Source organism: Cannabis sativa, chromosome X, assembly GCF_029168945.1.
Source record: "Cannabis sativa cultivar Pink pepper isolate KNU-18-1 chromosome X, ASM2916894v1, whole genome shotgun sequence".
NCBI lineage: Eukaryota > Viridiplantae > Streptophyta > Magnoliopsida > Rosales > Cannabaceae > Cannabis > Cannabis sativa.
Window position 1 is genome coordinate 58,919,806 of NC_083610.1, and position 72,089 is coordinate 58,991,894.

At 33.1% G+C, this 72,089-nt stretch overlaps 1 protein-coding gene across 1 annotated transcript; it reads left to right on the forward strand.

Annotated features, from left to right (window-relative positions):
* Positions 1 to 26,529: 26,529 nt before the first annotated feature.
* Positions 26,530 to 27,643, forward strand: LOC115711952 (lachrymatory-factor synthase). The gene has a single exon (XM_030640155.2). It carries the CDS (start codon positions 26,817 to 26,819, stop codon positions 27,333 to 27,335), a length of 519 nt encoding a protein of 172 aa, XP_030496015.2. The 5' UTR covers positions 26,530 to 26,816; the 3' UTR covers positions 27,336 to 27,643.
* The last annotated feature ends 44,446 nt before the right edge of the window (positions 27,644 to 72,089 follow it).

Genomic DNA, 72,089 nt, shown 5'->3' on the forward strand with positions numbered 1-72,089 from the left:
ATCCTAGATCAAATGATCTTACTCCTGATATGGTTAGGCTCAATCTCAGGAGTATTACACATGTTCTTTGATTTGTTAGTTAAACCTACTTTTGGGTCAGGGTGATACGTACATTTTGGAAACATGGTAATGCAATTGAGTGGGAGCGCTAAACATAGATATGGAATCTATAGATTCTATCTAGCAAATAGAAGTGAAATGATGATTTCCTTCGAGCTTGGCTAAACAGAGATAAATGGTTGAGTACTCATTTCAGTTCGCTGAAATATCATTTATACGGGGCTAAGTGTTTTAAGGATAAAATACATTGAAGGGTGTAACGGTAATTTAAACCCTATACAATGTACATCATCTATAGAGGATTATTGATCATTGGGATAACAACGATGGATAATTGTTAGTGTATCTATATGGTGGAACATATAGAGCGTTCTATATAGCTGAGAGTGAAATTCTAAGTTCTATGTGTGGATGCAACAAGGAATTAATAAGTCAGTGGATTTACCTAGTAAGTTCTTGGTCTGCTTATTGGAAGCTCGGATATATAGGCCCATGGTCCCCATACTAGTTGAGACAATACTACTTGTAAGACTCAGTTAATTGATTTTGAATAATCAATTACAATTTTAAAATTAGACTATGTCTAGTTTGTGAATTTTCACTAAGCAACGGCTTAATTGTGAAGAAAGAGTTTCTAGGGCTTATTTGTTAATTAAGAGACTTTGGCTAGTCTAATAAATAAATAAATTAAATGACAATATTATTCAATAATTATGTTTAGTTATTAAATAGTTGGAGTTGGCATTTAAATGGTTAAATTGGAAAAATTGGCGTTTTTGAGAAAATGAGATTTAGAAATGAGAAAACAGCAAAATTGCAAAAGTGGGGCCCAATATCCTAAGCCTAGGCCGGCCACTTAAGAAGGTTTTTATCATTTATTTTTTTATTATTTTAATGCCAAATAATTCTAACCTAACCCTAGGTGGTTGACTATAAATAGGTACTGATGGCTTCAGGAAAAGATGATGCATCTTATTCCTTCAGGGAAAACTGAGTGCCTTCTACCTAAACCTAACTGCCACTTCCTCTCCCTCTTCTTCACCATTGAAACTGAGCCCTTGAGTGATCGAGTGAGTGCCCACACACATCAAGTGGTACCTCAATCATAGTTTGGAAGATTGTGAAGAATCAAGATTCAAGAGAAGGACATTCGGGCTCACATCGTGGTGATAGTCTGCGATAGAGAGGATACAAGGGTTAGAGATCTGAGTGGAAGGAGACATTAAATTCTGCTGCAACCACTGTAAGGTTTCTCATACTTTATATGTGTTTATTTAATATCGTTTTAGAAGTTCATATTTAGGATGTTTAAACAACATACTTGTTAGTAAATCTAAGATCCTGGTAAAATAATTCAAACAACTGGCCTCAGAGCCTTGGTAATTTATTTACTTTCAAGAAATTTGGACTTAAAACGATTTGTGGATGATTTGGATGGTTTCATGTTGATCTGGGTGTTATTTGATGATTGATTGATGCTTGTGAAGTTTTACGAAAAATAATTGAATTTTCGTTTTTGGAAGTATTTTTTTTGGATAGTTTGGAAAAAATTAAGAAATTCACTTTTTTACAGAACTTAATTTCGATTTTATTTTAATTAGTTATGATTTTTTTTATTTTTGAAAAAGGATAGAGTGATCACTCTCCCTCACGCGCGCGGAACCGATGTGCACTCGGTCAGCAGCGTGTTCGGACAAGTTTTGTTCGAAGGAACACGCGCAGGGATGTCTGAAATCCCCTCCTCCGCACGCGGAAATCCTGCCAGCAGCCCCTGGCGTCGAGTTTTCTCGGCTGTGCACTCTGTGGGCGCGCGCGGATGAGTATGCAACGCATACCATTCGTACAACTCACATTTTTTTCAATTTTCTTCGATTTTGCATGCTATTTTATGGAAATAACTTCCGATTTTTTGTGTAGTTTTGTATTTTGATTTTTACTTTTCATATTTCAAATCTAATTATCATAATTAAATTAATTGGATTTTTTTAATTAATTTAAGATATTAGTGTTAATTTAAATTTGAAATAGGTAAAAATCTATCTTTTTTGCTTAATTAATTATCTTATTTTTTAAAATTTGATTATTTTATCTTATTTTTAAATTTAAGGTCAGATATTAATATTTTTTAAATTTATTCTATTTTTTTTTTAAATAAATTGACCTTATTTAAATTTAAAATAAGATTCTTATAATCATGATATTTTGAATAGATATAGGATATTATGCTAACTTTTAAATTTTGTTATTTTTTATTTAAATTAAATTATAAAATAAGAAAAAGGATATTAAATTATCTTTTATTTTTATTGAATATTTAATTTATAAAATAACATGAAATTTAAAAGATAGTTAGCATTTTTTTTTTTTGAAATGATATTTAGGTTAGTTGAAACCTAATTTTTTAAAATTTTAGGTTTAATTTTAAATTTATTTTAATTTAATTTTTTTATTTAAACCGAAAATATTTTTTTATTATTTATTTATTTTCGAAATTCTAAATAAATTAATTAATTTAAAATTAAATAAATCCTACATCCAACTATCCAACTTGTTGCAGGAGTATGTGTTTTAGCTTGTTTGTAAGTTTTATAAAACCTATTATTGCTTGATCTAAATTGCCATGGTTAACTTGTTGACAGATCTAATGATCTGATTTTAACGCATGGTTCAATTGTCAATAGGTCAAGTAAATAATTTGTAACAGGTAAATTTTACATTCTTCTTTCATTTGTGTATGACCTAGTAACATGATAGGATCCACCCAAATCTCTGTGCCTGTGTGAGCATATATGTTTACTTTGAGTTTAGATGCATATAGGTAGTTCATTTAATTTTTTAAATTAAGATGAGCTAGGTTGCTAAATAAAATGTCACACAAAGATTGATTTTATTTAGGCCCATTTTGTTATTGGGCCTATTCAATTAATAACAGTTGTTCATTTTATGGTTAAATTCATCTCTTTTGGGCCTTGTGTTAGAGTTAGGGGGCCAATAGAAGTGGGTACGACATACTGAACCCAGCTCTGCCTCACATGAACAACCCTAACTCTGAAGGCCCATTTGGCTGATTTGAATAACTGTACTAGGTTAATTAAATTAGTTTAACCTAATAAAATTAATTAGCAACATAATTAATTTCAAAGTAAATGGAATTATTTTTCATTCGTATATTTTGAAATTAATTTAAGAAAAACACACTTAGTTTATTGAAATTATTTCTACATAAACTATATGTATTTTTCTTGTATTTAATTAAATATGAATTATAACTAACTAGATTCTGTCTGAAGCTGATTTTAATTAATTCATTAAATATTCCTATTTAAGTTGTAAATTGGTTATTTGTAACTAATTTTATTTATCAATTTAAATTTGAATATCTTTTAAATTTCAAAATTAAGTTGTGGAATTCTAGGAATTGGTTATTGAAGATTCTTAAGATATTTTTTAAGTTGAATTTTTTTTTTAAATTTTGGATCAACTTAAAATGGAATATTTTTCAAATTAGGTGGTTACAACTTAAATTTGATATTTAATTAAATTTTATTTGAAAAATATTTAAGTTGGATATTTTAGATTTTTTTTTCTAGAACAACTTAAATTAGATATTTTTTTCAAATTTTATTTTTATTATATTTTAGTTATTTATTTAATTTCGAATTTTATTTATAATTTTCGAATATTAAATAATTTGAAAATTTAATTGAAGTTGGAATATTTTTTTAAAATTAAATTTTTTTTACCAACTTTAATTTATAATTTTCATTATTAAAATATAGGATAAAATAAATGATTAAATAAAATACATATTTTAAATAATGAGCTTTAATCAAGAGACATTCGATCTCTATTGTTAATTTTACATAGTTATTATTTTAGTGAGTAATCCTCCCTAATGGAGGAACGTTCATTAGCAATGTAACGCCGTAGAATCTCGAAAGATAAGTATTTTTTTTGTAAGTGTTTATTTTAGTATAGATCACCCTAATGGTGGCGACTATTATAGGGCTTACAAAAGTATGAAACAATGGTGGGGGCTCATGAAATAGGAATGACCTTGACTCTCGCCTAAACGAGACAACGTAGGATGCTCTTTTCGATCGAATAAAAGGTTGTTAGAATGTTTATCATTTTAGATGAATTAACAAATCTATTCAATGAATGATGCTACTCTCGCCTAAACAGGACACTGTATCAGTTTGTTGGAAACCTTGGAAAATAAAACATGTTAGAATTTTTGGTATTTTTATAAACATATGTGATTACTTGTTATTTTCTGAACTTGTTTATGAATATATTGAACCAAAACCTTACTTCTGTTTATTGATATTTGTAGTGCCAATATGAATAACCCTCACCCCGACCCACTCCTAGTCAATGTCTCAGCAAATGAACTCTAAAGTGTGAAAATGCACCCTGATAGTTGCATAAACTCACACCTATTGATGATGAATCTAAAGTTCCAAAAGGCAAATCTACTTGGAATTGAATTATCAAAGGAACAATGGGTTCAATTCATACTTAATAGTCTTCCTCCATAGTATAATGCATTTGTTGTATCTTACATGATCAACAATTTTAACTCTTCCGACATGGATAAGCTCGAAGCAGAATTACGAGCTCATGAACGGAATCTGATTGCAATGCCACCTCCTGGCTTTGAAAACTTTAATCAGAGGAAAAGGATTAAGCATGAAGCTTCAAACAAAGCTGCTTTTTCAAATACAATTGATAGTCATATTCTTCTATGTTTGACTTGTAATGAGAAGGGACATCAGGAAGAACGATGTGCCAGGCTTCTAAACAATTCAAACAAAGGTAATGCTTTTGTCTTTGAATCATGTGTTTTAGAGAATGACAAATCCATATTGATTGTTGATTCTGTATGTTGGGTTTTATGCCCTAAATAAAACTCATTTCATATAATCAGGTTTACTTATTAATAAAGATCAGAAATAACATTTTATGTTGCATGGCTCACATGATTTATTTCATGATTATATATATATAATGTATGAATTCTATTTAAGTCCAGAACATATGAATTTGTTAATGATTATAGTGTTGTCAGCACAGTGGAATATAATCTTAATTATATGTTCGAAAGTTTATTCCCTGATTTGTCAGAACACTGGATTTAGACTGACATGGTATAATCAGCGATAGGTATTCTTACACCTTGGAAAAGTGTTATGTCCTTTCCAGGACATTGGCAAAGTTTACCAGTATCGAATGTATGGAGTATACATCGGAAGGGACCGATATTGAATTTTGATTAGATATATTAGAATTTACCGTAATATCTATTCAATTCAATATCACCTGTTGATCCTAGATCAAATGATCTTAATCCTGATATGATTAGGTTCAATCTCAAGAGTGTTATTCGTGTTCTTTGATTTGTTAGTTAAGCCTACTTTTGGGTCAGGGTGATACACATATTTTGGGAACACGGTAGTGCAATTGAGTGGGAGCGCTAACATAAATATGGAATCTATAGCTTCTATCTGGCGAATAAAAAGTAAAGGATGATTTCCTTCGAGCTTAACCAAACGAAAATAAATGGTGGAGTACTCATTTCACTTGGCTGAAATATCATTTGTACAGGGTTAAGTGTTTTAAGGATAAAATACATTGTAGGGTGTTACGATAATTTAATCCCTTTACAGTGTAAATCATCTATATAGAGGATCATTGATCAAATTAGGATTATAACAATGGATAACTAATAACGTATCTATATCGTGGAACATATAGAGGGTTCTATATGACTGAGAGTGCAATTCCAAGTTCTAAGAGTGGATTCAATAAGGAATTAATAAGTTAGGGAATTTACTTGGTAAATTCGGTTCGACTTATTGGAAGCTCAGTTATATAGACCTATGGTCCCCATACTAGTTGAGACCATACTGCTTGTAAGACTCAGTTAATTGATTTTGATTAATCAACTATAATTCTAAAGTTAATCTATGTCTACTTTATGAATTTTCACTAAGCAATGGCGAAATTGTAAAGAAAAGAAATTCTATGTTTATTTATTAATTAAGATACTTTATATGTCTAAATTAATAAATACATTAAATGGCAATATTATTTAATAACTATTTTTAAGTTATTAAATAATTAGAATTGGCATCTGAATGGTTAAATTGGAAAATTGGCATTTTTGAGAAAATGGGAATGAAAAATAACAAAATGGGAAAGCTGGAAAGTGAGGCCCAATTTCCTTATATGGGCCGCCCACTATGCAAGAATTACCATTATTTTTTTTCCATTATTTTTTTTTGAATGGGTTTTTTCCATTATTTTAATGCCACACAATTCTAACCTAAACCTACAGGGCATTCTATAAATAGAAAGTAATGGCTTCAGGAAACAACACACAATTGTATCTCATTCTTTTCAGAGAGAATTCCTGAGGGCCACTTTCCTCTCTCTTTTCTTCTCTGAATTTCCAAATCCCTTGAGTGAATGAGTAGTGCCCACACACATCAAGTGGTACCTCAATCATAGTATGTATGTAAAGACCGCTTAGTTTAATTTGGAAATTAGCAGTTAATCACGTTTAATAATGAAATTATTTATAGCTATTTAAATAATTATTTATACTGTTATTATTGAATTCAGAGATGCATTTTTATGTCATGTAGTAGTTTTCATAATTTTGCATTCCGGTGCCCGGTATTTTCGAACTCGGTGTTTGGCTCAGTAAAAATCACAACTTAGTATGTTAATAGTTTGGGACGGTTTATTAGACATTGGGAATGTCGGGAATGGCCGGGAATTTAGAATTTCCCAAAAATACCCCTTTAGTGTTATTTATGTTATTTTAGTGTGGAGGGGCAAAATGGTCTTTTTGCCCCAATGATATTTTGTCTTCTAGTGATTTTATTAATTGAAAAATAAATGTTTATTTATGCTTTATTTGGCTGAAATAAGTGAGTATGTGGCATTTCTCTCATTTTTAAACTTAGAAAAAAATAGAAAAAAATTTCAAAGGAAAACTCTCTCTTTCTTTCCTCTCATTTTCGGCCCTCTTGGAGCAGCAAGAACCAGCCATTTTCCTTGGGATTTTGCTTGTGATTTCATCTCTCTTTAAGGTTCAATTCAAGCTAGGTTAGCTCCTCTTCCTTTCTTCTTAAAAATGGTTGAATTTTGATGAAAATAGTGTGATGCATGCATGATTATTTGAGGTTGATGCTGCTGTGATCTTGTTGTTGATTTATGTGATTTAAACATGTTTATTAGAGTTTAATTAAGCTGCTTGTAGTTCTTGATAGTTAGGTTATTTAAAGTTATGAATTTTCTATGCTAAAACTATGGTTTTCAAAGAGAATTGGTTAAAATCTGTTGCTGTGATGTTGTTGAAGTTTGTAGTTGTTTTCAGAGGGTTAATTATGCATGTTTAAGTAGGTTTGGACTGGTTTGATTGCATGTTATTTAGGTTTGCTCAAGTTTGATTTTGGAACTCAAAGCTTGAGCTTTAATGGTGATTTTTGTTATTGTGCTTTCTGGGTGGATTTGATGCTTTAGAAATGTTCTACGGGTTATATAGAACACGTCTGGAAGTTTTGGTATGGTTTGGAGTTGATTTGAGCAAAGTGTGAAATTTTGAGTTTGCTGCCTGCGAGGAACCGGAATTACGGTTGTACATCCGGAATTCTGGATGGGGTTCTGAAATTTCCCAGAACCGGAATTCCGGTTGGGCAACCGGTCTACCGGTTGGGGAAAATTCAGGAACCCTAGATTTTCTCGATTTTATGTTTTTGGGGGTATTGCCATGCTTTTTATCGATAGGGAAACTTTTAGTTCCTAGTTTAAGTTCCCGGGAAGTGGTTTAGCGTATCACTTATAGTGTTGTGATTTTTATGGTTTAGGAGCCTGTAATCCGCCGCGCAGATAGTTCCAGTCAGGTTGACCGGCACACCTGAATTCGGAATCCAGGTAAGATTAGTATAACAGTATGCATATGTAGATTACATGTTTAGCGTGCAAGTAGGAAGCCTGTTAGATTACATTAGATATGTATGTTGGCTTCGAACCATCCAACTGTGTCACGTCGGTACAGGCTGGAGTAGGACCAGCAGCCGGAGTATGACCGGTTCGACCGATTAGGCTGACACTGTATCACGTCGGTACAGGCTGGAGTATGACCAGCAGCCGGAGTATGACCGGTTCCACCGATTAGGCTGATACTTAGGTTGGTGGTTCCGTACTATTTGACGTATCACGTCGGTACAGGCTGGAGTATGACCAGCAGCCGGAGTATGACCGGTTCGACCGATCAGGCTGATACTGTAACACGTCGGTACAGGCTGGAGTATGACCAGCAGCCGGAGTATGACCGGTTCGACCAATCAGGCTGTTACTTGTCAATAGTACCGTCCCTATGAACGTTTAGAACTCAGTACCGTGTTGGACCCGGCAGTTAGGGTGACTCAGTATCGTGTTGGACACGGCAGTTAGGGTTATGATCAAGGGTATGGGCGTCTGATCATGACCGGGATTTATGTATGAATATTATTATGCTTTTCTTACTGAGTCTGTCGACTCACAGTGCTATGTTTATGTGTAGGTAAAGGCAAGGCTAGAGCTGATGGACCGTGAGCGAGCCGGTGAAGATTGTACATGTCGGGGCGGTTAGGCCTTGAGCGTACGATCCTCGGGACAGCAGGGCTATTTTTGTAACTAGTCGCTAGGCGACAATTATTTTGTATGAACAGTAAACTTTTGTAAATGATTTTGTAATCGGAATCCCGAGTCTTTTGTATAAATATTTTACAAGTTTAATTAAAAAGCAAAAATTTTAATTAATCACGTTTTCCATAAACCTTGTTGATTAGCAAAGAGCTGCACAGCATGTTTAAAAATCACGTAATACGCCTATGTTAGTTAGGGTGTTACAATTTGGTATCAGAGCCGCCAGGTTGTCTTCCGAAGATCGTCACGACATGTACAATCATCATCAGCAGTTAGCTCGTTCCACGGTTCAGTAAGCCTTTATTGCTTTAGTAGTTTATTTATTTATTTTATGAATAAGAAAAGCTTGTTAGGAAGCATGTTAGTAGCCTGATAGTAGAATAGGCATGTGTCGTTTTTAATTTTCAAATTAAGCGGCATTAGTAAGCTCTCCTTGAATACGACCTGATATGCCAACTCTTGGTTTCGCAGACGGATCTGACTAGATGGACGCCAGGCGGACTACCAGGAGCTAGGGCAATTCTGTGGGGTCAAATCAAGGACAGGGAGCTCAGTTTCCCCCGCCAGCTAGGGGCCGAGGTAGAGGTCCCCGAGGCAGGGCTCGTGGTCGGGCTGATGAGAACCTGCCACAGGCTGCCCAGGCTCCCCCAGCCGATCAGGGAGCCCAGAATTGGGAGGTTAGGTTTGCTGAGATGCAAGCTCGAATTGAAGAGCAAGACCTTGAGATTCAGAGGTTGAGACAGCAGGGTGCTCCTGCAGTTCCGGTGCCAGTAGTTCCAGTGGCACCTGCCCCTGCTGCTCAGGCCGAATTAGTGGTGGCGGCCAATAGATTGGAACCTTTGTATGAACGGTTCCGGAAGCAAGCACCTCCAGTTTTCTTGGGAGGTCCAGACGTGATGAAGGCCGAGCAGTGGCTGACGGTGATCACCAAAATCCTAAACTTCATGGGTGTCACCGGTAATGACAGAGTGGTGTGTGCCACTTTCCAGTTCCAGGAGGACACTCTGGTCTGGTGGGACATGGTGTCTCAGATTCACGACGTCACCACCATGACCTGGGAAAGGTTCCAGGAACTCTTCAACGCTAAGTACTATAATGAGGCGGTCAGAAGCGCCAAGAGGAAAGAGTTCGCTCACCTGACCCAGCGTGAGAATATGAGTGTGACCGAGTATACGACTCAGTTCGACCGATTGGCGAGGTTAGCCTCGGGAATTGTGCCAACCGACTTCAGCAAGAGAGAGAAGTACTTAGATGGGTTAAATGCGAAGATCAAACACGATTTGATGATCACCACTGACGACAAGACCACCTATGCTGAGATGGTGGAGAAGGCACTGCGAGCTGAGGGCGCAGTTGGGTGTATGTCGGAGTCAGCTAGTACTCTAGCGAGTGGCGGGGCTCCTACCCCTCCTGCATCAGGCTTTAGCAGAGGAAGAGAGCACCCACTGCATCCGGTGGCACGAGTTAGAAAAAGAGGTTCCGGGGGAACCAGAATAGAAGTAGTCGTTCCAGTGGTACTGAGACCCGATTCTCTTATCCCGAGTGCCCTAGCTGCAAAAGGCACCATCGGGGTGAGTGCAAAGGTCAGGGCTGCTTTCACTGTGGCATGCCCGGACACTTCAAGAGGGACTGTCCCCAGCTCTGCTCAGAGGCCCCGAGAGCTCCGACGATACCCACTCCAGCCAGGGTGTTCGCCATCACTCAGGCTGATGCAGATGCTAGCCCATCAGTTGTAACAGGTCAGCTTTCTGTTAATAACTCGCTTTACTCAGTGATGTTTGATTCTGGGGCTACACATTCTTATGTGGCAGCCAGAGTCTTTAGTAAATTGGATAGACAGTACGATAGATACGAATCAGGGTTTGGAACCCTATTACCTAGCGGAGAGTTGGTTATCTCCAACAGGTGGATTAGGTCTATACCGATCAGGATAAATGGTAGAGAGTTAAGTGCTGACTTGATAGAGATGAGTTTAGTAGAGTTCGATATTATTTTAGGAATGGATTTCCTATCTAAATATTCAGCGAGTATTGATTGCAAGAGGAAGATGGTGATCTTCCAACCGAAAAGTGAAGAACCATTTGTGTTTGTTGGTTCAGTTCAGGGATCTCGGATCCCGGTGATCTCGGCCATGTCAGCTAGAGAATTGTTACATGGCGGATGCATAGGGTTTCTGGCCGTGGTGGTGGACACCACTCGGCCAGATACCATTCGGCCAGAGGACATCAAGGTGGTCCGGGAATTTTTAGATGTTTTTCCCGAAGAACTTCCAGGGTTACCACCTCAGCGGGAGATTGACTTTGTGATAGACTGGGCACCAGGGGTGGAACCGGTTTCCAAAGCCCCATATAGAATGGCTCCAGCTGAACTTAAGGAGTTAAAGATTCAGCTCCAAGGGTTGCTTGACATAGGGTTTATTCGGCCTAGTGTGTCACCCTTGGGAGCCCCGATTTTATTCGTCAAGAAGAAGGATGGATCTATGAGGATGTGCATCGACTACAGAGAATTGAACAAGCTGACGGTGAAGAATAAATATCCATTACCTAGGATCGATGATTTGTTCGATCAGCTTCAGGGGAAGACGGTCTTTTCTAAGATTGATCTCCGTTCGGGTTATCATCAGTTGAGAATCCAAGAGGAGGACATTCCGAAGACGGCTTTCCGCACTAGGTATGGACATTATGAATTCCTGGTTATGTCGTTCGGACTAACCAATGCTCCTGCAACATTTATGGACTTGATGAATAGAGTATTCAAGGATTTCCTCGATATCTGTGTGATTGTGTTTATCGACGACATCCTCGTGTACTGTCAATCAGAAGAGGAGCATGAATTACATCTTCAGATGGTACTGCAACGGCTTCGGGAACACAAGCTTCATGCCAAGTTCAAGAAATGTGAATTTTGGCTATCTCAGGTGTCCTTCCTAGGGCACATTGTGAGCAAAGACGGGATCAAGGTGGATCCCGAGAAGATCGAATCCGTCAGGGATTGGCCGAGACCAAAGACAGTGACAGAGATCAGAAGCTTCTTGGGTTTAGCTGGGTACTACCGTAGGTTCGTGGAAGGGTTCTCTAAAATTTCAATGCCCCTAACCGAACTTACAAAGAAGAACCAGCGATTTATCTGGTCAGACAAGTGCGAAGCTAGTTTTCAAGAGCTGAAACAGAGGTTGATTACCGCTCCAGTGCTAGCTTTGCCTTCAGACAGCGAGGAGTTTGTAGTTTATTGTGACGCATCCAAACAGGGTTTGGGGTGTGTGTTGATGCAAGCCGATCGGGTTATCGCTTATGCCTCCCGTCAATTAAAGGATTACGAACAGCGATACCCGACTCATGATCTAGAGTTGGCTGCGGTGGTTTTCGCATTGAAGATTTGGCGGCATTACCTTTACAGAGAAAGATGTGAAATCTATACCGACCATAAAAGTCTCAAGTATTTCTTTACTCAGAAGGATTTGAATATGAGACAAAGGCGTTGGTTGGAATTAGTGAAAGATTACGACTGTGAGATCCTTTATCACCCTGGGAAGGCCAATGTAGTGGCCGATGCCCTGAGCAGAAAGGGTCCCAGGCAAGTAGCTAGTATGGTTCAGATCTCACCTCAGCTAGCAGAGGATATGGTTAGATCCGGCATTGAGTTTGTGGTAGGTCAGCTTCACAACTTAACGCTGCAATCTGATCTGTTGGAAAGAATAAAAGTCACTCAGATGACGGATCCAGAGTTAGTGAAGATCAGAGATGAGGTGTTGGCTAGTCAAGCCAAGGACTTTTCTCTGTCAGGCAGCGGGATGCTTCTGTATAAAGCTAGGGTTTGTGTTCCGAATAGTGTGGAACTCAGGAATGAGATCTTTGAGGAGGCTCATTCTACCCCGTATTCTCTGCATCCCGGCACCACTAAGATGTACCAAGATCTTAAACCGTACTTCTGGTGGAGCGGTATGAAGAAGAATTTGGTAGAATTCGTATCGAGATGCCTCACCTGTCAACAGATTAAGGCTGAACATCAGAGACCAGCAGGGTTGTTACAGCCTCTAACCCTACCAGAATGGAAGTGGGAAGATATCACGATGGATTTTGTGGTTGGATTACCTAGGACCACGGGTTTATTTGATTCCATCTGGGTAGTGGTGGATCGATTTACGAAATCTGCTCATTTTCTGCCGGTTAGAATAACATTTTCAGTGGATCAGTTGGCAGAGTTGTATGTCAGAGAGATCGTAAGACTTCACGGGGTACCAAAGTCTATAGTTTCGGACAGGGATCCAAAGTTCACCTCCAAATTTTGGCAGAGTTTGCAGCGAGCAATGGGTACAAAGATGAAATTCAGTACAACATTCCATCCTCAGAAAGATGGTCAGTCCGAAAGGACAATTCAGATATTGGAGGACATGTTGCGAGCCTGTGTTATGGATTTTGAAGGCTCATGGAATAAATATCTACCGTTGATAGAATTTTCTTACAACAACAGTTATCAGAGTACGATAGGGATGGCTCCCTATGAACTGTTATACGGTAGGAAGTGTAGATCTCCCATTTACTGGGATGAGACAGGGGAGAGGAAATACCTAGGTCCAGAGTCAGTGCAGCGGACCAATGAGGCAATAGAGAAGATAAAAGCTAGAATGCTTGCCTCACAGAGTAGACAGAAGAGTTACGCAGATCCGAAACGCAGAGATGTTGAATTCCAAGTAGGGGACCATGTGTTTTTACGGGTATCTCCGATGAAGGGGATCAAACGTTTCGGGAAAAGAGGCAAGTTATGCCCTAGATTTACAGGACCTTTCGAGATTCTCGAGAAGATAGGTCAAGTGGCATACCGGTTAGCATTGCCTCCAGCTTTATCAGCAGTTCACAACGTATTCCATGTCTCGATGTTGAGGAAATACGTTTCAGATGCCTCTCATATACTCAGTTATGAGAGCCTAGAACTGCAGCCAGACTTGACTTATGAAGAACAGCCAGTGCAGATCCTGGATAGAAAGGATAAATTCCTTCAAAATAAGACCATAGCATTGGTCAAAGTTCTCTGGAGAAACAGCAAGGTGGAGGAAGCCACCTGGGAGCTAGAGTCAGATATGAGAGCTCTATACCCAGAGTTACTCAGGTTAGATTTCGGGGACGAAATCCTTTTAAGGGGGAAATAGTTGTAAAGATCGCTTAGTTTAATTTGGAAATTAGCAGTTAATCACGTTTAATTATGAAATTATTTATAGCTATTTAAATAATTATTTATACTGTTATTATTGAATTCAGAGATGCATTTTTATGTCATGTAGTAGTTTTCATAATTTTGCATTCCGGTGCCCGGTATTTTGGAACTCGGTGTTTGGCTCAGTAAAAATCACAACTTAGTATGTTAATAGTTTGGGACGGTTTATTAGACATTGGGAATGTCGGGAATGGCCGGGAATTTAGAATTTCCCAAAAATACCCCTTTAGTGTTATTTATGTTATTTTAGTGTGGAGGGGCAAAATGGTCTTTTTGCCCCAATAATATTTTGTCTTCTAGTGATTTTATTAATTGAAAAATAAATGTTTATTTATGCTTTATTTGGCTGAAATAAGTGAGTATGTGGCATTTCTCTCATTTTTCAAACTTAGAAAAAAAATAGAAAAAAATTTCAAAGGAAAACTCTCTCTTTCTTTCCTCTCATTTTCGGCCCTCTTGGAGCAGCAAGAACCAGCCATTTTCCTTGGGATTTTGCTTGTGATTTCATCTCTGTTTAAGGTTCAATTCAAGCTAGGTTAGCTCCTCTTCCTTTCTTCTTAAAAATGGTTGAATTTTGATGAAAATAGTGTGATGCATGCATGATTATTTGAGGTTGATGCTGCTGTGATCTTGTTGTTGATTTCTGTGATTTAAACATGTTTATTAGAGTTTAATTAAGCTGCTTGTAGTGCTTGATAGTTAGGTTATTTAAAGTTATGAATTTTCTATGCTAAAACTATGGTTTTCAAAGAGAATTGGTTAAAATCTGTTGCTGTGATGTTGTTGAAGTTTGTAGTTGTTTTCAGAGGGTTAATTATGCATGTTTAAGTAGGTTTGGAATGGTTTGATTGTATGTTATTTAGGTTTGCTCAAGTTTGAGTTTGGAACTCAAAGCTTGAGCTTTAATGGTGATTTTTGTTATTGTGCTTTCTGGGTGGATTTGATGCTTTAGAAATGTTCTAGGGGTTATATAGAACAGGTCTGGAAGTTTTGGTATGGTTTGGAGTTGATTTGAGCAAAGTGTGAAATTTTGAGTTTGCTGCCTGCGAGGAACCGGAATTCCGGTTGTACATCCGGAATTCCGGATGGGGTTCTGAAATTTCCCAGAACCGGAATTCCGGTTGGGCAACCGGTCTACCGGTTGGGGAAAATTCAGGAACCCTAGATTTTCTCGATTTATGTTTTTGGGGGTATTGCCATGCTTTTTATCGATAGGGAAACTTTTAGTTCCTAGTTTAAGTTCCCGGGAAGTGGTTTAGCGTATCACTTATAGTGTTGTGATTTTTATGGTTTAGGAGCACATGTCCGCCGCGCAGATAGTTCCAGTCAGGTTGACCGGCACACCTGAATTCGGAATCCAGGTAAGATTAGTATAACAGTATGCATATGTAGATTACATGTTTAGCGTGCATGTAGGAAGCCTGTTAGATTACATTAGATATGTATGTTGGCTTCGAACCATCCAACTGTGTCACGTCGGTACAGGCTGGAGTATGATCAGCAGCCGGAGTATGACCGGTTCGACCGATTAGGCTGACACTGTATCACGTCGGTACAGGCTGGAGTATGACCAGCAGCCGGAGTATGACCGGTTCGACCGATTAGGCTTAGGTTGGTGGTTCCGTACTATTTGACGTATCACGTCGGTACAGGCTGGAGTATGACCAGCAGCTGGAGTATGACCGGTTCGACCGATCAGGCTGATACTGTAACACATCGGTACAGGCTGGAGTATGACCAGCAGCCGGAGTATGACCGGTTCGACCGATCAGGCTGTTACTTGTCAATAGTACCGTCCCTATGAACGTTCAGAACTCAGTACCGTGTTGGACACGGCAGTTAGGGGGACTCAGTATCGTGTTGGACACGACAGTTAGGGTTATGATCAGGGGTATGGGCGTCTGATCATGACCGGGATTGATGTATGAATATTATTATGCTTTTCTTACTGAGTTTGTCGACTCACACTGCTATGTTTATGTGTAGGTAAAGGCAAGGCTAGAGCTAATGGACCGTGAGCGAGCCGGTGAAGATTGTACATGTCGGGGCGGTTAGGCCTGGAGCGTACGATCCTCGGGACAGCAAGGCTATTTTTGTAACTAGTCGCTAGGCGACAATTATTTTGTATGAACAGTAAACTTTTGTAAATGATTTTGTAATTGGGATCCCGAGTCTTTTGTATAAATATTTTACAAGTTTAATTAAAAAGCAAAAATTTTAATTAATCACGTTTTCCATAAACCTCGTTGATTAGCAACGAGCTGCACAGCATGTTTAAAAATCACGTAATACGCCTATGTTAGTTAGGGTGTTACAATGTAAGACTATGGAAAATCAGCATCAAAGAAGGAGAGAAAGAGATCCAGATTCAAATCTTGATAATTCTCTGCTACAGAAAGGAATCAAGGGCTAGAGATCTGAATGGAAGGAGTCATTATATTTCGCTGCACCCAATGTAAGGTTTTCTTAAACTCTTATGTGTTTATTTCATTGTTTTAGAATTCACATTAGGATGTTAATCAAACATACTTGGTGGTAAATCTAGATCCTGGTAAAATATTTCCAACACTGTATCTACTAACCATGTTTGTTCTTCATTGCAGCTGCTTGAAACTTGGGAAAATCTGCACCCAGAAGAGTTGAAACTTAAAGTTGGAAATGGCGAGTTAGTGTCGGTCCAAGCCAAAGGAAAAGCCCGCCTCAAGTTTCAAAAGAGATTTTTACTTTTAGAAAATGTTTTATTCTAAACTTTAGTAGAAACTTGATTAGTGTTTCATGTTTACAAAAACATCTTTATAAATTCAATTTGTCGAGTATTATTTACACTATTTCTCGTAATGGATTTCAATTATGTGTTGCTCACATGGAACAAGGGCTTTATGTTTTGAGACTGGATATACAAATCGCACTAAACATTGAAATTTTCAATGTGGGTAGACCTAGAAACCTTAAAAGAAAAGAGATTGATAATGATGAACAAACTTATCTATGGCATTTACGTTTAGGTCACATAGGTTATGATAACTCAATAGGCTAACCAAAGACAGTCCATTGAAGAATGTCGTCTTAGGTGAATTACATGTATGTGAGTCTTGCCTTGAAGGAAAAATGACCAAACGTTCATTCTCTGCAAAAGGAGAGCGTGCCACACAACCCCTAGGGTTAGTACATTCAGATGTCTGTGGTGTTGGGTTTTATGCCCTAAATAAAACTCCATTTCAATGTAATCTCTATTATTCAATATCAATAAAGAAGTATTTTTCATCAATCTTATGTGTGTCATTTGGTTCATGTTATCATTTACTTGTTTATTTGATTTATAAATTCATCTGAACCCTTATAACATTTATATTCTTGTTTATTGTGTCGTCAGCACAGTGGAAAGTAATCAAGATTATGTGATTAAATTTATATTCCTAGATTTATCAGTACATAAGGTTTAACTGATATGACAATCTACAACATAGTTTACTTGCACCTTGGATAAGTGCTATGTTCTTTCCAGAGAATTGGTTAAAGTAAAGCTTGGGTTGGATGCATGGAGTATGCATCGGAAGGGACCAATATTGAACTTTGATTCAGATATATTAAACTTACCGTAATATTTGTTCAATTCAATATCACCTAGTTGATCCTAGATCAAATGATCTTATTCCTGATATGGTTAGGTTCAATCTCAGGAGTATTACACATGTTCTTTGATTTGTTAGTTAAGCCTACTTTTGGGTCAGGGTGATACGTACATTTTGGGAACATGGTAGTGAAATTGAGTGGGAGCGCTAAACATAGATATGGAATCTATAGCTTCTATCTAGCAAATAGAAGTGAAATGATAATTTCCTTCGAGCTTGGTTAAACAGAGATAAATGGTTGACTACTCATTTCAGTTCGCTGAAATATCATTTATACGCGGCTAAGTGTTTTAAGGATAAAATACATTGAAGGGTGTAACGGTAATTTAATCCCTATAAAATGTAGATCATCTATAGAGGATCGTTGATTATTAGGATTATAACTATGGATAATTGATAGCGTATCTATATGGTGGAACATATAGAGCGCTCTATATAGCTGAGAGTGAAATTCTAAGTTCTATGTGTGGATGCAACAAGGACCTAATAAGTCAGTGAATTTACTTGGTAAGTTCTTGGTCTGCTTATTGGAAGCTCGGATATATAGGCGCATGGTCCCCATACTAGTTCAGAGAATACTACTTGTAAGACTCAGTTAATTGATTTTGATTAATCAATTATAATTCTAAAATTAGACTACGTCTAGTTTGTGAATTTTGACTAAGCAAGGGCTTAATTCTGAAGAACGAGTTTTTAGGGCTTATTTGTTAATTAAGAGAATTTGGCTAGTCTAATTAACAAATAAATTAAATGAAAATATTATTTAATAATTATTTTAGTTATTAAATAATTAGAATTGACATTTAAATAGTTAAATTGGAAAATTGGCGTTTTTGAGAAAATGAGATGTAGAAATGATAAAACAGCAAAATTGCAAAAGTGGGGCCCAATATCCTAACCCTTGGCCGGCCACTTATGTAGGTGCTTATCATTTATTTTTTCATTATTTTAATGCCAAATAAATCTAACCTAACCCTAGGTGATTGACTATAAATAGGTAGTGATGGCTTCAGGAAAAAGATGATGCATCTTATTCCTTCAGAGAAAAACTGAGTGCCTTCTCTCCTTAACCTAGCCGCCACTCCTCCTCTGTCTTCTTCACCATAGAAACCGAACCCTTGAATGATTGAGTGTTAGAGATCTGAGTAGAATGAGACATTATATTCCGCTGCAACCACTGTAAGGTTTTCTCATACTTTATATGTGTTTATTTCATATCATTTTAGAAGTTCATATTTAGGATGTTAAACAACATACTTGTTAGTAAATCTAAGATCCTGGTAAAATATTTCCAACATGCGGACCCGTGAGTGTCAAAGCCCAAGGTGGTTATGAGTATTTCATCACTTTCATTGACAATTTCTCTAGATATAATTTCCTTTACCTAAAGCAAAAGAAATCTGAAACGTTTGAAAAGTTTCAAGAATTTCATGCTTTGGGTCAAAACCAATCAGGTAAGACATTAAAGATCTTGCGAACTGATAGGGGTGGAGAGTATATGTATATGCAGTTGAAAGATCATTTAATTGAACTTGGAATTGAATCCCAATATACTGCCCCTAGCACTCCACAGCAAAACGAAGTAGCAGAGAGAAGAAATCGCACTCTTTTGGAAATGGTTAGGTCTATGATAAGTTATTCAACACTGTCTACGTCCTTCTGGGGATATGCTATATAGATGGCAAACGACATTCTAAATGTTGTTCCATCTAAAGCAGTCCCTAAGACACCCGTCGAACTATGGAATGGTCGTAAACCTAGTTTACGCCATTATAGGATTTGGGGTGCCCTGGTCATGTCCTCAGAAAGAAAGAAGGAAAACTGGAATCGCGAACTGAAGTTTGCATGTTTTTCGGAAATTCTAAAGAGACTAGGGATGGACTATTTTATAGTTACAAGGATAACAAAGTGTTTGTCTTGACAAATGCTACTTTCCTTGAAGAAAACTATATTAAAGACTACAAACTGAAAAGTAAAGTTGTGTTAGAGGAAATGCTTTCAGATATAACTCATCTAATGTTCCGTCCTCTTCTACTCAAGAAGAGGATAATCCTACTCCCTCAGTCGAAACAACTAAGAGAACTACCACTAAAGTTCCTGTTCAGAAGATCACCGCTCCTCGTCGTAGTGGGAGGGTTTCTACTAAACCATCTCGTTATGGCTTGGATGATGAAATCAATATGGTCGTTGGTGACGGTATTGAAGACGACCCATTAACCTATAAACAGGCAATGGCAAGTCCAGAATGGAAATGATGGTCAACCGGCAAGGATTCAGAAATGGATTCCATGAAAAAGAACAAAGTCTGGGAATATGTAGACGCACCCGATGACTATCGTCCAATCGGATGTAAGTGGGTCTACAAGAAGAAAAGAGGCGCTGGAGGCGAAGTCAAAACTTTCAACGCTAGACTGGTCGCCAAGGGTTACACCCAAAGAGAAGGTGTGGACTATGAGGAAATTTTTAGTCCGGTCGCCATGCTAAAATCCATCTGAATTCTTCTCTTCATCGCAACCGCTTTCAATTATGAAATCTGGCAAATGGATGTCAAGACATCCTTCCTTAATGGAATTCTTGAAGAAACCATCTATATGGAGCAACCAGAAGGTTATGTTCTTCCAGGGCAGGAGAAGAAAGTTTGCAAACTCAATAGGTCCATTTATGGAGTTAATCAAGCTTCTCGCTCCTCGAACAAAAGGTTTGATGAAATCATCAAGACCTACGGCTTTCTTCAGAATGAAGATGAACCTTGTGTTTACCAACTCAAGGAAAACCAAGTGGTGTATTCCTGATCCTTTATGTTGATGACATTTTGATCATTGGCAACAATGTCAAGAAAATGACTGACATCAAGGAATGGCTAGACACTCAATTCGAGATGAAAGATTTGGGTGAAGTTGCCTATGTTCTCGGTATTGAGATTATTAGAAACCAGAAGAATAGATCCCTTGCTCTCTCTCAAACAACTTACATTGATAAGGTTTTAGAGAGATTCTCAATGGAAAACACCAAAGGGGCGACTATGCCTTCTAGATATGGTATCCGTCTGTCTAAGGAACAGTGTCCCACTGATCCTCAAGAGATAGAGGACATGAGAAGAGTTCCTTATGATTCTGCAGTTGGGAGTCTTATGTATGCAAAGTTATGCACTAGACCTGACATCTGTTATGCAGTAGTAATCGTGAGCAGGTATCAGAAAAATCCAGGATAGGAACATTGGAGTGCTGTTAAGCATATCTTGAAGTACTTGAAGAGTACAAGAAAATTCGTGTTAGTCTACAAGGGTGGTGCTTTAAATCTTGTAGGCTATACCGATTCAGATTTCTAGGCATGTCTTGATGACAGGAAATCTACATCGAGGATGGTGTTTACTCCTGGAGGTGGAGGAGTGGTGTGGAGAAGTGCTAAAAAAACCGCGATTTCAGACTCTACCATGGACGCAGAATACATAGCTGCTACAGAGGCCGCAAAAGAACTTGTCTGGCTGAGAAAGTTCTTCACAGGTCTCGGTGTTGTCCCTGGAATGGAAAAACCACTCGTTTTGCTTTGTGATAACACTGGAGCCATAGCCAACAGTAAGGAGCCTCGAAGCCACAAGAGAAGCAAGCATATCGAAAGAAAGTATCACATCATCAGAGGATATGTGGCAAGAGGGGATGTACTGGTGGAGAAAGTGGAAACAGAGGACAACCTAGTTGATCCATTCACCAAAGTCTTGGCAGGAACTGCATTCAAAAAGCTTCGTCGGAATTTAGGATTAATTGAAATGTACTGATTATTTTTATATTAGTGCAAGTGGGAGTTTGTTAGGTTTTATGGCCTAAATAAAACTCAATTTCAATGTAATCTCTATTATTCAATATCAATAAAGAAAAAAGAAGTATTTTTCACTCATTTGTGTGTCATTTGGTTCATGTTATCATTTACTTGTATATTTGATTTATAAATTCATCCAAACCCTTATCACATTTATGTTCTTGTTTATTGTGTCGTCAGCACAGTTGAAAGTAATCAAGATTTTGTGCTTAAAGATAAATTCCTAGATTTATCAGTACACAGGGTTTAACTGATATGACAATCTACAACATAGTTTACTTGCACCTTGGATAAGTGCTATGTTCTTTCTAGGGCATTGGTTAAAGTAAAGCTTGGGTTGGATGCATGGAGTATTCATCGGAAGGGACCGATATTGAACTTTGATTCAGATATATTAAACTTACCGTAATATCTGTTCAATTCAATATCACCTAGTTGATCCTATATCAAATGATCTTAATCCTGATATGGTTAGGTTCAATCTCGGGAGTATTACACATGTTCTTTGATTTGTTAGTTAAGCTTACTTTTGGGTCAGGGTGATACGTGCACTTTGGGAACATGGTAGTGCAATTGAGTGGGAGCGCTAAACATAGATATAGAATCTATAGCTTCTATCTTGCAAATAGAAGTGAAATGATGATTTCCTTCGAGCTTGGCTAAACAGAGATAAATGGTTGAGTACTCATTTCAGTTTACTGAAATATCATTTATACGGGGCTAAGTGTTTTAAAGATAAAATACATTGAAGGGTGTAACGGTATTTAAACCCTATACAATGTAAATCATCTATAGAGGATTATTGATTATTGGGATTATAACGATGGATAATTGATAGCATATCTATATGGTGGAACATATAGAGCGTTCTATATAGCTGAGAGTGAAATTCTAAGTTCCATGCGTGCATGCAACAAGGAATTAATAAGTCAGTAAATTTACCTGGTAAGTTCTTAGTTTGCTTATTGTAAGCTCAGATATATAGGCCTATGGTCCCCATACTAGTTGAGACAATACTACTTGTAAGACTCAGTCAATTGATTTTGATTAATCAATTGAAATTCTAAAATTAGACTATGTCTAGTTTGTGAATTTTCACTAAGCAAGGGCTTAATTGTGAAGAAAGAGTTTCTAGGGCTTATTTGTTAATTAAGAGACTTTGGCTAGTCTAATTAATAAATATATTAAATGACAATATTATTTAATAATTATGTTTAGTTATTAAATAGTTGGAGTTGGCATTTAAATGGTTATATTGGAAAATTGGCGTTTTTGAGAAAATGAGATGTAGAGATGATAAAATAGCAAAATTGCAAAAGTGGGGCCCAATATCCTAAGCCTAGGCCGGCCACTTAAGTAGGTTTTCATCATTTATATTTTTATTATTTTAATACCAAATAATTCTAACATAATCCTAGGTGGTTGACTATAAATAGGTAGTGATGGCTTCAGGAAAAGATGATGCATCTAATTACTTCAGAGAAAACTGAGTGCCTTCTACTTAAACCTAGTCGCCAGTCCCTCTCCCTCTTCTTCACCATTGAAACCGAACCCTTGAGTGATAGAGTGAGTGCCCACATACATAAAGTGGTACCTCAATCATAGTGTGGAAGGTTGTGAAGAATCCCAATTCAAGAGAAGGACATTCGGGCTTAGATCTTGGTGATACTCTGCGACAGAAAGGATACAAGGGTTAGAGATCTGAGTGGAAGGAGACATTAAATTTCGCTGCAACCACTGTTAGGTTTGTCATACTTTATATGTGTTTATTTTATATCGTTTTAGAAGTTCATATTTAGGATGTTTAAACAACATACTTGTTAGTAAATCTAAGATCCTGGTAAAATAATTCCAACAATACTCTGCTATAGAAAGGATACAAGGGTTAGAGATCTGAGTGGAAGGGGCCATTTAAATCAGCTGCAACCACTGTAAGGTTTCTCATACCTTGTATGTGTTTATTTTATATTGTTTTAGAAGTTCATGTTTAGGATGTTAAAAACATACTTGTTAGTAAATCTAGATTCTGGTAAAATATATATTCCAACACTTGAGTATTGGAGTACAAATGAGTTGAAACACAACTTAAATGTGATGCATGTGGAAAAGAATGTTTGTGATAGTATCCTTGGCACCCTATTAGATAATCACAAGTCTAAAGACACCACTAGTGCAAGACAAGATTTGAAAAATATGGGAGTTTGTCAATCCTTATGGATTTACGAAGATGCCCAGAAAAGGTTGTTGAAACCCCTTGCACCTTATGTGTTGACTGTTGAAGATAAGCAAGGGTTTTGTAAATTCCTAAAGGAAGTTAAATTGCCAGATAGGTTTTGTTCGAATTTGAAGAAAAAAGTAACTAATAACAATATTGTTGGATTGAAATCCCATGACTGTCATGTCATAATGCAAAGGTTACTTCCAGTTTGTATCAGCAAGTTTTTGTCAAAGGAAGTATAAAACACCATAATAGAATTGTGTAATTTTTTTAGAATTTTATGAATTAATTTCATTGCAATTCGCTTACAATTTTTATTTATTAGCAAAACATGGGTCGCATTGATAATTGGAAAGCTTGTCACACAAAGAACGGCACAAACGAGTTTATTAGTGAGCATGCCAAAGAAAAATATGTAAGATTATGTAAACTAATTACTTTTGAATATATTTAAATAATTGTAAATTTTTTTAGTTTCTAACTTATTCTTAAAATAGGTACGGATGAAGACAAGATATGACAGTCAATCTACTCATTCTGAGTGTGGACAAGATGTTGAGATTGAGATACTTTGTGAGACTCTTGGAGAGAGGTGTGGCCACGAGCGATGAGTGGGTTGCAAATTGAAAGGGCAATCAGGAAAACGACGCTCACAATTTGCTGCAGCTACTAAACAACTTGGCTTAAGCCAAACCGTATTTCATCTGCAAAGACATATTCAGGTGATGACACAAGTATTGACACCTGAACAACGTGCCCATGTGGAGACAGTGATGAGTGACGTTGCTCCAACGCAACCAACGCGTCCACAACTATCTCACTTTTATATGCCTAGAGATGGATCTGGTTCATCTTCTCATCCAATGGGTTTTCAGCATCAACAGTCTCAGCAGGCTCCACTTTCATTTCAGCAGTTGTTACAACAACCATTACAGTAGTCATTACAGCAGCCTCAACAACTCCCTGAACAAATGGCTCATCAATTTCAACAATTTCAGATGTTTCAGACATTCATGCAGATGATGTCACAGTTGCCGTCGCCAAATAGCCCACCAGTAATGATGCAGCTGATGACGCAGTCACCTCAGACGTCTCAAGTCTCACAGTCTCGGATGCCACAAGTGATGCCGACGCAACAAATGTCACATATGCCGCAAACTTTTCAGTTGATGCCGACACCACAAGGGCAACAATATGGACAGCAGACATCACATATGTCGACACCACATGGGCAACAGACTACTCAGATGATGACAAGTTCACAGATGCCTCCATACTACCCATAGATGCTAGATGTTTCTCAACCGTAGATTCCGATGAATGCTAATGATGATGATGATAACGACGCAACAACAAATTTCTTTTAGTATTTTTATCTTAGTTATATGAACTATTACTTTAATGTTTATTTATGGTTTATGAATATTCACTTTAGCAAGTATTATTTTTATTGAAGGATTTTGTTATATTTGACATTTGATATGTGATATAAACATATTTAGTTTGGTGTTATGTTTTACTTTTAATTTAATTATTTTATATATTATTATAATAAAAAAATATTTATTAAAAATTGATTAGTGAAAAAATTAATATTTAATAAAAATAATTTTTTTTTATTTATAATATTAGTTTTTTTATAAAACAATTAAATCAATGGCGACTTTTTCGTTATTAATAATATTATCAATGATGAAAAAGTCGTCATTGATAGGCTTACGATTTTTTTTAAAAAAAAAAATAATTCTTTTTGCCAAAAACAAAGTCGTTGGTAATTATTTTTATCACCGGCGACTTTGGATTTCGTCAATAATAATACCTTTCACTGACCAAGTATTACCAACGACATTTTACTAATGACATGTCGCTATTGATATTCAATACTGACGAAGTACCCATCTTTTACTAACAAAATGTGTCCTCATTAAAAGTCATAATTCTTGTGGTGTAATATAAAATAAATAAGAAAAAAAAAAGAAGATGATAAAGAGAAAAAGAAATTAAATGAGAATTTCTCAGTAACAGAATAAACTCTAATTGATACAAAAATATAAGTAGAATAATAAAAAACTAAATTAATAAAATAATTAAAAATATAATCAATTATTGGTAATTAATGTATTAATTTAAATAATTTAGACATCTATGTATAATATTTGATAGCAAATATTATTTACATTTTTTAGAAAAAAAAAACAAATATTAACATAATTTTAAACTTGTACTATAAGGGCATCTCTAACCGGATTTTAAAAACGCCAAATATAGTGTCGTTTCACACAATATTTACTTTAATGGGATACTAAAACTATACTTATAAATAAGTTTGTCTACAGTGTCCCACCAAATTTAGTGAGGTACTGTAGACCACACTATTTTTACTTTTTAAGTTTTTAATAATTAAATAATATTTTTTAAGAAAAAAAAAAGAATTATATATATTTAGTAATAAAATATTCTTATTATATTAATAAAATAATAGAATAATAAATCATATAAAATTTAGTGTAATTTTAAGTATAATGATTGGAATTTAAAAAAAAAAATAATGTTGAAATAGTAATTTTTTTTTATGTTGATTTAACACTAAATTTAAATTTAGGAATATAGTCATTTAGTACCTTGTGTTTTTATGAAAAACATATTTGGTACCTTATGTTTTCAATAATACTTAATTGGTAACTCATATTTTTTAATTGTACATATTTGGTATCCTAAAATAAAATTTAATCAATACAGTTTTATTAATTTAACCAAACAGTTCTCAATTATATGTAATCAAATAAATAAATTTGAATTCAGAATTCATAAAATTTTAGACTATTTATTGTATTGATTAAATTTTATCTAAAAAAATTGAATTTATGGTACCAAATAGATATGATTGTAAAATACAAAGTACCAAATAAGTTTTATTAAAAATACAGGGTACCAAACTTATATTTAGATAAAATACAAACTTTACTAGAGATGGCCTAAAGAATATAATACAAGTGGCCAAATTCAACTCTTAAAAGTAATAAATTCTCGAATAATATAATAAGATTTTCAAGATTGAGATTCCTTTCTATGGCTACTACTCACTCGAGTTGGGCGGTGGTACATATAAGACTTTACTAAAAGGGCATCAAACACTATCACATCACTTTCTCGACATCTCTTATACTGAATGGTTTTCAATGGCGGACGAAAAATTTGAATCCAAATGGGAAGGAAAATCTTCAGCCCAATTGAAAGGCCTAACGGCAAATCAAGTTTGGCCTTTCCTGGAGGATTTTTGCAACTTCCACAAGTTGCACCAGGCGGTTGATACGTGTTACCAAGTAGATCAGGACCCATCTGCCACAGTGGTCGCCGGAACTGGGCGAGGCCTGACCCGTTACTGCTCCTCCACAAGTACATCACCGTCCGGCGAGTCGTCAGTGATTTGGGCCAAAGAGAGGCTCGTAGAAATGGATCCAGCCCAAAGGCGTTTGACCTATGAGGTGCTCGACAACAACGTTGGATTTAAGAAGTGGGTGGCCACTTTCGAAGTTGTCCCTATCGTCGAAGGCGGCGCGTGTGAGATACAGTGGTCGTTCGTGGGAGAACCGCCAGAAGGTTGGAATTATGAAAGCTTGGTAACCTTCTATGACTCTTCTCTCCAATCCATTTCTAAGAAAATTGAACAAGCTTTGTTGATGACCTCTTCTGTTTAGTGGGTAAAATGAAGGCTATTTTTTACTTTAAATTACAATAGAATAAAAAAAGATGGTCATATATATATATTTAAATATATTTAAGGCCAATTATGTAAAACCTCAATTGGTATTATGAGGGATGCTAAACCACAAACATTCTTAGCTGTTGGATTGATAAAGAGAGTGTTTTTTTGGTATCCTAAGGCTGGTATATATCCATTTAAAAGTAAGGGTATACATTTTGTTAAAATTGGTTATTGCTCAAAATTCATCTCTATTGTACTACCATCTACATTAAAATAATCAATTAAATTGGTAAAGTGTATTTTTTTCTTTTTCTTTCAATTAACTAGAATAAGAAGGTTGAGTGCTTATAATAACGAGTTAAGAAAGTCACAGTGTAATTTAATTTGTATGCAATTAGAGGTAATTACATAATTTAGTATGTTTGTCTGACCATATAATTACACTGGAACTGTGTAATTACAAAAACTTTCCATTTAAAACATGAACTACTCAAAAATATTATTTTCTCGTGTAATTACTAACTATTTTTCCAAATAAAATATTAAAAATTCATATGTAATTACCACCTCATATCCAAACACACTTTATATTTTAAAATATAGTGTAAAGACTAGACTGTGTTATTACCAGCCTAGTAATTATACTATTTAACAATTACACAGTTACTTCCAAACACACTTTAAGTGCTAATTAAATTTTTGATTTAGTTTGTTTATTAGTGTATCTAAGCAATTATGAGAAAATTCACTAATTCATTTTTTAAGTGTATCTAAGCAATTATGAGAAAAAAAAATTAAATAAAAAGAAGACAGTGACAAACTTTGCATAATTATGTAGCACACTCTTTAAATAAGTACTTTATTACACCTCTATCTGTTTTGGTATTCATGAGAAAGTTTTTTAGTTTATTTTTTTATGATTGTGTACGTTGTAGCTATTTAAGACTACTTTTAAATATTTTAGAAAATTTTGAATAGTTAACAATGTTAGAGATTTTATAACCATGGAAGAAAATCAAGATTTATTACAACTCTATTGTAAAATAATACAAGGACTAAAATAAGAGATTGATTAAATATATGTTACAATACATATATATACACTATATATATTACATATATATATATATGAAATGTAGAAGAGAAGATTACAACACATGTAATATAATATATGTATATATATAACAAGAGAATAATATATATATAAACACTCACTCACAACCTTGAGTGCGCATTAGTGAGATCACCATGACTTGAACAAGGTATTACACCTTTGTCCAAAAGCTTATTTCCCCCTATCTCTAAGCACTAAGGGAACTCTCTAGGAAATAGCTTTGGGAATTATCAAGCCTTAGGGTTTTCTAGCAAAGTGCTTTCTTGATAGAAAACTTGACCTCTCTTACAAATGAGCACCAAAGACCTCCTTTTATAATGTATAGGTGATCACTTAGAATTCAAAATACACAACACTCATTTCTCTCATATAAATGAGTATTAATATAGTTTGTAACAACTATATTTCATACCATTTGAATCCTATCATCAAATTGTGTAACAACCCTTTTATTACACTAATAATGTGTGATCAACACATGAGTTACAAGTGACAACAAATTGTAACTCCTCTCCAAGTTACAACATGTAGGTTACAAAAGTGTAGGTTATAAAATCATAGGTTACACATTTATTTACCATACACTTAATATATATTATTCACATATATTTATCACATTTTAATCTACTTTATTATTATATTATAAAATAATATAACAATCCCCTACTAGATTAAAATGTGTGACACACTTGTAACACACTTGTAACATTTATTTAATCAATCAAAATATTATATCAAAATATAACATTCCCCCACTTTGATTGAATAAATATACACTTTTAAAGAAGTCTTGCTTAGGTGCATTAGGTAAAATGTCTTTCGACTTGAATTTTACATTAGTGTAGTTACCACAAAGTTTGATGAAATTTTGGTTGCCGTAGCATTGAACCACTATCCCTTTAATACAAACCGGTGATAACACACACACCCTCGCTAATGCTCACTTGAGACCGCATGTCTCGCTCTTGCACCGTTAATGGCCATGTGCAAAATTCCAATTCATGGACTCTCTAGAGAATACTCCCAATTCTCATAAGAGGCGGCACCACCTCTAGTCCATATAGGTGGAGTTTTAGTGTCTCACCACTCGTTAGACACTTCTTAAGCTTAAGTGAGTTTTCTTAAGCTTAAGCTCCATTAAAAAACCTTTTGGTTTTAACCCTCAATTTTACAACATGTACTCATCCATAGATGGGACAATTGAGTACCACATTCACTCTATTGACTTGTTATTACCTATTGAACTTAAGACTAGATTTTTACTAGTGTTAAGATAGGTTACCATCAATGAGCAAAACGCTAAGGGAGTTTAGGTCCCATCCCTCGAAAATTCATGCTTTAATCTTGTACGGAGATTAAGCGATTTGTTATAACCTCTCACTATTGATTCCATGTGAATCATGCATGCCAAAAAATATAGTGTTCACTTTGTGACCACTTTTCTCCTTAAGTACTTAAGCTTTGAAAATTCAATCATAAAAGATTAATTTTCACTCAACTCAAATTCTCAATAATTTTGATACCAAGCATATCAAAAATACACTAATTTAGACACCAAATATGTCTAAATTCTCATATTTTAATTTTAGACACCAAGTATGTCTAAACTTTCTCATATTGGAGTATGCACCCCCACATTTTTTTCCTTCTTGAAATTATTTTTACCAAAACTTTGACACTAAATATGTCAATATTTTCACTTATGCACATAGCCAAACTTGATTTAGAATTTGAATTCAAAATCAAATAAATTAATCAATAATGTCTCAACACATTTTGATTAAATTTGTGCCTCACCCCCACATTTTTACCATAAAGTGTATATAAAATATCACTTTTGTGTATTTTTCTCTTCAAATGACTCTTTAAGGCCACTTTAAAAATACCATTTGACATTTTTAGTTTTCTCAACAAAACTAAAATATCAAACTCACATTACTACTCATAAAATAATGTGATTATTTTTACTCATAATTTTAAGGTTATCTCCTTATTGAGATTAGCCCAAAATTATACCAAAGTTAACAAAATTCTCATCAATTTTGTTCACAACTTTGATCATTTAATATTCAAAATTGCTTCTCCAATTTTGTTATCTTTTCACTATTTTTGAATCCACATTGATTCATTTACTTTTGAGTCCAAAATTGCTCTTCTAATTTATGGCTCATTTCACAAGTTTGGATCCACTTTGAATCTATTGTTCTTGCTATGACAAGACAATTCTCATAAGTGTAACTCTCATATAGTTCACTTTTCTTATCTCATAATATGAGATGATTATCTCTTATAATCCAATAAAAGATGTAACTTCTCAAAAGCCATCTTTTATTATCTCATAAAGTGAGATGTTCACCACCAAATTGAAAAAGAAGTTAAAATATTCTTTATTCACAAAATAGATGATAATAATTTCCACATTAATAGCAATAAACAATATTATATTATTACTATCAATATTATTATCATACTATATAACTCATACATTAATATAATATGTATGTTACTAATCAACATCTTATGTGTAACATACACATGAGATCAATATTATTAAATTCACAATATATATATTACATATCTCATATATATAACATATATACTATAATATACATATATATCATATACACATAATATATACATTAATTACACAACTATATATGTTACATACCTCACACATATATAACATATATATACACATTAATATACATGATATATATTATATACACATATATAACATATATTATGTATGCATGTCTCATATAAATACATAAAAATAATTAATTATTTCTACATATTTAATCTCACTAATATATATTATATCACATGCTCTACATATATATAATATATATTACTCATATATATACATGTTATATATTATATATCTCACATATATACATATAATAACATGATATAAATTTCAAATATTATATTATATACTACTATATATAATATAGGATATAAACTCATGATCGCATATATATATATCACATATATACATATACATAACTCATATATATATCATAAATATATATATTACTATCATATAAAATAGTAAATCACATAGTATTCACCACCATGCTCACCCATGAATGGCTTTCACATAAAATCTCTTATCCTTGTATTCTCAAAATCTTGATTTATCTCCTCTTCCATTGAAAATGGATAAGCTTTTGATTGTTAGAGATTTTATAACAATGGAAGAAAATCAAGATTTATTACAACTCTATTGTAAAATAATACAAGGACTAAAATAAGAGATTGATTAAATATATGTTACAATACATATATATACACTATATATATTACATATATATATATATGAAATGTAGAAGAGAAGATTACAACACATGTAATATAATATATGTATATATATATAACAAGAGAATAATATATATATAAACACTCACTCACAACCGATTAGTAGGGATCACCATGACTTGAACAAGGTATTACACCTTTGTCCAAAAGCTTATTTCCCCCTATCTCTAAGCACTAAGGGAACTCTCTAGGAAATAGCTTTGGGAATTATCAAGCCTTAGGGTTTTCTAGCAAAATGCTTTCTTGATAGAAAACTTGACCTCTCTTACAAATGAGCACCAAAGACCTCCTTTTATAATGTATAGGTGATCACTTAGAATTCAAAATACACAACACTCATTTCTCTCATATAAATGAGTATTAATATAGTTTGTAACAACTATATTTCATACCATTTGAATCCTATCATCAAATTGTGTAACAACCCTTTTATTACACTAATAATGTGTGATCAACACATGAGTTACAAGTGACAACAAATTGTAACTCCTCTCCAAGTTACAACATGTAGGTTACAAAAGTGTAGGTTATAAAATCATAGGTTACACATTTATTTACCATACACTTAATATATATTATTCACATATATTTATCACATTTTAATCTACTTTATTATTATATTATAAAATAATATAACAAACAATACTGAAAATTAGGAGTGTTCACCAAACTGCTCACACTACACAAACTGTCTGCACCACACCACATCCCATAAAAAATACGGTTTAAAACTAGTTACAATACAATTGTGGTTTTTATTTTTACCAAACAATAAGGTGTAGTGTGATTTATAGTTTTGAATTTAATAACCAAACCATACTTTTTTGAATCAATTTTCTAAATTTATCTAAGTCAATATGGGTTCGTTTGGTATGCTGTATTACATCGTATTGTATTGTATAATATTATATTGAATTGTATTTTATACAATATTTTTATGTAAAACTATATGTAGTATTAACTTTTACGGGCACCTAAATATATAATATTTTAGTATAAATTAAAGTTCAACATAGTATTATATAAAAATATGATATATAATCCAATTCAATATAATACAATACAACCTAATACGATGTTCCAAACGAACTTTATATGTGCAAATGTACAAGTCTAGCCAAATGAATCACCTTTTATTTTTTTTTTCTTATTATTATACTACTAATTAGTATTCTTATTCTTTTTGTCAAATATAAATGAAAATTTACACAAAGTACTAACAATTTGATTTTTTTTTTTATATTTACTATTTTTGGATGTTTTTCACTTTTATATTTTTGAAAGAAAAAAAATATTATTTTCACATTGCTTCCTATAGCGGCAACGTGAAACAATAGAAAAATAACTCAAATAATAATAACTGAGAAAATTTGTAGTACACCTTCCTAAAAAAGAGTGTTCTAGTAGACCTTCCTAACTGTTTCGGTATCTCAAAAACTTTTTTAGTTTAATTTTTTTTTTTTCATGTACGTTATAGTTATTTAGTGATAGGGTTTTTGTCCTAAAATCAAGTATTTAAAGGATAATATATTATTGAATATATGAAATACAAAAAGTATTATATATGAATATGTTAATTATTAAAAAAATTATTATTCACATAGAGTGTTTGGTCTTGTAAGCAGTACAAGAGAATTAAGATCATACCATATGAATAAAACTAATAGGTAGCGTATTTAAGTATGGAATCTTTAATATAGAATTACTAAATACGATTTACAAAGCACTAAAAAGTAGTGTCATGTGATTTTAAATCGGATCACATATGTGGATAGACATTTAGTAAATGTATTGTGTATAATTTGATTGTACATGATTGGACTGATATAAATAAACATCTTTTATTTACATGTCGTTTATCATAAAAAGAGTTATTTATATCCCAAAATCATTAGTATATTTATCTAAATCTTGAGCGTTCGTGAACTCTTGTTTGCGTTCTTTAAGTTCTTTGATTCACTCGTTTAAGTTTCTCAAAGAAGATGATTCTTATAATTTTATTTCGGGAACTTAATAACATAGATGACTGAGAATATAATATACAATAAGTGAAACCCAAGCTTTCCGAAAGGATCAGATATTAGTTCCCTTAGGGCCTGTTTGGTAGGCTCTATAAGGGTCGTATTGTATTAAATAATAAATAACACTATGTTTTGAATAAAGCAATATATTGTATTAATTATTACGACAAAAAACTTAATACAATTTAAGTTTTATTATTTAATACATAACAAATAGTCCGTATTAGATTGTATTATAATATTTACAAAGCATTTGGAGTCAATCTCATTCTCTAACCCGCACTCGGACCTTAATTCGAGATCCGACTCGGGACTTGGATTCGAGATCCGAATCCGCAGCCGAGAACTGCACCGCATTCGTAGACCTAGACCTGGGCCCAGATCGGACTTGAGACCCAAACCCAGGATCGAAGACCGGACTTGGGACCTGGACCCAGACCCGAACCCAGACCTGAACCTAGACCCAGACTCGAACCCAAGGTCAAACCCTGGACTCGAGACCGAACCCTGGACCCAAAATTGAACTCGGGACCGGGACTCGCACCCGTGGATTGGGGACCCACCCAGGACCTGGGACCCGAACTCCGGGAATCAAACCCCGCACCTGGACCCTAGATCGGGACCCAAGACGGAACCTGAACCTGTTAGGCTATTTTTAGCCTAAGTTTTGAGTCACTTTTTAGTGTTGTTTTTGTTCTTTGTATCTACTTTTAGGAGAATTTTACGCTTGTTTCTCTCGCCTTTAGGTTCCGGGTGTTTAAAGAAATATTCATGAGAGTTAGATCGGACAAAGTCGAGAAAAAATGAAAAAAAATTCAATCTATCTTTAGCAAAGCTCGCTACAAGTGATCATGAATAATGGTTGCAATAAGCTTTCTAGGACATTATATTTTCGAGTTTCAATGGTCGCCACGACTAAGCATTTTGTGGTCACGACGACCCCTTCATTACGAATTTGTGGGCAGTTTCGTACTTTCACGATTTTAAGTGGGAAACCTGGTTCTTTTCAAAAGGAACATGCGATTTTTGAGTCATTCCTTCAGAATTGGAGACCTAGAAACAAATGAGAGAACTTCAAGAGCGGCTGGTGGCGATCCAAATCGATTTCTCCAACTAGTTCTTTCTTCTCTCTTTATTTTTTCTATGCTATATACTGTTTGAAGTATGATTATGGAGATTATGAACTAAACTCTTTTTTAGGGATTTTATGAATGTTGTTTGAGATTATACCATGAGTTTATGCTAATTGCTATTTTTCATCTTGTTTGTGAATTTATTCATATTTGCGCTTAATTACATGTTTTAGATTGATCACCTTAAACATGATTTATAATATCAATACGAAATCTAAAAAGTGAGTATTGAGAATACTAAAATTAGATAAACTTGATTTTGATGTGAAACGAGATTATTCACATAGCCTTTGTGACATTTAAATTATTGTTTAATGCAGATTATATATTAGTCTATCTCAGAGATGAATAGATAACATATGATTTAGGGTCTAAAAGATCTGAAAAGAGTTAGGTTAATTTTATAATTTGTCATTCACTTAAAGAAAGAGGAATAATAATTAGCATTAATAATTGGGTAATTAAAATAACATGATTTTTTCCCTAATTTTTCATCTTTTGATTAAACACTTTTATTGTTTAATTTTATTTTTTTTATTAGTCTTAATTTTTATTTTTATAAAAATTATTGTTTATCAAATAAAATAGGGAAATTTGCGGCAAAAGTCCTCAAAAAATTCACTTTGTTACAGATTAATCCTCAAGCTCGATAAATAGCGGCAATAGTCCTCAAGGTCGCACCCTTTGTAAGTCCGTTAGTCCTAAATTTAATTGCTCCGTTAATTCATTCAAGAGTACCACGTGTTGAAGCCTTATTGGTCCAAATAATAATTTTAATTAAAAATAATTAAAATAAAATAAAAACTAAAAAATATTTTAAAATTATAAATTTATTTTATTTTATTTATTTTTTCTTTTCTTTTTTTTTTTTTAGTCAACTTCTTCCTTTTTTCTTTTCAATCCCCAAAAAATTACCCCGACCCTTTCTCTTCTCTTTTCCCTTCGTCTTCTTCCTTCTACGCACCTCCACAACCACCATGGCCAGAATCGATTGAATCCCATACCTAAAAAACTCATAACTTTCTAGCCGTCACCCACCTATTTTGGGGTTTCTTTCTACCAAAAACAAACCTGTAACACCAACTTGTACCAGACCAAAATTTCATAATCCACAAAACTATTTTTCATAATTTTATTTTTTGAAAATTATTTTTGAAAAAAAAGGCCAAACAAACCAGTTTTTTCAAGGAAACAATTTTCTGTTTTTACAAATAAAAAACAATTTTTTTTAATCATGATCAAATTTTGAAGAGCCTACTGTAACCAAATGAATCAAATTTCCTAAAGTTGATTGGAGAGGAGAGAAGATGATACGATCGGTTATGGTGATAAACACCCAAGGCAAGCCTCGCCTTGCTAAATTCTACCATCCTCAGGCTCTCTCTCTCTCTCTCTCTCTCTCTCTCTCTCTCTCTCTCTCTCTCTCTCTCTCTCTCTCTCTCTCTCTCTCTAACTTCAGCCACTGGAGAAACAGTAGGACCTCATTCGCAACAGGTCCCAAAACCCAGATAAGTTTTGATATATATATATGGCATAAAAACTTAATTACACTAAATATGGTATTTTTTTAAAAAACTTACAAATATGGGAAAAAGTCTTGAGGAATACCATAAAAAACTTTAAATTTGTGTTTCTTTTTATTTATTTTTACTTTTTTAAAAAAATAAAATACTAAAATAAATAAAAAATGATCTCAACTATAGATATTATTTTTTTTTACAGAAATTAAACTTGTTTTTTTTTTTTATTTAAACTACTATTTTTTTTTCTTTGTTTTTTTATTAAAAACTAATTATTTCATTAAAAGCGTTATAAAAAAAAAACCAGTTTCATCAACATCATCCTGAAGAAAAAACAATATAAAAAATTATAATCTAAAGATAATATAAACTTTAAAATCAGTTTCATCAACATTGAAAGAAACTATTAATTTCATTAAAAGAATAAAAAAAAATAGTTTCATTATGTTATTAGAATTTTTTTTTCAAGTTACTTTTTTATTATTTTGTTTCTAGGTTGGAAACTTACACTTATATTTTGTTATTAAATTATTGGTAGGCATTATGTATTGTTTTGATTATATTTGTGATTAATATATTTTTTTTTCTGTATATTTGTGTGTATGTATGTTTTTATTTGATTGTCTGATGAAACTGGTTTCAATTAACTTTATTATTAACATTTGTATTTTGTTATGATTTTCTATAACGTCAAAACTGGTTTCACATGTCGAAACTGGTTTCACAGGTTTTAACTGTTCTGTAATGGGGTTGCTCAATTTTTATGATATTATTATATATTTTTTTTAACATTTGTATTTTGTTATGATTTTTTATAACGTCAAAACTGGTTTCACATGTCGAAACTGGTTTCACAGGTTTTAACTGTTCTGTAATGGGGTTGCTCAATTTTTATGATATTATTATATTTTTTTTAGTTTGTATAAAACCAGTTTTATTATTGTATGATATTTGAACAACAATTTTTATTTTATTTTAATTAATCGCTTCTCGACACACATATTATTTTATTATTTTCATAATTGGTTTTTTTAAGTAACTAGTTTTTATAACTAGTTTTTTTTATTGTTGTTCATAATTGAGTTTTATTCAATTTTTTATTAATTTATTTCAAGAAACTGGTTTTTATTTGTTTGTTTTTATTTTGGTTGTTTTACTAACTGGTTTCTCACATTCCACTGTTTTTTTTTTTTTTGTTATTCTTTTATGGTTTCTATTGCACTTTTGTCTCTTTAATTTATTTTGTTTCTTTTTTTTCTCTTTGATTTTAATTTATGATTCTCTTTGTTATATTTGTTGCATATTGTATGTTTAAATTAACTCTAATTTTTGAGCAAGCAAATAAAAAATTAAATGCCAAAATAAAGAATGAAGTTAAAAGTTTGATTATTAGGTATTGATATAAAATTTATATGTTCGAAACTGGTTTTTAAATTTAGTATCGTTAATTTGTAAAAGTTTAGTTATTAGGCATTGTTTATTTTTTATTATGTTATTGATGAAACTTTTTTTTTTTGCCTCTTTTAATGAAATAATTCGTTTCTTTTAATATTGTTGAAACTGGTTTTTAAAGTTAGTATCGTCTTTAGATTGTAATTTTTTTCATTATCTTGTTGATGAAACTATTTTTTGTATTCTTTAAATGAAATTATTAGTTTCTTTCAATGTTGATGAAACTAGTTTTTAAAGTTTGGATTCTTTTTAGATTATGGATTTTTATATTGTTTTTTTTTTTCAGGATGATGTTGATGAAACTGGTTTTTTTTTTCTCATTGCTTTTAATGGAATAATTAGTTTTTAACGAAAAAAAAACAAATAGTAGTTTAAATAAAAAAAAAAAAACAAGTTTAATTTTTGTAAAAAAAAAATGAAATATAAAAATGTACACTTATTATATATATTAAGAGAAAAAAATTAGGTTGAGAAAAAAAAATTAAAAAAAAAAAGAGACACAAAGAGAAATTAGAAAAAAAAAATAGAGAGAGATAAGCGAAAGAAAAGCAAAAAAAAAGTAGCAGAATCGACTTAAAAGTTGAAAAGAAAAGAGTAGCCCAAAATTATTTCGTAAAATATATAAAAAAGACAAAAAAAAAAAAAAAATTTTTGAAGTTTCAATAAGTAAAACAGAAAAAAAAAATTAATAAAAGTATAAAAGTAAAATGTTTTTGTCAAATTAAAAATGTAATGTTTGAAAAAAAATGTAATATTTGGTGTAAATTTTTCAAATAAAAAGAAACCCTAAAATGTAAGTGTAAAATAAATTAAAAAATAAATAAAACTAATTAAGCTAAAATCAAAAACATAAAATATGGGATTGGATAATAAGTTTATAAAAATATGGCATATCAAATACCATAAAAAAACTTAAATGTGAAAAAATGCCATAGAATATTTCGCAAAACCTAAAATGCCATATTTTTCTAACTTTGTTATGAATCCCATATTTCATGTAATTTTAACTTTTTTTAAAGGTCCATTTTTTCTTGTTTTTCTTAAATGAAAAAAAAAAGCCCTATAATTTTACGCTGCCTAAAGCTGCCATTTTTCCAAACACGACCCTTCACTTATATATCCAATTTTTCAACAAAAATATCTAATATTATAATTTTGTTCCATCTATTATTTAGATACCACACGAAATAATATTATTAGTTCACCTCATATTTTTTTTTCGTATTTTAAATCTTATTAATTATATTTAAAAGTAATAAAATAATAATAATTAACAATAAAAAATAGTAGTAGTTATAAATTATTTTTCTTAAAAGGCAACCCTTATAAATTATTGTCAGCAAGAAATATTTTTCTTTTTTGTTTTTGTATTTATTGTTTAAATTTGATTTGGTAATACTCTTAATAGAAAAATGTGAGTAACTCAACAATATAACCTCATCTAACACTAAAACCCACTAAAAACATAAATACACTTTCTACCCTATGAAATACAAATCCCTTCTTTGTAAATACATCTCACCAATAAAATCAAATTACAAAATTACCCCTTAAAAAATTATATTTTTATTTCAAAAAAGAAAAACTAATCAAAATATAATTATTCTCACATCAATATTTGTACCATCCGGTTGTAAAACCGGTTATTGAAAGTCAATCAAGTTAGCCTACAATTATTTTATCTTTGTCTTATTTGAGGGATCTCAAACCTCACTTTGAGGTGAGGTTTTACATAAGACCCCTATATTTAAATATATTTATATGTTAAATAATTTATTGTGCTATAAAATTTGTTCGAAGCACAGTAAGTTATTTAAAAACTAATTGTCAGAAATTCTTAATTTATTATATGTATAATCGGTACTTTATTTTCATGGTTCTGTTTGTTTGAAATATGTAATAATAATAATAATAATAGAAACAAATTTGCTTCGAACTTCTTGTACTGAAAAGTTGTTCATATGGGATAATTTTAATATTATATTTTGCACTACATGGCCGTTTCTCTCTTTCCAGCAATATTTTATATAAATGAGAAATGAGGATGGATCAGATCTTAAGGTACTTTCCGGTAAAGAAAAATAGAGTTAGAAAGTGATGTTTGTCAATTAGCGTTGATTAAGTTAATAAAACAAATTTACTTTGAAATTCGAATTAGAAAAGTAAAAATGATTTCTGGGAAAAGGAAAATGAGTAAATGATTGGGGTTTGTTTTTGCCCCTCCTTTCCTACTCTGAATTTAGGCAAAGTTAAATAATACTATAATTTAATGAGGATTGTTTTATTTAAGTGTTAGCTGAAAACTAGAGTTTTTTAGTACTTCTTTTCCCTTCTTCAAAAGAAAAAGAAAGTATTTCTTCAACCGCTAAACGAAAGTCAATAATGTAGTGGGAAGTTGGTTTTGAGTTTATGAAATATTTATTTAATGAAATCTGAAGACACATGATACATATCGCGGCTTGATCTGGAAACAGCCTGACTTGGATCTCGATTATGGGAATTGGATATTATTAAATATTAATATTATAAAAAATGCTAATAATATATTATTGGGCCCTAACACTTTTTTTGTTATGGTGTCACTTATAAAAGATATTGTACAATACTAATATTTAATAACAATGCTTTAAAATTATAGGACTAACTGAATTGATATTATTTAATATTGAATTAAAATAAGGACAATGTTAGAGAAAATGTATAAATGAACAAAAATTTAAGAGAATTGCCCAGTGATATTGTTAAGTTACTTAATACAATATATTATTAGAGTAATGATATGTGCATACACAATGCATACACAAACTTATACAAATTGTGATGGAGAAATGTAGAATATGATTTGTTGTATGAAAATATATGAAATTTTAATTTCAAAATAATGAGTATTTTAGTATTAAGATTCTAAACATTATAAATCCGGTAGACTGGTACTATAGGATAGAAAAAGTTTGGTTCAAAAGAAAACATGCCAACAACAACATAAGATTTCTTTTCTCAAAATGTCCTCATTCTTGAGACATACAACCATAAATTACGCGTTTGGTTGGAGGTAATGAAATAGAATGGAATAGAAAAGAAACAATTTTCATTCTATTTCTTTATTTGGTTGCATATAAAAATATTAGAATGTCATTCTAATAGAATGACTTTTTCACCATTTTGAAATAGAAGGAAAGACCATTCCAATGCATGATAAGAAAAAATTTAATAATTCTTTTATCAATTTTTTTATACACTTTAAATTTTATTCTATTCCTATTCTTATTCTCATTCTCATTTCTATTCTCATATTTTCATTCCTCCCAACTAAACACCAGCTAAAGGTTAAACGAGAAATATCATTCGCAGATTAAGTTTTGCCTTATTTGGAACAAACTGACAAAAATAAATAAAACTGTAGGTATTCTCATCAATAATGTCATCTGCAAAACAATCGTGCCACAGCAGGATAGCCAAAATGGCGTTCAAACAGTAGCTCTCAAGACATGAATAGGATCATTAGTTTAGCCGTTACGGGATTTTGGCAACACATCTTTTGAGCAGTGAACACCGAACATATTGTCCCCACTCGTCTCTCACAATCACTCCAAAATTCAGTTGGCCACTCTGAGCATACACGGCATCGTCTACATCAAGCTCAGCCTGCCAGCATCCAAAGGTAATTTTCAAATCCACACAAGAACGTCTAGCAAGGTTGAACCAATAGTTGTCAAGAATAATTCGACAATATTAAGATCATATATAATTATATCGAATTATATGTAAAAATTTATGAAAATTGTTAAAATATATCAAATAATGTGTTAAAAATTAACAGAAATTGGAGAATTTACAATTTTTTTAAATAGAAAAAACAAATAATATTCAAGTGTTCTTTTAAAAAAATATATAATATATATAAAGTTTTGGTAGTGCTCCTCAATGTTAAAGTTTTGGTGTGATTTATCAAAAAAAATGCTCCCGTTATTATTATTATTATTATTATTATTATTATTATTGTTATTGTTATTGGTATTGTTGTTGTTGTTGTTGTTGATGTTGAGGTAAAATACTGAACTATTATTAGAGCATGTTTAGCTAAACATGTACAGTTATATATATATATATATTGAAGGGAAACTGTCCATTAAGAAAAAACTCAGAAAATACAAGATACAAGAAAGAGAATACAGTTGCTCAAATCAGAGAATAGCCTCCTGTTCTAAGCCTAGAGCTTACTTAGCTAGACTATGAGCGGCATAATTAGCCTCTTGAGGGATATAGCTAATCGAAGCTTGAGGAAATGGAGACGGCAAGCTATTAATGTTGATAATGAATTCTTGCAGATGAATGTTATTGGAGTAACCTTTAAGTACAACATCTACTAGAATTGGACAATCAGATTTTATTTGGTGAATCATAAGTGAGTTCTTTTGACACCATTCGAGAGCGAGTTGAAGAGAATATGCTTCCATCATAACTGGTTGGTGAACACCTCTCCAAGGAATAGCTAAGGCTACAACGACATTTGTGGTATGATTTTGAACTATCAAGCCAAAGCCCAACATGTTTTTTTGAATATTTTGAGCGGCGTCAACATTGAGCTTAAGCTGGCCTGGAGGTGCTGGTTGCCAATGGAATGAAGGACTTCTAGCGTCTTGAATCTTGTGTGGTGTTTTCGCTGCATTATGTTGTTGATATTGGAGCAAATAATCTTTTGTCCATTGGATGGTCAGAGGGGCGTCTTGAACTAGCTTGTTATGTAGTAATTCATTCATGCAATGCCAAATTTTCTAGAGTATACATACAAAAAACTAAAAGTCTTTAATCAGTACAGACATATAAAGTATCATTACAAAGCAAGTATTTTAGTTTACTAATATTTTCATGAATGATTGTTAATTTCCAAACCTTCTGGACGATTGAACAGCCAAACAAAGCATGTGCCTCAGGTTTCTTCGTGGCTATGGCATCGGCAACACAGTGGGGATCTCACTATTTGGCGGTGGTAAAAGTTCACACTAGTGGGCAGAGCATCATGGTATACTCTTTAGATAAAATGTTTGATTTTCAAAGGTATCTTCATATTCCAGATCAACTTCTACCACTTTTCTTGGTTAGTTGTAATGGAGGGTGAAGGCTAAAATTGGTGGAGAATGTCATATGCATGATGGTAACCAGAATTTACTGTGTAGGTTCCATGTGGAGTGTGAGACCAATAGAGTCGATCTTGGGCAGGTGAGCGAAGGATTGGGATGGATTGTATAGCTTAGCAAACATTTCTTGGGAATATAGATTGAATCAGGGATATATCCCATTCTCCGTTGGTTGTTATAAGGCTGGACACGGTCCTGTCAAGGATGTTTGGAGTTTGAAGGTAGGGTAGTTTCCCGTATCCCGGGATCCAGGCATCCTTGAAAATAGAGACGGAGGTACCATTACCCATTATATTATGTAACCTTATCAAGAGGAGTGCTTTGCCCCAAGAAATGTTATTCCAAACAAGAGAAGGATGGTGCCCTTTACTGAAGTCAAGGAAAGTAGAATGAGGGTAGTACCGGGCCTTAAGAAGTTGGGCAACAAGAGAGGAAGGAGCCTGAAGAATGCGCCAAGCCTGTTTGGCTTACATTGCTTGATTGAAAGCTTTCATTGATCAGAAACCTAGGCCGCCATGGAATTTAGATTTGCAAAGGTAGGACCAACTCTTCTAATGTACTTTCCTGTTGTGGTCAATTCCTCCCCACCGAAATTGAGCCATCATGGACTCCATTTTTTTGTGGAAGTAGTGAGGTAATTGGAAACAAGTCATCGCATGGGACAGTATCGCTTGAACCACCGATTTGAAGAGAAATTCTTTGCCTCCTTTTGAGAAGAAGGTGGAATTCCATCTGTTTAAATGGGACCACACGCGATCTTGAAGGTAGGTAAAGGCTTCCTTTTTTAAGCGGCCAAAAGATTAAGGGAGTCCCAAATATTTCTCAACAGAGTCTCGAATAGGCACATTGAGCAAATAAGTGATCTGATTTTTAATCAAGTCAGTGGTGTTTGGAGAGAAATAGAGCGATAATTTATCATAATTGACAAGTTGACCCAAGGCCAGGCTGTGCATGAAGGAGTTCATTGATGTGGGTGGTAGCTACAGGAGAGGCGGCGCTGAAGAGAATGCTATCATTAGCCAAAAACAAATGAGATATGTTTGGTGCTGTCCAGGCAATATTTAGGCCAAGAGTGTGCTTCCTTGGGAGGCGTTGATGAACTTTTTGGGTGAGGAGTCATGAGAGGCCCTCAGAGCATAACATGAAAAGATAAGGGGAGAGTGGAACGCCTTGATGAATGCCACAAGATAGAATGATGGATCCAAGAAGTTGTTGATTGATAGAAAAGGTGAAGGATGCGGTGGAGAGACAGGTTAAAAGAAGGTTGGTGAAGTTTGATGGGAAGTGAAATTTTTCCATGACCTTCCTAATGAAGTTTCATTCAACACGATCAAAAGCCTTGGCCATGTCGAGTTTTAGAGCCATCCAACCCACTTTACCATGCTTGCGGTGAGTTAAATAATGAGTGACTTATTGGCCGATGATGATGTTGTTGGAGATTAAGCGGTTAGGCAAGAAAGCACTTTGGGATGGTGAAATGATACAACATAGAATTGGCTTGAGACGATTGACCAGGCTGCAGGAAATGGATTTATACATTGTGGAGCAGAGGTTAATTGGTCGATAATCAGTGATGGAGTTGTTGGGTTTTGTGCCCTAAATAAAACTCATTTCAATATAATCAGATTTACTTATTAATAAAGATCAGAAATAACATTTTATGTTGCATGGCTCACATGATTTATTTCATGATTACATATATAATGTAAGAATTCTATTTAAGTCCAGAACATATGAATTTGTTAATGATTATAGTGTTGTCAGCACAGTGGAATGTAATCTTAATTATATGTTCGAAAGTTTATTCCCTGATTTGTATGTTCACTAGATTTAGACTGACATGATAATCAGCGATATATGGAAATACTTATTAGTATTGTTAATACCTGGAATGTGACCGCAGGTGTATAGATTATGCACCCGAGGCGAACTGGTAGGGGTACCCGCGAGCTCGCTACACTCGGGGCTTCTGGTGAGGGCGAGAACCCTCCACTACCACCAAACTGGGAAGAGTTATATGCTGCAATGCAAGAGACTATTCAGCAGCAGGGTGAGCAAATCAGAGAACTGAGAGAGTAGCGAGCTCAGCCTGCTCTAAACCCTAATCTCGATCCTCCAACACCTCTGGTAGTGGCACCGGATGCAGGGAATCGTTTGGAACCGTTGTATGAGCGGTTCCGGAAGCAGAACCCGCCAGTGTTTGAGGGTGGTGCTGATCCACTCAAGGCGGAGCAATGGATGAGTATGATAACATCCATTTTTTATTTTATGCGGGTTGAAGATAATGACCGGGTCAGGTGTGCTACTTATATGCTGCGAGATGATGCCCGTATTTGGTGGGAGATTGTATCTCAGGGTCATGATCTGAATAACATGACCTGGGAAGCCTTCCGGGCCTTGTTTTATGAGAAATATTATAATGAGTCTATTCGGGCGGCAAAGGCAGAAGAGTTTATACGATTGACTCAGGACAGTATGACTGTGACAGAGTATGCCACTAAGTTTGATCGACTGGTAAAGTTTGCTTCAGATGAGGTGGCTACTGAAGCTGCTACAAAAGCAAAATTCATTCGAGGGTTGGATGAACATATCGCTCGGGATGTGATTGTTGCTTCTAAACAATCGAGGGTTGCTCGAACGTATGCTCAAATAGTTGAACTGACCCTAGTTTCTGAGGGTGCAGAAGCTCAGATACAAAAGAAAAATATTGCCAGAAGAGATTCATGGAAGCAAACATCAGGTGCTGGTTCTAGTAATGGAACTGATCTCGGTGACCGCAAGAAAAGACCTAGTGAATTATCAGCTACAGGCCCAAACAAAAGGTTCGAGGGTAAAAGGTGCCACCAGGGCGAGTGTCAGGCCAGGACTTGTTTCCACTGTGGGGTGGTGGGTCACATGAAGAGAAATTGTCCACAGCTACTACGACTAGAGCAAAGGAAGGATGTTACAACCGCTCCTGCTCGAGTGTTTGCCCTGACTCAGGCTGAGGCTGATGCTGGTCCTTCCACTGTGACAGGTCAGCTTTCTGTTGCTGGTACCTTATTGACTGTTCTAATTGATTCTGGTGCGACGCATTCTTATATTTCAAGTAGAATAATTGAGAAATTGAATAGACCTAGTGATGTGCTTTCTAGAGGTTTTGGGACTTTGCTGCCTACTGGGGAGTTGGTTATCTCCAGCAGGTGGGTGAGATCCCTTCCAGTATTTGTGGAATGAAGGGAGTTATCAATTTATCTGATAGAATTGAATCTGGAGGATTTTGATGTTATTTTGGGAATGGATTGGCTTGCTAAATACAATGCCACTATTGATTGCAAGAGAAAAATGGTAACTTTTCAGCCTGAGGGCGAGGACCCCTTTGTATTTGTGGGGAAGATGCAGGGATCCCGAATTCCCTTAATTTCATCGCTTAAGGCAAGAGATTTGTTGTGTGAGGGGTGCATTGGTTTCTTAGCAAATGTAGTGGATGCTACCAGGGAACCACAAGTGGGGCCGGAGCATGTCCCAGTGGTTCGAGAATTTCTGGATGTTTTTCCAGAAGAGTTACTGGGGTTACCGCCAAAACGTGAAATTGATTTTGAGATTGATCTAATACCAGGAGCAGAGCCTGTATCAAGAGCTCCCTATAGGATGGCGCCTGCAGAGCTGAAAGAATTAAAAGTGCAATTACAGGGGATGATGGATTTAAAATTTACAAGACCTAGTACTTCACCTTGGGGTGCACCAGTTTTGTTCGTGGAAAAGAAGGATGGAACTTTACGAATGTGCATTGATTACCGGGAGTTAAACAAGTTGAAAGTGAAGAATAAGTACCCTTTGCCAAGGATAGATGATTTATTCGATCAGCTGCAGGGAAAGACCGTCTTCTCTAAGATTGATCTTCGATCTGGTTATCAGCAGCTGAGGATTCGAGAAAAGGATATTCCCAAGACAGCTTTCCGGACCCGGTAGGGCCACTATGAATTTCTGGTAATGTCCTTCGGATTAACAAATGCCCCAGCAGCGTTTATGGATTTGATGAACCGAGTGTTCAAAGACTTTCTGGATGATTTGTTATTACCTTTATTGATAATATTCTAATCTATTAAGACTCAGAAGAGATTCACGAAAAACATCTTCGGATGGTGTTACAACATCTCAGGGAGCATAACTTGTATGCAAAGTTCAAGAAATGTGAATTTTGGTTGCCTCAGGTGAGTTTCTTGGGACACGTGGTAAGTAAAGATGGTATTTTAGTGGATCCGGTGAAGATTGAAGCCGTACGAGATTGGCCTCGACCTAAGTCAGCAACTGAAGTTAGAAGTTCCCTGGGATTGGCAGGGTATTATAGAAGGTTTGTTGAAGGTTTTGCAAAGATTTCTACGCCCTTAACAGAGTTGACTCAAAAGAACTGCAAGTTCGTTTGGACTAATAACTGTGAAAGTAGTTTCCAGGAATTGAAACAAAAGTTGATTACCGCTCCTGTATTAACCTTACCGGTAAGTGATGAAAAGTTTGTGATATACTGTGATGCATCCAAACAGGGGTTAGGTTGTGTTCTTATGCAGTCAGGGAAAGTGATTGCTTATGCATCCAGGCAATTGAAAGAGTATGAACAGCGGTATCCTACCCATGATATTGAATTGGCATCAGTTGTTTTTGCATTGAAAGTTTGGCGTCACTATCTGTATGGTGAGAAGTGTGAGATTTATACTGATGAAAAAAGCCTCAAGTACTTTTTCACTCAGAAGGATTTAAATATGAGGCAACGACGATGGTTAGAACTGGTCAAAGATTATGACTGCGAGATTCTCTACCACCCTAGTAAAGCAAATGTGGTAGCGGATGCTCTAAGTCGAAAAGGACCAGGGCAAGTTTGTGAATTAAAGAAAATTTCAGCAGAATTAGCTGAGGATATGACTAGAGCGGGAATTGAATTTTTAATTGGAAAACTTGCAAATATTACCCTGCAATCAGATTTATTGGAAAGAATTAGAGTAGCTCAACAAAGTGATCTTGATCTTGATGAATCTCATACTACACCATACTCCTTACACCCGGGAACAACCAAGATGTATCATGATGTGAAAGCTTTATAATGGTGGCCGGGTATGAAAAGAGATATTGTTGAATATGTGTCAAGATGCTTAACCTGTCAACAAATTAAAGCAGAACATCAGAGGCCGGCAGGTTTGCTTCAACCTCTAAAGATTCCTGAATGGAAATGGGAAGACATCACCATGGATTTTGTAGTGGGATTGCCCAGAACAGTAGGGTATTATCATTCTATTTGGGTGATAGTGGATCGATATAAGAAGTCTGGTCACTTTCTCCCGGTGAGGACAACGTATACAGTGGATCAATATGCTGATATGTATATCAAGGAGATAGTTCGGCTCCATGGTGCCCCAAAGTCGATAGTTTCAGATCGAGATCCAAAATTTACATCCAAATTCTGGGGAGGCTTACAGCAAGCAATGGGTACTAAATTAAAATTTAGTACAGCTTTTCATCCTCAAATCGATGGTCAATTGGAAAGGACGATCCAGATACTTGAGGATATGTTGAGAGCATGTGTAATAGATTTTGAAGGTTCTTGGAACAAGTATCTACCTCTGATTGAGTTTTCTTATAACAATAGTTATCATAGTACCATTGGCATGGCTCCGTATGAGATGCTTTATGGAAGGAAATGTCGATCACCTATTCACTGGGATGAAGCTGGTGAACGTAGGTATCTTGGACCTGAGGCTATCCAAGGAACGAGTGAGGCTATTGAAAAGATTCGAGCTCGTATGCTTGCTTCACAAAGTATATAGAAAAGCTACGCAGATCCAAAGCGTAGAGATGTTGAATTCCAGATTGGGGATTTTGTTTTCCTTCGGGTATCCCCAATGAAAGGAATTCGAAGGTTTGGGAAGAAAGGAAAGTTGAGTCCCAGGTTTATTGGTCCATTTGAGATTCTTGAGAAAGTAGGTCAGGTAACTTATCGGTTGGCTCTACCTCCTGCTTTATCTGGGGTTCATAACGTGTTTCATGTCTCAATGCTTCGGAAATATGTATCAGATACTACTCATGTCTTAAGTTATGAAGACATTGAACTTCAGACCGACCTGTCATATGAAGAACAACCGGTGCAGATTTTGGACAGGAAAGAAAAGGTGCTGCGGAACAAGACTATTTCACTAGTTAAAGTGTTGTGGTGGAACAGCAAGGTTGAAGAAACGACTTGGGAGTTAGAGTCGCAGATGCGAGAGTTGTATCCCGAGCTTTTCTGGTAAATTTCGAGGACAAAATTCCTATAAGGAGGGGATAGTTGTATATCTCGGAAAATAAATAAAATTTAAATAGGCATATTTTATAAAATATGTAATTATATTGGTAATGAAGTAAGATTATGATCTTACTTAGGGTAATTATTGAGAATTTACTCAATGAAATAAATAGCTTAATTTATTAATTACGGAGATTATTTTGGGATATGTAAGTACCGAGAACATCAATTTTGAAATAAGATATTTTTTTATTGGGTCGACGATTTTGGTTAGAAATGTCATGACATTTATGGAAGAATTATTTTGAGAATATTCCAGACTAGGTTAGAAATTTTAGAATGTCGGTTTAATGGAATTAGCAAAATTACAAAAATGCCCTAGGTTATTTTAAAGTTTATATTTTTTTCATTAGGAATAAATTTGTCTTTTGTTTTTTTTTTTTACTTTTAGGGCCGCCTACTATTTTTTAAAAGAAAAAAACATGAAAACCCTATTTAAGGTAATAGCTTCCAAGGCAAGAAACTAAACTTCATTCTTCTTCTCCCCTTCGTGCAAACCAACCAGCCAGCAAGAGAGGCTCTCCTCACCATTTCCTTTTGTCTTTGGAGCATATTATTCAACCTAAGCTCAACCTAGAAGTGATTGAGGTAAGTTTACACCTTATGGGTTGTGATTTTTTAATGGATTTTGGTTGGTTTAAGGTTAGAGTTTTGTGTTTCTGTGGCTGTAGGGATTAGGTTGCGTTTGAGTTATGTTTAGGTTATGTTTTTGTGTATGTTGAGAATGGTTTTGAGAGGTTTCTTTGGCTGCTTGGATTGAAGTGTGTTGGTTGAAGCTAAAAGTTGAATGTCTTCACTTGAACATGTGATTTTGAGTTAGAGATTGAATTTTTGTGTTTTGAAGCTTGGGTTATGTTATATTTATGTTATTATACTGTTTTGGAAGGTTTGAGCTGGTTTGGTGGAGGTTTGATTGGTTTTTGGGGTGAAAAACCAGAAATCACCATGGCTGGCAGGAAAAAAAGGCAGGCCGTTTTTCTGGGTGTCTGAAAAACGGCCGACCATTTTTCCCAGGAAAGGGGGATTTTGGGTTTTTCTCCTCAAGTCCGATCTGATTCGGGGTGTCTTTCGGAGTGGAATTCAGGGTGTTTTAGAGATGGTTAAGCTAGTTTGATCCGGGGGAAAGTAGGGTGTGTTCGATTGTGAGAATTAGAGTTGATTATCAGAAATTTGATTAAGGTTTTTATTGAGTTTTGGTTGTCGTGACATAGGACCGGGATCGCCTAGCTTGTTTTCCACTCAAGTCAACCCGTACGCTTGAATTCAGAACTAAGGTAAGAAAAGTGGTAAGCACCGTATGTGGTTAAATATTAATGGCTGAAAGGTTATGGCCTTGATTATTATCAAGACTTTGATTAAATATTTGTTGAGCCTAGGTTATGACCTAGGGTTGGAAACGGTTAATACCGTTACGAGTAATTACTCTTGAAATCGCGGTTAGGTTTCTTACTTATCGTTTGCTTCATCGGGCAACGATAGTGACATATACAGCTCGTGGTAAAGGGGTACTTTATAAAGTACTAAGATTGTGTAATGTGTAACGTGTAATGTGTAAAGGGGTACTTTATGATATTATGTAATGTGTAAACATGATGACATGAGATTAAATTGATAATCATTTTTCAGTTATTGTTTGTTCACTTTTTCTTGCTGAGTCTCTATGACTCACCGGTGCTTTATGGTGCAGGTAAGGGGAAAGCAAAGATTGAGCAGCCATGAGTTCGAGGTCATAGCAGCAATGTACATATCAGCCGCAGTGTTTCAGCCCAGTAATCAGGATGCTCTATTTTGAAAGTATTTTGAGAATACAAAGTTTATGTTGTAAAAACACTATTAAACCAGTTTGTGAATATTTTGAAAACAGGGGGACCCCATGGTTAATACCATTTAACTTTTATCATATAGTCTATGTGTTAAATTTTTCATTATCAAAATTTAATTAGCCACACTTTTGGTATAATTATATAGTATCTATATAAGAATTTTATTAAATTGCACACACGTGGTGTCCCAATTGGTGAGGGCGTTACAGTAAGGTTTCCTAAACTTTATATGTGTTTATTTCATTGTTTTAGAATTCATATTAGGATGTTAATGAAACATACTTGTTGGTAAATCTAGATCCTGGTAAAATATTTCCAATAGGAGTGAGGGTGACTCTTTTTGGAAATAAGGACGATGATGGTATTATTGATCAGCGATAAATTTTCATTGTTGTTCAAGAAGCTTAGAGATGCTTGAACGACATCAGTCCCAAGCAAATGACAGATTTTTTGGAAGAACGTTCCATTGAAGCCATCTGGTCTGAGGGATTTATCGCCTGCAAGTTGGAAGACTGCTTGCTGGTCCTCATTAGACGTGAATGGAGCTTCCAAGCATAAACATTCCGCATCGTTAAGCTTATTAGAAATTCCAGAAAGAACATAATGTTGGGTTTTATGCCCTAAATAAAACTCTTTACAATCTGATTAGTTATCAGTATAAGGAATTTGAAGTGATTGATATTTGGATGAATTTTACATGCTAATGGTTTAATATGTTTATTACTTTTATACACAGAATCAGTTAAATCCAGATCATATGTTTATTCACAATTACAGTATCGTCAACACAATGGAATTTGATTGTGATCATATGAATCAAAAGACTTGGTCCCTGTTTCATCAGTGTTATTGGATTTACACTAATGTGATAATCAGCGATGATGTGTACTTACACTTGGAGTAAGTGTTATGTTCTTTCCAGGACATTAGTAAAGTATACTAGTTTCGAATGTATGGAGTATACATTGGACTGGACCGATATTGCAACTAAGTTAAGATATTACAAACTTACCGTTATATATATCTTTCCAAGTCAATATCAGTAGTTGATCTTAAGATTAAAAGAATCTAAATCCTGATATGCTTAGGCTCAACTCATGAGTGCTATTCATGTTCTTTGATTTATTAGTTAAGCCTACTTTTAGGTCAGGGAGATACGTATATTTTGGGAACATGATAGTATGATTGAGTGGGAGTCCTGAACATAAATATGGAATCTATAGCTTCTACTGGTGTATAGAAGTCAAGTGATGATTCCGTTCGAGCTTAGCAAATAGAAGTAAATTGATGAGCTCTTGTTTAACTGACTAATTATTAGATCACTAAATACCATTTACAGGTAGCTAAGTGTTTTAAGGGGCAAAATACATTGAGGGGTGAAAACGATAAAATTATCCCATCTCGATGTAGATCATCTATATAGAGGATCTTTAAATCACAATAAGATTATAACAATGGTTAAATGAGGTAGCATATTGATATCGTGGAACATAGAATATGCTCTATATAAGTCTGAGAGTGCAATTCTAAGTTCTAAGAGTGGATTCAACGAAGAATTAATAAGTAGGAATTTACTTGGTAAATTTGGTTCACTTATTGGAAGCTCAGCATATAGATCCATGGTCCCTATTCTAGTTGAGAACATTCTGCTTGTAAGACTCATTAATTGATTCGTGATTGATCAATTATAATTCTAAAGTTAGACTATGTCTAATTTGTGAATTTTCACTAAGCAGGGGTGAAATTGTAAAGAGAAGAGATTCTAGGTTTATTTATTTATTAATGGACTTTATATGTATAGTTAATAATTAAATTAAATGACAATATTATTTAATAATCTATTTTAGTTATTAAATAATTAGTTTTGGCATTTAAATGGTTAGAATTGGAAAATTAGCGTTTTTGAGAAAATAGAAATAAAATTTGATAAAACTGCAAAATCAAGTGGGGCCCATTATCACACCATGGCCGGCCACTATTTGTGTAAATTCAAATTGATTTTTTTCATTATTTTAATGCCAAATAATTCCTGACCTAAACCTAGTAGTTGCCTATAAATAGAAAGTGATGGCTCAGTCAAAATACACAATTCATAAGTTATCTGACAGAAATTTCTCTCTTCAGAAAAACTGAGCCTTCCCTATTCTCTTCTATTGGTCGAAATCCCTCTCTCTCTTTTCTCTTCATATATTTTGAACCCTAGTGAAAGAGTAAGTGCCCACATACAACAAGCAGTAACTCAATCATAGATTGGAAGACTGTAAAGGATCAAACTCAAAGAAGAAGGACATTTGGGCTCAGATCTTGATTATACTCTGCGACAGAAAGGATACAATGGTTAGAGATCTGAGTGGAAGGAGACATTAATTCCGCTGGATCAATGTAAGGTTTTCTTAACTTTATATGTGTTTATTTTATCGTTTTAGAAAGTTCATATTTAGGGTGTTAAACAACATACTTGTGAGTAGATCTAAGATCCTGGTAAAATAAATTTCCAACAACTGGCCTCAGAGCCATGGTAATTGATTTGCTTGCAAGAAATTTGGACTTTAAAACGATTATTTGTTATTTGGATGGTTTCATGTTGTATTGAGTGTTATATGATGATTGATTGATGTTTCTGAATTTTCGTGAAAAATAATTGAAATTTTGTTTCTGGAATTATTTTTATTGGATAGTATGAAAAAAAAAATTAAGCAAGTTACTTTTTTACAGAACTCAATTTCGATTTAATTTGAATTAGTTATGATTTTTTGAAGATTTGAAAAAAAATAGGGAAGTTGAGCATCACCCACGCGCGCGGACACAAGAATTCACACAAGCAACGACTGAGCTTGCTGTCTGAATTCCTTCATGCGCGCGCGGAACCTTGTCTGAAGCTCCCTACGCGCGCGGGAATGCTGCAAGTTCCCATTCTGCCGAGTTTTCTCGGCCCAGCAGCTGGTGTGCGCGCGGGGACGGGTATGCACTGCATCCCGTCCGTACAGCTTGCAATTTTTTCGTTTTTCTTCGTTTTTTCATGCTTTTTCATGGAATTAACTTTCGATTTTTTGTGTAGTTTTGTATTTATATATTTAATATTCCTAATTCAATTCTAATTATCATAATTAATTTATTTAATTTTTTTATTTTAATTAATGATATTAGTGTAATTTGAATTTGAAATTAGTAAATATCTATCCTTTTGCTTAATTATCTATCTTATTTTTAAATTTGATTATATCTTATCTTATTTTTAAATTTAAGGTCAGATTTTAAATTTTTTAAATTAAATTTTTTTTAAATAATTTAACCTTATTTAAATTCAAAATAAGATAACTGTAATCATGTAACTTTAAATAGATGTAAGATATTTTGCTAACTTTTAAATTTTGTTATTTTATTTATTTAAATTAAATTTAAAATCTAAAAGGATATTTCATTTATCTTTTTTAATTTTTTATTTAATTTTTATTTATAAAATAACATTTAATTTTTTAAAAGTAGTTAGCAAATTTTGAAATGATATTTAGGTTAGTTGAAACCTAATTTTTCAAAATTGTAGGTTTAATTTTAAATATTTTTTTAATAATTTCGAAATTAAATTAATTTTATTTTATTTTTATTTTTCGAAAAATAAATTAATATTATTATTTATTTTTATTTTTCAAAATTAAATATTTATTTTATTTATTTATTTAATTTAATTATTTTCGAAATTTATTTATTTAAAATTAAATAAATCCTACTTCCAACTATCCAGCTAACCTTGTTGCAGGAGTATGTGGTTTTAGCTTGTGTGTAAGTTTTTCAAAACCTATTATTACTTGATTGCAAATAGCCATGGTTAACTTGTTGACAGATCCAATGATCTGATTTTAACTCATGGCTCCCTTGGTCAAGTAAATAATTTGTAACAGGTAAATTTTACAATCTTCTTTCATCTGTGTATGACCTAGCAACATGATAGGACCCATCCAAGTGTGTACCTGTGTGAGCCTATATGTTTATCTTATTATATAGATGCATATAGGTTGTTGCTAAATAAAATGTCACACCATGATAGATTTTATTTAGGTCCATTTAGTTATTGGACCTATTCAATTAATAACAGTTATTTATTTTAAGGTTAAATTCCTCTCTTTTGGGCCTTGTGTTAGAGTTGGGAGCCATAGAAGTGGGTACGACATACTGAACCCAGCACCCCCTCACATGAACTACCCCAATTGTGAAGGCCCATTTGCCTGATTTGAATAACTGTATTAGGTTAATTATATTAGTTTGACCTAATAAAATTGAATTAGCAACATAATTAACTTTTAAAATATGTGAAAAATTATTTTCATTTTAATATTTTAAAGTTAATTTTAAGAAAAACACCTTTAGTTTTAGATATTATTTCTAGACAAAACGATTTGTATTTTTCTTGTATTTAATTAAATAAATAATTTTAACTAACTAGATTCTTTCTGGAGCTTATTTAATTAAATATTCCTATTTAAGTTATAAATTAGTTATATCAACTAATTTTTCATATGTAACTTAAATTTGAATATTTTATTTTAAATTAAGTTGAGGAATCCTAGGCATTAGTTATTAAAGATTCTTAAGATATTTTTTAAGTTAGTTTTAAACTTAAAATGGAATATTCTTTCAATTAAGTGGTTAGAACTTAATTTTGATATTTAATTAAATCTAAATTTGAAATTATTTAAGTTCTAGATTTTTTCTACACAACTTAAATTAGATATTTTTCAAATTTTTGTTGAAAAGATACTTAGTCAAATAAGATATTTTCTAGATAGTTAATTCTAGACTACTTATTATTTCTAATATTTAAATAGGAAAATTTTATACATTGTGAAATTAATTATTTAAATAATTAATTTTGGTACAGTTTTATTTAAGTATATTTTTCCTATTAATAAACTAGAAATTAATAATTAAGCCTTCTCTACACTTAATTATTTATTTCTTGAATTTAATACATTTAATTAAATTGAAAAATTTAAATATCTAAGTTGATTCTTATCATGATACTTAAATATTTATTTTTCACGACACTTAATTAAATAGAAAATTATTTTTAAGTTGAAATTTAATTTTTCAACTTAAATTTAAATAATTTTCAAAATATATATTTTTTTTATTTTATTAATCAATTTCAAAAATTGCATTTTATTTATGGAATATTTTTTTGAAAAATAGATTGAGTTGTAAATTAATTATTTATTTTAATTAATTCTTAGACCAACTTAAATCAATGATTTTTTCATATATTGATTAATTTAAAATAAAAGAAATTTAAAATATATATATATATATAATTAGAAATTGAATTAACTAGTCAAAAGAAAATCTAGATAGGTGATATTTTTGCTTGAAGTATTTCTTTTCTAAGTTTTATTATTTTCAAAATTTGTATAATTTTTATACTTTACTTTTCGAATTCAATAACTATATTCTTATGGAAATTTTTAAGTTGCTAATTAATTTAAGTTGATACAACTTAAATTAATTTCCTTAATATTTATATTTAAGATTACTACTAAGATGGAAATAATTAATTTTATTTCAAATCACCATCTAAGTATAATTTTATAAATATTATATTAAATTCTTATTTTGAATTCTAATTCTAAAATACGAATTTAATGAATATATTTATTAGAATAATAAAGAAAATACATTTTAAAGAATGAGCTTTATTATTATTAAGATATTCGATCTCCATTGTTGGTTTTACATCGCGTTTGTTTTAGTGAGTAATCCTCCCTAATGGAGGAACGTTCATTAGCAATTTCGCACCGTTTAATCTCGAAAGATAAGTAGTTTGTAAGTATTTTATATGGTATAGATCACCCTAATGGTGGCGACCATATTTGACTTGCAAATTGCGAAACAATGGTAGTAGCTCATAAGATAGAATAGCCTTGACTCTCGCCTAAACGGGACAATGCTGGATTCCAATCTTGATCGAATAAAAGGTTGCTAGAATGTTTAACATTTTAGATGAGCTGACAACTATATTCAATAGATGGTAGCTTTGACTCTCGCCTAAACGGGATACTAATATCAGTTTATTGAAAAACCTTGGAAATTATTTAGGATTGAATTTTTTTTTAAGTATTTTCTCATATCATTCCTACTTGCTATGTGCTTATAATTTCTGAATTGATTTTGTGTTAAACCATTATTAATTTCTGTTTGTTGATTTCTATTATTTTGTAGTATCCTGTATTATCATAATGAATCCATGTTATCACTGCTGACTGAAAATAAGCTGAATGGATCTAACTTTCCTAAATGGAATGAGAACATTAATATTGCTCTCATAGGAGAAAGTGCCTTGTTTGTTTTAACTGAGCCGTCACCTGAAGTGCCTGGGGATAATGCATCCAAAGCTGTGAAAGAAAAGTATGAGCGTTGGCAGAAAGCAAATGACAAAGCTCTATACTTTATGCTTTCCAGCATGGTTGACACCCTCAAAACTCGGTTTTCTAAAACCGAGAAGGCTGCTGAAGTTATGACGAAGTTAAATGAGCTATTCGGTAAGGCATCACTTCAGTCACGCTTTGACACGACTAAGAAGTACATTAATGCACGGATGGAACCTCATCAAAACGTGCGTGACCATATTCTCCTCATGGCAAGTTATTTCCAAGAAGCCCAGGTTCATGGTGCTGAAATAGATAGTGCTACTCAAGTAAGCCTTATCTTGAATAGCCTGACTCCAGCATTTCTACCATACACATCAAATTATGTCATGAATAAGAAGGAAATAGACTTTCATGAGTTAGTCAATGACCTTCAAACTTATGAAAATTTGATTGGAGGACCCAAGAAGAAAGGGAATAAACCTCACAATCCTGGGAATGGTAATGGGACGATGAAACCTGAAGCAAATGTTGCATCTGCTTCGAAACCCAAATCAAAGAAGAAGTGGAAGAACACCAAGAAGCGTGCAAAAGCCATGAAACAGAAAAAGGCTGCTGCTTCTGGTGATGCTACACTTAAAGGAAAGTGTTTCTACTGCAATGAGAAAGGTCATTGGAAACCCCAGTGTCCTAAACTTCTTGCAAAGAAACAAGGTATTTCTATTTATAAACTTTAAGAGTTTTAGTGAATTATTATCCAATTGGATTTATGATTCTGGACTAACTTTGTTGATTTGTTTTCTTCTTCTTATAAGCCAAGCTACTTGAACTAAAATGAGTTGGATCGGAAAGCTGGACCAAGGGTGAAATCGTCCAGATGAAGATGAAGCTCTTCAATTTATTTTTGAATTAATTGTTTTAGTTTAAAGACAATTTGGATTTCAAATTTTAGTTAGGGATATTTATCCCTATTTTTCTCATATTGTTGCAATATTTTTTTTATTATTAATAAAGTTTCTTTAATTTTTCGAATTCAACAATTGCAATTTATGAGATTGAGCTTCATTTAATTTATCTTCATCAATTATTTCCACATTATATTTATATGTTTGTATGTGTAAGTGCTTTTATTATTGATGCAAATTCTATAATATTTACAACTCCTCATAGAGTTATATTAAATAAACAATAGAAATTATTTCTTTGTTTATTAATAATTGTTAATTCTAATACAATTATTAAGAATTTGTTTAATAAAAGGATCTTTTGATCTGATAGGGGTGGAGAAAAGTTAAGAAAACTATGCAGTTCAACGATCTTTTATATCTAATGAACTTTGGATAATATTCAAATCCACATAAACTCTATCACACTTAGAGAATCATGATCTTTACAACCTTTAGGGGTGGATCATAATCTCTATATACTTAGGGGTGGAGTTTATCCACAATACCGTATATGTATATACTTAGGGGTGGAGTCTATTCCACAATTCCCTATGTAACACATATCTTCTTTAAACATGGAAGTAATATAATGAGTTAGCTATTATCAATATAAATGCTTGATCTTGATTGTATGTTCCATTTCGTTTTACTATTGTAAGTAAAAGTTTGATACCTATAAAAGTTCTTTGATAAAGTTTCACACTACCTTAATTGAGTGGGAGAATTTTAAAGTTCTATACCCATCTTCATCAGGTTGATACTTGTGATAGGTACTTAAGAACACTACTGAAAAGCAAATGTAACCATACACATGGATAGGTATAACTTATCAGAATTATGAGAATAAGATAGAGAACTCTAGTTCAGTCTATTCGAATGACTTGAACCTAGAATTCTTAATCCTCATAAAATTTTATGGTATCTTAATTTTGATTACTTTATCTCTGGCATGTATTTTTCACTTCAAATACTAGTCTGCTATGTTGATTGACTTAGTCATAACTTAAAGTTTCAGACTAATATAAAAGTCACAACTAGGTAACTCTCCAACCAATAAGAGGTTAAAAGTATTATTTAACCAGACATCTGCTATTGAGTGGGAGCTATCTGAGATGTAATCAAATAGGGAACATTAGAAGATATTCAAGAAAGATTTATGAAAGTGATCTATATGTTAGATATTAAGGAACTGTGTATCAGTTGTTCTTGTATCTCACCAACTCATTTCGAGATCCTTGAGATGGTGCTTACTTTGGGGGTGGAGGAATTATTCTATAATAATTCAAGCTCTACCAGAGAAGTATTATAACTTTGTAAATTCGAAAATACCAAGAAAGTTATATTACTGAAGAAGAGTCTACACTGTATTATCTCAATTCCATATTTTACAATATTAGAGATATGTCTTCTGTTAATTCAGATGTACTTTTAAATCAGTAAAGATTTCAGTATCCCTTGATGAGTAAAGCATATAGTAAAGGATGTTTCATAAGAGTATTTATGAACTAGTTTCCAGAAGTTTGGGTGGATTCAAATATACTACACTTGATCTGAAGATCAAGACATCAGATTGACCTATTCGCACAGTTTGTTTTATGTTAGTGCAAGTGGGAGTTTGTTGGGTTTTATGCCCTAAATAAAACTCTTTACAATCTGATTAGTTATCAGTATAAGGAATTTGAAGTGATTGATGTTTGCATGAATTTTACATGCTAATGGTTTAATATGTTTATTACTTTTATACATAGAATCAGTTAAATCCAGATCATATGTTTATTCACAATTACAGTATCATCAACACAGTGGAATGTGATTGTGATCATATGAATCAAAAGACTTGGTCCCTGTTTCATCAATGTTATTGGATTTACACTAATGTGATAATCAGCGATGATGTGTACTTACACTTGGAGTAAGTGTTATGTTCTTTCCAGGACATTAGTAAAGTATACTAGTTTCGAATGTATGGAGTATACATTGGACTGGATCGATATTGCAACTAAGTTAAGATATTACAAACTTACCGTTATATATATCTTTCCAAGTCAATATCAGTAGTTGATCTTAAGATTAAAAGAATCTAAATCCTGATATGCTTAGGCTCAACTCAGGAGTGCTATTCATGTTCTTTGATTTATTAGTTAAGCCTGCTTTTAGGCCAGGGTGATACGTATATTTTGGGAACATGATAGTATGATTGAGTGGGAGTGCTGAACATAAATATGGAATCTATAACTTCTACTGGTGTATAGAAGTCAAGTGATGATTCCCTTCGAGCTTAGCAAATAGAAGTAAATGGATGAGCTCTTGTTTAACTGACTAATTATTAGATCATTAAACACCATTTACGGGTAGCTAAGTGTTTGAAGGGGCAAAATACATTGAGGGGTGAGAACGGTAAAATTATCCCATCTCGATGTAGATCATCTATATAGAGGATCTTCAAATCACAATAAGATTATAACAATGGTTAAATGAGATAGCATATTGATATCGTGGAACATATAATATGCTCTATATAAGTCTGAGAGTGCAATTCTAAGTTCTAAGAGTGGATTCAACGAAGAATTAATAAGTAGGAATTTACTTGGTAAATTTGGTTCACTTATTGGAAGCTCAGCATATAGATCCATGGTCCCTATTCTAGTTGAGAACATTCTGCTTGTAAGACTCATTAATTGATTCGTGATTGATCAATTATAATTCTAAAGTTAGACTATGTCTAATTTGTGAATTTTCACTAAGCAGGGGTGAAATTGTAAAGAGAAGAGATTCTAGGTTTATTTATTTATTAATGGACTTTATATGTATAGTTAATAATTAAATTAAATGACAATATTATTTAATAATCTATTTTAGTTATTAAATAATTAGTTTTGGCATTTAAATGGTTAGAATTGGAAAATTGGCGTTTTTGAGAAAATAGAAATAAAATTTGATAAAACTGCAAAATCAAGTGGGGCCCATTATCACACCATGGCCGGCCACTATTTGTGTAAATTCAAATTGATTTTTTTCATTATTTTAATGCCAAATAATTCCTGACCTAAACCTAGTAGTTGCCTATAAATAGAAAGTGATGGCTCAGTCAAAATACACAATTCATAAGTTATCTGACAGAAATTTCTCTCTTCAGAAAAACTGAGCCTTCCCTATTCTCTTCTATTGGCCGAAATCCCTCTCTCTCTTTTCTCTTCATATATTTCGAACCCTAGTGAAAGAGTAAGTGCCCACACACAGCAAGCAGTAACTCAATCATAGATTGGAAGACTGTGAAGGATCAAACTCAAAGAAGAAGGACATTCGGGCTCAGATCTTGATTATACTCTGCGACAGAAAGGATACAAGGGTTAGAAATCTGAATGGAAGGAGACATTAATTCCGCTGCATCAATGTAAGGTTTTCTTAACTTTATACGTGTTTATTTTATCATTTTAGAAAGTTCATATTTAGGGTGTTAAACAACATACTTGTGAGTAGATCTAACATCCTGGTAAAATAAATTCCAACACATAATCCATTTGCTATTCAGTATGATTTTGACTGGTGAACAGTTGAGTGAAGTATTGTCCAATAGTTGTCAAAATACTTTCAATATCGGTGACAATTGAGCCATTAGTGTGTGTAAGTGAGTGAATTTTTTTCTTGGCGCGACTCGAGGAAGCAAACAGATGAAAGTAACGAGTATTTTGGTCACCGAGTTTGGTCCAGCTGATTCGAGAGCGCTGCTACCAATACTCTTCTTCTTTATAGAGAAGCCTATCAAGATCCCCTTAAAGTTAGCGACAGAGAAGAAGCTCGAAATTGGAAGGTTGGGAATGACTTTAGGCAGCCTGAAGCTGAGATTGAACTTTCTAAATTTTTTGAGGGAGGGGAGGCCCAGTTAATTTCTGCCATTGTGAGAGAGTGAGGGCGCTATGTTGAAGCTTGTTGGAAAGATTGGAGATATGATCGTGGCCACAGGATTCATGAGTAGGGACCCACGCCTAATGAAGGCAATCCTCAATACCATTCTCCGCAAGCCATTTTTTATCAAAATGGAATCGTTGCTTAGGGGGTCGTAAGTGACCCACATCCTGGTGAAGGGAAAGGATTAAAGTTTGGTGATCAGATCCAAAATAAATCTCCATGGAGGAGGTGCACGTTGGGAAAAGAGGAAGTCCACATGAGGTTCGAGATGCCCCAATCCAATCTTTCTTGGATATGGGTGTGATGAGAGTGTTTGTTGGTCTAGGTGTAGGGGCTGTCGTGACCATGAATGGGGTGAAGAGTGAACGTATATAAGAATTTCTTGAAAAAGAGAAAAGGTTGTTTATTAATAGCACCCCCAATTTTGTCAGCATGTGAGAGAAAGTCGTTAAAATCACCATTAAAAGCCAAGGCGTAGTATAAATAGTATTGCCAAGGCGATGAAGTAATTAACATGTGTTAGTACGGTTATTGTGGTGCAGAGCCCCATAGAAGCCAGTGAAAGTGAATGGACAATAATTAGGATACCGAATGTAACAGTGAAAGTGGCTTATATTATAAGAAAGTAGGGTTACATCAACATCCTGAGTCCATAATAAAAGGAGGCCGCTACTACGGTCGACCCGGGGGACTTTAAGACCATTAACAAAGCCAAGATTAGATCTAAACTTATTAATAGCACCAACAGGGAGTTTATTCTCCATAATGTACAAAATGGTTGGTTTAAATTACTGAACTAAAAGGGAGAGTCGACAGAATGCTCGTTTACTCCCTAATCCACGAGCATTTCAACTAATGAGAGTCATGGCTCCTGGCGGATGCACTGAGCAACACCTGCCTCATCGGGGTTGCTTTCATCCAAGGATTTTGCGAGACTACAATTGCGCTTAAGAAGCTTCCTAAACTCGGCTTCATTGATGTTTGGTGCAAAAGATGCTCCAAGAGAAAATTACAGCGATTCAGAAGTCATTAAATCAGCAAGTATAGTGGAGAAGGCTCAGGAAACTGAGACAGTGTGCCAGTTTGATCCTTTTGTGACAGAGGTGATCGACCTAGTAAATGGTGTAGAAAAGTTTGGCAAAGGGACATTAAGTTGCTCAATAGTTGTGACGTCGGATAGGGTGGTGGAGGAGATTTAGGGATCTACAGGGTAGTAGTCTCTACTGGTGCACCAGCTTCTATTCTGGGTGAATTGATGGGCGTCAGAGTGGGTCTCATTAAGTGAAAGATTGGTGGGAAGCATGAGGGAGCAAGGTGTTGTGTGTGGGGATGCTAAAAGTGGGATTCCATCCTATCGCAAAAGATGGAATATGAGAAGCCGTAGGAACAGATAAGGAGCCTGAAGTGTTTGAAGGTCCCGCCACGAAAAGGCCAGCTGAAGCAGTACGGGCTTGACTGAACTGTTGAATGTCATAATCCGATGTTAGGGCATTGGAAGGATGAGTTGGCATGGCCTGTCCTTGGGGCAAGCGGACAAGGTCATGAGCAGACATTAGGTGAGGCTGGCCTATGTAGGGTCAAAGTCTTGTGCGCGTATTGGCAATATAAAAAGGGTTGGAGGTTATGTGAACTTTAGCCCAGAGGGTGTGATCGTAACGGAGCATGAGGGTACAGATGACGAGTCACTTAATTAGGCAAGAAACTCGGCACAATGATTCACAATATGGCTTAGTCGACCGTAATAATGGCAAAAGTCAAGGAGGTTTTCATATTGAAATTCAAGCCAAACAGGGGCAGCCATATTGGTGAAGTGAAAACCGGTTCCACAGGGGAGGGGTTTGTTGGGTTTTGTGTTGTTAGGCTATTTTTAGCCTTTGTTTTGGGTCACTTTTTATAGTTGTTTTCCTTCTTTGTTATTCTTTTTGGAATATAATTATGCTTGTTTTCTTTGGTTTCAGGTTTCACACTTGGAATGTATAAATTGATCAAATTTCGGAGAACAACAATCTATAGAATAGAGAAAATTCTGCAAGAAAATAAAGCTGAAACTTCAAGCTTAAATTTAATAATGTTATAATCAGATTTTGGAAAAAGTAAAAACATAAAAGTTTTAGATTTCTTTTTCTTCTTTCCAACGCATCTTGAATCAACTCATTTGGAGTTTGTATGTGAAAGTTATGCACATTTTATTAAAAGATGCTGAAGTTGTCAAATTTTGCTTCAGTAGTCGCGACCACCACTTTCCATGGTCGCGACCCTTTTTCATGGTGGCGACCATGGTCGCGACTAGGAGCCAGGAAACGAGCTTATTTTTCATATTTTGCCTATGGTCACGACTAGGCTTTATGTAGTCGCGACTAAGGGCAAAAAACGAGATTTTTGGGCAGTTTTTGACTTTTTCAAAGGTAGCAACCCTAATTTCTATTTAAGGGACTCGTGTTTTAGAAGGAAGGGAGGCAGAAATTGGATCCAAAAGTGAAAGAAGGAGGCAGAGGAAGCAATGGTGGTGATCCGAAATGCAATCACCAACTAGTTCTTTCTTAGACTCTTGATTTCTATGTTAATTTCTATTTTAGATTTGATTATGGATGTTATTATGGATTTTATGAACTAAACTCCTATTTAGGGAGATGATGAATGTTGATTGAAATTAATTTTGGTTAATGATAATTTCTATTTCTCCTTTCTTGATTGTGAATTTATCCATAATTGTGTTTAATTACATGTTTAAGATTGATCACCTTCTACATGTTCTATGATCCCAAATCAAAATCTGAAAAGTGAGAATTGGGAATGCTAAAATTGGATAAACTAGGTTTTGATGTGAAACGAAAGTATTTGCATAGCCTTTGTGACATTTAGATTATTGCTTAATGCTGATTATATGTTAATCTATCTCAGAGATGATTAGATAACATGTGATTTAGGACCTAAAAAATCTGAAAAGAGTTAGGTTTATTTTTATAATCTGTCATTCACATTGAGAAAAGAGAATAGTAATTAGTATTAATAGCTGGGTAATTAAATCAACAGGATTATTTTTCCTAATCTCTTATTCTTGATTAAACACCTTTATTGCTTTATTTAGTTTTCTTGTTTTTCTTTATTTTAAAATCTATCAAAATTATTTATCTACAAATAGAATCATAAGTCTAATTTAGTGGTACTCAGTTCAATTTCCTGTGGTTCGACCTCGCTCGTGTGAGTTTACTACTTGATTACGTGCACTTGCGTATTGTTCATAATTTTCGAAACATGTGCCCTAAATAAAACTCATTTTAATATAATCAGATTTACTAATTAATAAAGATCATAAATCATTCTTTTATGTTGCATGGTTCACATGATTTATTTTATAATTATGTTTAATGTATAAATTCTATTAAGTCTAGAACATATATAAATATGTATATATTTGTTCAACATTATAGTGTTGTCAGCACAGTGGAATATAATCATGATTATATGTTCAAAAGTTTAATTCTCATGATTTTTCAGTTCAGTGGATTTAAATTGGCATGATAAATCAGCGATAAGGTATTCTTACACCTTGGATAAGTGTTATATTCTTTCCAGGGCATTGGCAAAGTTTACCAGTATCGGATGTATGGAGTATACATTGGAAGGGACCGATATTGATCTTAGATAAGATATTATAAACTTATTGTTATATCTTTCTAAGTCAATATCAATGGTTGATCTTAGGTCTATGGATCTTAATCCTGATATGGTTAGGTTCAACTTAGTTGTATTATTTATGTTCTTCAATTTTTTCGTTAAAGTCGACCAATTGGATCTTCTTGTGACATACAGATTAAGGACATGGTAGTTTAATTGAGTAGGAGCGCTGATCATAGATATGGAATTTATAGCTTCTATAAGTATTTAGAAGTGAAACGATGATTTCCTTCAAGCTTGGTTGAATATAGATAAATGATTGAGTCCTCATTTCAGTAATTATATTAGTTTATTGAAGTATCATTTATATGTTGCTAAGTGTTTTAAGGATAAAGTACATTGAAGGGTAGAACGGTAAATTTGTCCCTATTCAGTGTAGATCATCTATAGAGGATCCTTTACTATTTGGATTATAACAATAGATAATCATAATGTATCTATATCGTGGTACATATAGAGCGTTCTATATAATTGAGAGTGCTATTCAATTCCAAATCTATAGTGGCGCAAGGCGGAATTAATAAGTTAGAGAATTTACTTGGTAAATTCTAGATCTACTTATTGAAAGCTCGGTTATATAGGCCCATGGTCCCCTCACTAGTTGATAATGCTGCTTGTAGACTTAGTTAATTGATTTTCATTAATCAATTATAATTCTAAAATTAGACTGTCTTATTTATGAATTTTTACTAAGCAATGGCTGAATTGTGAAGAAAAGAGGTTTTGGAGTCAATTTGTTAATTAAGAGACTTTGTATGGTCTAATTAATAAATTATATAAATGACAATTTTATTTGATAATTAATTATAATTATTAAATAAATAGTTTTGGCATTTATATGATTGAATTTGAAAATATGGTATTATTGAAAGGAAGAATAAGTGGTTGAAATAAAGTGGCAAAATTGTAACTAGAAAGTGGTTCACTTTAAGTGTACGGCACTTAAATTTATTTTTCCCAATATTTTAGTCTTTTTTAATCCATATAATTCAGCCCTAAGCCCTAGTTGAAACACTATAAAAGGAACATGATACTCTCACTCATCCAACTAATGTCTACTTGACTATTCAACCAACCTAGATAAGAGAGTTCCTTCCTTAGTGATTTCACCTCATTCATTGTTCTTCACATTCGAAACCTATAGTGAATGAGTGTCATGCCCACACATAGCAAGTCAAGTACTCAATCATAGTGAGTAAGACGGTGGTAACCAAACCTGAAAGAGAGAAAGAGATCCAAGTTCAGATCTTGATAATGCTCTGCTATAGAAAGGTTTCAAGTGCTAGAGTTCTTGAACGGAAGGAGTCATTATATTTCGCTGCAATCAATGTAAGATTTTCTTAAACTCTTATGTGTTTATTTTTATTATTTTAGAGAATTCATATTTAGGATGTTAATGAACATACTTGTTAGTAAATCTAGATCCTGGTAAAATATTCCCAACAACTGGTATCAGAGCCATGATAATTATTTACTTTCATGAAATACGAATTTAAAATGATGAATATTGTTTGTGTGTTGATTTAGATGTGTTCATGTTGGTTTATGTGTTATTTGATGATTGAATGTGTTTTACGAAATTTTTCCATAAAAATAATTTTATTTCATTCTGAAAATTTTTATTTGAATTCCTTGTGAAAAATTAAGTTTTTACGGAACTTGGTTCCGTTAAAAATTGACAAAGTTATGAAGGTTTGAAAATCGAGTGTTAATGGTGTCGAGATGGTGCTCATGCGCACCAGGCATCTCGGACAAGTCATCTCTCCACGCGCGCATCTTCAGACAACTTCGTGTCTGAATGCGCACATGATCGAACACGGGCCTTGCCCAAGACGCTGCAAATTGGGCTCCAGGAGGCTGCAAACGCCAAGTTTCCTCGGCTGCCCACCCTGCTGCTCCTTCTCCCCATGCGCGGGCAGGCCTGCTAGCAGCCTCTCGAGGGCTGCACATGCAGCGTGGGCAGCCAACACCCCAAAATTTGCTTTTTTGGAATTTTCCCCTATTTTGGATTTTTCCAATTTCAAACCCTAAAAATCAAAATAGAATATTATTTTTAATATATTTAAAATTAAATATCAATTTTTAATTAATAATATGTAATTTTTAATAGATTATTATTAATTCTTTGATATTTTGAGGTTTAAATTTAAAAATTGATTATTTTATTTTTTAAATTATGGTCAGATTTAAAATTTTGTCAATTTCTTTAATATTTATATATTATTTAATTATAAGATCATATATTTTAATATTAGCTATATTTTAAATTAAAAGATAACTTTATCCTATTAATTTGAAATATTATATTAAAATTATCTTATAAGATAAATTAAATAATTAATAAATTTGAAATTAACCTATGTATTTTTATAGATATTCTAACCATAATATTTTTAAATTCAAAATTGGTTATTTTGTTAAATATTTTATTGTTTATAAATTATAAGTTATAAAAATGATATTTTATATCATTTTATATCATTTTACTTATCAGATATTTATAAATAGTATTTTAAATATTTAAATAACCTACGTATTTTTTGTAAAAATTTAAAAAATTCTTAATTGGAGATATTTTGACATATAATTAGGATAATTATTATTTCTTATTTTATTCCTAAAATAATAATTTCCTAACCATATCTATTTTAAAATTAGTTTATTTTATTATTTTAATTTTATTAAATTATAAGATTTGAAAATGTTATTGAAAATATCTATTTAGTTATTTTCAAATCATTTATCTTATTAGATATTTAATTTAATTTGATAAAATAATTTAAATAAACCTAGATATTTTAAATTAGTTTCATTTTTGAATTTTAAATTTTGGTGAGAGATTTAAGGTTGCTTTTAACTACCCTAAATTTTCAAAATTTAGTTGGTTAGTTAAAATAATAATTTAATTATATATATCCTAATTCACAATTTATTACATGGACATTGTTTGTTTTATTTAATTGTTTATTCAGAACTTTTTTTTAACAAACCTATTATTTATTTAATTTTAATTGCTATGATTAACTTGTTGACAGATCCAATGATCTAATTTTAATCATAGTCCAATTGTCAATAGATGCTATAAATAATTTGTAACAGCTAAATTTTATATTTCTTTCATCTGTGTAAACCTAGAAACATGATAGGGTCATCCAAATTAATTTGACCTGTGTGAGCCTATATGTTTGCTTTTAGGCTTAGATGCATATAGGAAGCTCATTTATTTCTGGATACTTAAATGGACTAGGTTGCTAAAATAAAATATCACCCATGATAGTTTTACTTAGGCCCAATTAGTATTGGGCTTATTCAATGAATAACAATTATTTAATGAAAGGTTAAATTCCTCTCCTTTGGGCCTTGTCTGAGAGTTAGGGGGCTATTAGTAGTGGGTATGACATACTAAACCCAGCCCTCCATCACATGAACAACCCCAATTGTGAAGGCCCATTTGCCTTATTTAAATAATTGTATTAGGCTAATTATACTAGTTTAACCTAATTAAAAATTGAATTAGCAACATAATTAATTTTGAAATAAATGAAATTAATTTTTCATTAGATTATTTTAAAATTAATTTAGATAAATACACTTAGTTTAATAAAATATTCTAGATAGAAATTTCTAGTAACTAATTTATATTTTCTAATATTTAATTAAGTAGAGAAATATATTTAAGTTAAAAATAAATTGTTAATTAATTTTGGACCAACTTAAATTAGGATATTTTTCTTAGAACTTAAAATTAGAATTAATAATTAAGTTGATTTTATTTGAGATACTAAATTATTTATTTCTATTTCATGAAATTTAATTAAATTAGAAAATATATTTTAGTTAAAAATTAATTAATCAATTAATTTTGGACCAACTTAAATTAGAATATTTTCTTAAATATTAAATTAGAATTAATAATTAAATTTATTTAATTCTAGATACTTAATTATTTCTATTTTAATGAATTTAATTAAATAGAAAATTATATTTAAGTCAGAAAATTTTTCAATTTCAAATCAACTTAAATTAGAATAATTTTCAAAATATATTTTATTTTATTTTAATACTCATTTTACCACTTAAATTTTGAATTGCATTATATTTAAATGTAGATATTTCGAAATTTTTCAATCTGAAAATTTTATTAAAGTTGAAAATTCATTAATTAATTTTAGACCAACTTAAGTCAAGTAATTTTCATTAATGATTTAATTAAAATAAATAGACCAAAGTATATAATAATTAGAAAATAGGTAATTAGTTTATGAATTATCTAGATAGATATTTTCTAGGTAGACTTTTAGGTATTTTTCTAGATATATTTAATTAAATTAGAAAATTAATATTTAAGTTTATTGTGTTCTAGACACTTAAATATTTGATATTTTTCTTAAGATATTTAATCAAATAGGAAAATTATATTTATGTTGAAAATTAATTTATTTAGTTTTAGAGCAACATAAATTAGAATAATTTTTTTAGTTTTATTTTATTTTACTTTTTTAATGAATTTCAAAAATGTATGGCTTTAAATACATTGAATTTTGAATTCAATTATATATTTATAGAAAATTAAATTTGAGTTAAAAATTAATTTTAATTAATTTTCGACCAACTTAAATTAAGTAATTTTTATAATACTTATTGGAAAATTAATACAAAGGATGAAAAATAATTTTTTATTTTTCAGATCTTCTTAGGATATAATTTTATAAATATTAAATTAAAATTTATATTTAGAGTTATATAAATTAGTAATTTTAATTAAGTAAATATATATTAAAATAAATTAATTAAAATAATTATCAAATGAAAATACAACTCTTTAAAATAATGAGCTTTAGTTATAAGGATATTCGATCTCCATTGTTGGTCCTACATGGTTAATTGTTTTCAATATAACATCGAGACGCTAGACTTCATCCCCCTTATGGATGGTTATTCATTGAAGCATTTAACACCGTAAAGATCTCGAAAGATAAGTATTTTGTAAGTTTTCGTGTCTATTAGACTCTCCCCTACGGTGACTACTTAGAGATAAATTTACGAATTATGAAACAATGGTGGAAGCTCATAAAATAAGAATAACCTTGACTCTCGCCTACTGGGACAACGTTAGATTTTTATTTTGATCGAATAAAAGGTAGCTAGAATAGTGCCCATTTTAGATGAGCTGATAACTCTATTCAATGAATGATATCTTTGACTCTCGCCTACCGGGACACTGTATCAGTTTGTTGGAAACCTTGGAAATTATTTAAGATATGATAGTTTTGTATTTTCACATGTCGTTGTTATTTGCTAAATTCTTAATAATTTCTGAATTGTGTATGAATTTATATTGAACTATGTTATTTTTTGTTATTAATTTTAGTATAATTTTGAATCTTTATTGTTGGTCTATCTTACCTTGTTGTTTTTAATGGGAGTAATCCCAAAGGATTGTCATCCGTTAGACAAACATATTAGTGTTAGATCTCAATAGATAAGTATTTGTAAATGTAACATCTAGTTGTACATCTAAAGATGACAGCTTAGACTAGTATTTACAATATGAAACAATGAAGAAGTTTATAAAATAAGAATAACTTTGACTCTCGCCTACCGGGACATCGTTGAATTCTTATTTTATTCGAAATTATCCTTTAGTTTTTTCTCTTAGCTTTTTCATTTTGAATTCGCTTGAATAGTATATCATTGGACGAATGGTTTATAAATCATCTATTTATGATGTCACTCTAATTTCTCTTATGAAATTGAATGGCACAGATGACTATATTCCCGACATTCTATCCCAAAATGATATAAATCCTCGATCTTAAAAATCTCCTACTTGTATATGCTTACTTTAAGCAACTTAAACTTAGAGTTAGATTAGTAGTGGTGGTCCAAGCTAGAATAATTACTCATGTATATTTGGTATATATTTAAGTCTTTGACTTTAAATTTTAGATTCCAAATAGAAATTTTAAATTTCAGTTTCCTAGAATACATTGCACAATACAGTGTGACTTTCACAAGTTATTA

Bases quoted from the DNA above. Each gene is read 5' to 3' on its own strand.
- LOC115711952 (XM_030640155.2), top strand. From the start codon at position 26,817: ATGGCGGACGAAAAATTTGAATCCAAATGGGAAGGAAAATCTTCAGCC.